We start from the raw sequence: 54,278 nt of genomic DNA on the forward strand, positions 1-54,278 counted from the left end.
CTGAACTTACAACGAAACATTTACAAAAACCAATATCTTTGCAACTCATTCACCAGCTGTAAAAATTGTTTGGCACTGTACACATATCAAATTATTTTTGCCCACAGAAAGAAAACTGATAATCAGCTAATTCAAACTATCATATTTCACTAAATGTTATCTCTCTATGAAAAAAATCCCTAATATGCACCATACTCTTCATATACTGAAAATCCTACCATTGTTCTACACAGAAAGTTTGTTCCTAAGCACATTGGGGATTAACAGATGTTTAAATAGAATTCCTGCGGTTTGATGCCCCAAAACCACGATATCTTTATGAAGGATACCGTGGTGGGGGCCTCCGAAAATTTTAACCGTTAGGTCAAATGCGTGGATCTGTCCATCCTCGGCGTATGTATGTAGCCACCTCTAGTTTAGTTCTTGCATTGTTTACTAGATGGCGCGGCTACCTCTAATTTAGTTCTTCGATTGTTTAGTAGATGGTGGGGAGCGTTGTAATGAAATCCGTTCGCTGTTGGCACGCGCTCGGAGTTGCCCGATGGATAAGACCACAGAGCGGCAGTGGCAGTGTGTGCTCGCAGGCAGATTCCCGATTTGCGAGACCGCGAGGCAGAAGCGCCCCGTGAAGCTGCGTGACGCCGCCGCCAAGATCCTGCCGTACGAGAGCGGGAGGCCGAAGCGTGTCGTCTGGCTGCGCGCTGCCGCCCCCAAGATCCCAGCGTTCGAGAACGAGAGGCCCAAGCGTCACGGCAACGGCTCGAGGACCCTGCCGTACATATACACACACAGTGTTTCTCACGTCTTTCTTGATGATGATCTTTCACTGAACTTTCACTGAACAGTCACGATCTTACCGATGATTTCCCCTCAGGAGCTTCGCCCACTCATCATCATTCACCCCGTGGATATGCTGTGAATTTTTATTATTATTTTTAGAACGCGTTTTACGAGTAATGGTTTCTAGCTTTCTGGAAGGATTCACGTGCCGCTTTACCTTTCTTGAGTTAAAGTTCTCTCTTATTGTTCGCACCTTGGCGCTACCTGCCCTCAGCCACCTTTTCTTAGACAACGCAGAGGAGATGAACTTCGGCCGGACGGGGAGAACACGCGCGTAGGCTGCAGCGCGCCAAAATTTTATGGTAGATATCGCCTCGTCTTTCGGCGCAGCGGTGTTCCAGCAGCGTAAACAAAACGCCGCCAGCATAAAGGGAGGCGCACACAATAAACGCATGCACAATGGCGTTTACAAGCCCGAACACTGTTCGCATAGAGTAATGCAACTGCTGTGGACAAGTAATAAGAGCGCAATGAAAAGGTCACGCTTGCAATGTAAACACGACCGACACAGTCAACCGGTGATTTCGCTAAATGTGGTATTTTCTGCTCTCAATATGTACTCCGTCTCAGAAAAAGCATGCATGATACAAGCCGACAGCGAGAAAGGAGCACTGCGTTTATGGCCTCGTCTTTACTCGAAGCGGCCTAATCTCAGATATTGCGTAGGTACTGCACGACACAGATCATTGGTGGCACGAGCTGTAACCCTAACGGCGAGGAAATGAGAAGTTAGGCACTCACCTCCAAAACGCAGACCAGATAAAAAAGCAACGCCAGCCGAGTCCCGTTCCGTGTGTGCGTCCTGGCCTTTGAGGAGGGTAGTCGGGCTGGTGACTAGAGTAGTGACAGCCGACGGATGAGTGACGAAGGCGGTGTGCCTGCCGTGGTCGGATGGTTCCTCTTTCCGCGATGCTTGCCTAAACCACCATTTGGGAGCAAATACAGTTTCGTAGAATAAAAGCGGTGCAGAGCATGCCGCGGCGATGGATGCAATGATGGTATGCGACGGACATAGTATAAATTTCAGGAGGTGATCCATATTACAAATAATTACTTTCATCTAATTTTTTCATGACGGAGGAGGCGCTTGTTTTTGCACTATTCGGAGAAACATCACATCACTGGCAAACGTGTGCTGTATCCATAATATTCGCGAAGGGGTGAATTCTGCGATTCTTAAACGTTACCCTTGATGTCGGCGAAGGGCTGGAGTGTGTTTGTTTCATGGACACTACGTCCGCTTTTCTGTCCCTTAATACGCGCAATTTTTTACAGTGTACGTCAGCGGATCCGTGGTGGACGCCGGCATAAAACACTTTCGCATTAAAATTTGGTGGCAGATCCCACGTACCGTAGAAATCTATCATATATCTAAAGCAGTTAGAAGGAAGCTGACTGTGGTGTATCTTTTTTATAGAATGACACCTTACGAAATGAAGCTAGAGACAGGTACAAATTGTACGCAGAAACATATGTTTAACAGTCGCATATGTTTCAAAGAGCCCTCAAACACTCTTTCAAGTAACCATGAAAAGAATTCACTAGAAGAGCTTATTGCCTCACGAATTCAACGCCGCAAAAACTTTAAGAATCCACCGAGTGCGAGTGAAGTGCTACAAAGGTTTTTCGCATGCTGCAATTGCATTCTCTCTTCTCTCGTCGTGACGAAAGCGCTGGAAGCTAAGCAGGGAAGAATAGTAAGGCCACAGAAAAATGTCCTGCGCGCCTCTTGGCCTTGAGCACTTTTTTTTATATGCGTGGTTTTTTCAGTGTGGTTGCAGAACGGGACATATTACAGGAACGGGGATATATTACTAACACCAGAAGCGGTAACCTTATATAGCGCTTGTGCTAGTGAGGATGGTAGCCGGGGATATTGCTATACGTACACAGTCTTCAGTAAACGACGTTAGGTATGCAATTGACGTTAACCCGACGTGACGCCGGTATAATAGGAGTGCAAATCTTACGTTCATGAAATTAGATAGCCAGCACTGCTACCACAATTAAAGTTTCACGAACATCACGCCGGTATAAGGTCTTTTTCCAAAGCAGTTGTGAGACATGGCATGACTCTGTGGTAGCATGGCTCTGTCCCCCCCCCCCCCCTCATTTTTATCCTAGGTCTGATAAGAAAAGGAAAAAACGCCTCCACAGCATCAAATGATGCCTCCGGTCTCTAATCGCATAGCACGTGCACGGTGGCCTCTTTTCCGTCGATGTTTTTTGGTTTTTCTCTTTTTGAATACCATTTAACCATCGCTTAACGTATATCGTAGTCACCGATAGCCTGTTTAAGCGACCTACGTGCATGAGAAGCCTGAGGCTCATCCGTTTACGCACTAAAAGTGCCGTGCGTTAGGCGGCAATCCCGTGGTATTTTTTGTTTCAATTTTGCGCACTTTACACATTGGAAAAAAATCAACCAGCGTTGATATCTTACCGTAAATATTTTTAATTTCTGGGTGAGGTCAACAAGTTTTGTATTCAAACGTTTTCTCTAGAGTCAGTATGTATAACGGTACTTAAACATTTTTGGGTAATTACGATGCTTGATGAATCAAGAAATTTTTTTGACACGCAACATACAGCTAAGAACAATACCGCGCTAGTTGGAGATGCGTAGCGTTCATTTTTATTTTTTATTGCGTGGTGCTTTTTATCTGGAACGCCCGGTATCTGGTTCTTTCATGAGGTCAGCCATAGCTCTTGGGAAGTTGACGAGTGCGAATGATGAATTCATAAATAGACAAGCGCCGTTTTTCATTTTATTAAACAGAAGACGCGTGCACACATGAAGTACAGAAGGGGTAAAGGAAGTTCAACGAACCTACGTATGCGCTGATGCATGCTCTCATAATCTTCGGGAGCATAGTGACCGGACATTTGATTACACAAACTTCAAATGAACAGCACAGCCACCTGTCAAGTATCACTTCATACATTTCACTTGTTAACACTGTAAAACCATGCGTATCTTACACTACCTGTGATGATAAACTCTACCTAAGGCGATCTTCATATTATATTTACGATGACTATCATGTGGTTTTTTACATCGGAGTCTTTTTCAGTGCACGTAGCATGAACTTTTGTGGTAACTGTACACCTGTAAGACACCTCCACCTATAACCAGCACAGCGGAGAAAGTAAGGAAAGCCCGCGCTAGTGCATAAGACTTCTAGTATGTTTCTACCTTTAATGATAACCAGTTATAATGATCAGATTTCAGGTTTCGTTAGCATGACGTCGCCAACCTAGTGAAGAAATGTGGGGAGTCAAAACGTCGTTTATGGGCTAAAACTCTACATAAGATGCCATAAAGTATTTCACAAATGAAGATTTAGCAGCGCACAGATGAAGTTTCATCGCACTTCGAAAGCTTTTTTGGCATAACAGCACCACAGACTACACGTTCAAGTTCATACAGTAAGACAGTGCCTAATAGAAATCCAACCAATGAACCATTGGGCATTTGCGATGTGTAAAAGTTCAGTTTATACCAGAAGAAACGAGAACAACAAGCTTTGTTGGGCGATGAATATGAATATTGGGGAAACGTTGAAAGAAAAGGTTATTGACGTAAGGCCGAAAATGCAGCCCTTTTCAACAATTACTGTTTCGAGGAAGCGTCAGAAAGGCTTAAATATTTCCCAATCTCGCAAAGAAGAGCATTTCTCAGTTCAATTTTATTGTCATGATGCGCTGGAGAAGCGCATCTGCATTGCTTATCTGGATTCTCCAACTTGAAGTTCTCGCTTCTTATCCTAACCAGCACTTCAGAGAGTTTCTCATTGATGACATCACTGCCTATTGCCAAATGAGACTGTAAAATTGAGATCATTGAATCACACGATATTACTCGTTCCAGTGAATGTACAGCCCATGTGCTAAGCCTAGCCCCTGAAAGCAACCTCGCCGCAAGCGACGCCGCCATTCGATTTACTCGGAGCAACTGCATGATGGCTGGGTCCCGCACCACGCCAAAGTCAGGGGCACGCAAAATGCCAAGTTCAGACAGGCTGCGGTTTTCCCTCAAGCCAATAGCGAGGTGCTTGAGGAGAATGTCGATCTCGCCCGTACCACCTTGCGCAAGAGTAATTTCCATGATGCTCGAGTTCACGCGCAGCAAGTCTTGGAAAGCGAGCGGCACGGTGTCATCTGCCACACCGATTTTCCAGCCGATCAGGCTGACGGACGTGATGGAGCGAGACTGTGCGAGACCCTGGAGCAAAATCACACAAGTGTCGGGAGTTGCGGGAAAATCAAGCACGACGTTTTTTAGAATCTCGCTGTCACTGAAGAGCCGGGCTAGAGACTCGGCGCCCGCGTCAAACAAATCTTCGTTGCTATCGATGGAGAGGGTTGTCAAAGAATCCTTGACGCACGGAAGGGCCTCAAACACAATGTTCGCATCTGGTGCGTACTTGCAAAAGAAATTGAAATTGGGGAATCGAATTTCGCTGTTTCTCATAGCTTCATCCAACAACTTAGCTTGACAGCCTTCGTACCGAACAGAAACTCTGTGGCACAAAGAGTTCTTCAGCATGAAACGAAGTAAGTGCTGATGCTCCGCATCATCGCCTTCGGTATTCATAAGGCTCAGCAACCGTAGCGTCCAGTTGCGTAATAAGCCCTCCAGCAACACCACTGCGCTGTAGCACGGAATCACACAACCATCGAAGTGGAGTTCGTGCAGTGACCGATTAATGCCGATTGCTTCCGATATTGCTCTCGCAGCCGCGTCTCCCAAAGAAGGCACGCTTATTCTAAGCTTTCGAAGCGCGCGACATTGCGTGACAATGGCTATTAGGTCTTCCCAGTCGAAGTGACTTTCATTGGCTTCCGCCCATGACGGATCCAGGACAAGCACAAGGTTCTGAAGAGTTTCTCTTGTGGCCACTGCACGCGCCAGCGGCCCCAGCGCAGAGTGGAACGTGCTGCGCGAGATAATGGTGAGTTGAGCGAGTGTTACATTTTTGGCCAGAATGGTAGAAACTGCTTCCCAGGCGCAGTCTACATTCAATCGCAGTTTCAGGACGCGTGATTGAAGCAAGTAGGCAATGGTGTGGCTTGCGATTGGTTTTCGACTTTCTGTCAATTCCACTTCTTTGAGTGTACCGTGATCTTTTATTTTGGCAACAATGGAGTCCAATGAATGTTCCTTGATGTTCAGATTGATGAGGGCTAGTCTGCTGAGACTCTTGTTGCAGCTCAACAGTGCTGCCAGATCCAGTGCATCTTTCTCATACAAAAAGAAGTCAGCGAGGACGAGCTCCGTTAGTTGCTCTGCTCTGCCATGGAACAATCTGCGAATAGAGAGGCTGTCCACATTATTTTGGACGTCTCGCAGCTCGACTGATGTGACATGCTTGCTCAGCTGAAAAAGCCTCCAGAACAGTGCAGAGTTATGTGGCGCCACCACGTACGCGGCCATGTTCACGCCTCGAACGCACTGGTGCTCGCGAAACAACCATAAGCATACGGTGAGTGTCTGGATGTCTTCGGGTGTTTGAAGCACTTCGGGAGTGTTTCCAAAAGTTAGGCAGAAGAACGCGTTCTCGGGAAGCTCGATCAACTCGATGCCACGATGGTTCAGTAGTTGGTTCCACCGTCTCTGGTAGTTGAGCGCCCAACACCGAGAATCCCCACCATCGCCGCTGCACGGAGTTGTAAGAGGAGGAATAACGTCGTTACCACGAAACCGCTCGTCGGCGAGTCGCAAGACCTGAAGCACGCTTTCGGCAGATTCAAACACCCCGGCGTCCGTTTCATGGAGGAGGCGACTGAAGTTCAACGAAGCTGCGTTGGTAGTTCTGCTCTGGACCTGAATTAGAAACAAAAAGAAAACATAACTCGCACTGCTGATGTCATTTACTGTGCTCGCTTAGCATAGGTGTCAGTTGAAAGTTGTTTTTAGGCACCCAACTTTTGGCAGTCAAAATATGTATCAAATTTGTGCGTGCATATACGCATATAATATTATCTGGCTCGCATTGTAAATTAGATTACACACGCAAAGCAGGTCGTTCGTGCCTAACATCCCAACTATGATCATTTGGTAACTCAAAGAAGCAGTATGGACAAGGTAAGGCTAAATTAGTCACACGAAGAAATCATACCGAAGCGCAGACCTCAAATCACGTTTAGACTAGAAGTCGCTGTCACGCAGCGGCGATTACAAAGGCATTTTTCAGCGTGTCATATAGCATCAGTGTAGATATGTCATGTTGCCGACGTTAGTAAGCCGAGAATATGCCTCCGGTACAGCGAACTATTATCGACCAAAAGGTGCTGTTGGAGTGCAAACGTGCAAACGCATTGTGCCTTCCGTTCTTGCCTCGTTCTAGCGCCAAAAGTTTACACACACACACACACACACACACACACACACACACACACACACACACACACACACACACACACACACACACACACACACACACGCACACACACACACACACACACGCACGCGCACGCGCACGCGCGCGCACGCGCGCGCGCGCGCTGCTGAAAAAATAAACCGTGCAGGTATATGTCAATGAGGGCAGCAGTTATTAAGTACATTTTCAAAAATATGTGTTGACTAGAGGGCGCTTCCAACTTTGGTCACATAAGTAAAACTGCGTTGCGGTAAATGTTTTATATAGCATTACTGGTTTGAGTAATCACTACAAAAGAACTTTTTACTTATTCTAAAGGCACCACGTTGTCATTACTATGCTAGTTTATTCCTTTCTGTTCGAGCATGTTCTTTATTTTTCACCATGACAAAAATTTGCAATGTGGTGCATGTTCAGCGTTTGTTTATAAAAAAACACAAATTGTTTCACTAGTAATGTATACACATTTTATGCTTTATATGTTATTTTATGAAGTGAATAAAATATTCTTGAAGAAATCAAGCAATAACTTTGCCAGAAGATTGTGAGAAAGTTGGGCAAAGTAGCATTTTGACTCATTGCGGCTCAATTTTTTTCAATGTTAGGGTCCAAGTGAAAATATGACTTGTTTATTGTAGCATAGTATGTTTTTTTTTTTATTAAGACACGCTGACGTTTTCAGAAGGTAGTATTTTTCTAAGAGAGAAATGTTTTTTATCTGAACAACCACTAGGTAGCGCGACGTTTGTCTTTGCCTCGCCTTCACTGCGTAGCATGTCAACAAGAGGTCCTAGAGGAGGCTTTTCGCAGTGTATAATGCATTTCATACCGCTGCTTGTCAAATATTTTGGTAATACTACCGTATAGAACGTAAAAAGGGGGCAATATTGCTTGTTTTTTGTAGAACGGTTTTTCCCCCTAGTACTACTGAAAGGCAGTTTATATTCAATTTCTTTTTAGCCGCAGGGGTCAGAATAATAATGCAGTTTATGGCTTGCAAGAGAGTATCATGCTGATGTGTTGAGGTTCTGATAATGAATGCACATGGTCCTAATAATAAAAAATGGCGTAATGTAGGCATAGTTTACCTAAAGGGGCCCTGAAACACTTTTATTAGTAACCAAGGAATTAATTCACTGAAAAAGCCTATTGCCTCACAAATTCAACGTCGCAAAAATTTGAAGAATCCGTCCAGTACGAGCGGAGTTCTCACGCGCTGCAATCGCATTCCCTGTTTTCTCGTCCCGACGAAAGCGCTGGAAGCTAAGCAGGGAGAGATGGGAGGGGCCAACAAAAATCGTCACGCGGGCCTTGTGACCTTGAGCACTTTTTTTTTCTTTGAATGCGCGGCTTTGCCAGAGCCATCGCGCGCACGCGCCTGGGCAAGTGACGGCCTCCCGCGGGGATCTCTGTAACGACCGAGTGCGCCATGTTCAAATCAGCCAATGGCTGATAGATGGGCTTACTACGGGTGATTTTCGGGCTTATTGCGTGATTTGTGGAGAGAAGGGAAAGCAATGTTTAGCCGATTTTTACAATGTATTGCGAATTCCAGGCCGCTTGCGGCGCATTTGTATTTGGCTCGCGTGTTGTCGGGAGCCTCGACTACCGATCAGCAGCATTTTCTGACTATGCTCAAAAAGTGTTGCAGGGCACCTCAGGTATGGGTCGATGCGCGATCGTTTGCTGCTGGTGTGCAAGATGAAATTTTGTATCCCGGGTGTACAAGTTAGAGTTCATTCAATATCACGCCCATAAATGACACTTCAGTTACCACTTCCAGAGCAATTTTAAGATTTCCCCCACCCTTTTCTTAATGATGCAAAGGCGATGAAAATATTTTAAATAAAAGTTCGTCTGTTACGTAACGGTGATGGGCTTTTAGCATTTGCAGCACCCTAGGACCATTAAGAAAAGGGTAGAAAAAAATTTCAAATGACTACAAAAAATGCTTAATTAAATGTCATTTATGGGCATCTATGTGCACGATGTTGAATCTCCACCATCTCCATTGAAACACATCATTTGATTACACTCACCAGTGGAAAACTACCACGAATCGGCCCATACCTGAAACATCACGAGAACACCTCAAGTAGACTATACCTAAAATATGTCGTTAGTTCTTATTAGGACCATGAGCAATCATTCTCAGAACCTAAACATAACGTTCTAATACTGAGGGGGACAGTGCGAAAACAGGACACAGAAAGAATGGACATGACTCACAAGCGCTCACGAACAACACTGTGTGTAAAGTTATTACACCGGAAAGTATATAGCTGAAAACGTAAAACAAAAATAAAACAATCACACGCCCTAATACTGTCTTGCAAGCCGGAGAGTGCATTATAATTCAGCCCCTTCGGACTGAGAAGTGGCCCTGGGATGGTCCAAGGGGAAATACACCGTTCGATAAAATAAGCACTACTGCCCCCTTTTGACGTTCTATACACTAGTATTACTGACATAAGTGACAAGCAGCTGTGTGAAATACATTAATCACTGACGAAGAGCCCCCGATAGAACCTCTCAGTGATGTGCTACGCAGTGAAAGCGAAGCAAAGGCAAGCTTCTTACTGACTAGTGGTCGTTCAGATAATTTTTTCTCCTCTCGTTGCAGACGGCCTGGATACATCAATCAAGTTATGGTAGCAGGGAAAGCGGCGAGCTTCGAGGAGCGATGGCCTCGACTTCATCGTCCTCGCATTTCAAAACTGAAAATGTGACGGTCTTCTTCCTGTGGACCCCGGCTCACACCGGCGTCCCACTCGCAGGCAACCAGGCGGCCCACACAGCGGCTCGACGTATAATTTGCCGAGCCGCAGCCTATTTGGTGGCCACCTCCACCTCCGAGAGTGGACGATGACAACATTATTAACACATCAACAGCAACCTGAATGGTCGTGGGGTGATCCCCTGACCACATTCAACTCTATTAGACAACATTGCAGGCTACACAGACGCAAATAACCACCACACAACAAATTACACAAAAGACTGGCCGTAACTTTGAGATTATTGCAAACAAATACGCAACCTACTCCGGCGATCCTAGGCCTGTGTTATCCAAGCCTATACTCGATGGATGCATGAAAAGCGTGAAGGAAAGGGCCTCACTGCGACTGCCATGCTTTGGGATTGTGCCGGAAAAGTCAATGTCGGTGCCGTTGCTCACTTATCGACGCATGTTAGGCAGGGACGAACTTCGAGGCGAGTTGTTGCTGCTACAATTGCGCGAGGGCAGGGGCCGACTGCTGCCGCTGGGAGGTGGCACTCACCAGGGATGAGTAGAGGTACTGTATATGCTACATTTATATATAATAACTCTAACGAAGAGCTAGCCGACCAGCTTATTGCCGTCCGGCAAGCCGATAAATTGATATGTGGGGTTTAACGTCCGAAAACCGCCACATGTTTATGAGAGACGCTGTAGTAGAGGGCTGCGGAAATTTTGATCCCCTAGGGTTCTTTAACGTTCACCGAAATCTGAGCACACTGGCCTACAACATTTCCGCTTCCATAGTAAATGAAGCCACCACATCCGGGATTCGATTCCGCGACCGGCGGGTCAGCAGCCGATTATCTTAGCCACTATAGGCCACTGCGGCGTGGCGGCGATTTGATTGATTGATTTGTGGGGTTTAACGTCCCAAAACCACCATTTGATTATGAGAGACGCCGTAGTGGAGGGCTCCGGAAATTTTGACCACCTGGGGTTCTTTAACGTGCACCCAAATCTGAGTACACGGGCCTACAACATTTCCGCCTCCATCGGAAATGCAGCCGCCGCAGCCGGGAATCGAACCCGCGACCTGCGGGTCAGCAGCCGAGTACCTTAGCCACTAGACCACCGCGGCGGGGCATGTGGCGGCAATTTCAAACCGATGGAATTTTATCGACTGGGGGTTGTGTAACTCTATGCGTGTTCTCCTTTATCTCTCTATTTTTAAGACTCCCTCATAACCTTCCCTATGGTAGGGTAGCATACCGGTCCTTCTAACCTGGGTAATATTCTGGCCTTATCGTTCTCTCCCATTTCTTCCATCCTTACTTCCAGCAAGGCATTCCTTAACGCAGGAGAGAGGTGGGGAAGTATTGAATCATGAAGGTGATCCTGGCCAGCTGCTGTTTTTGTTTTGTCAGAAGAACGTATTCCATTTAATTCTAGAAGTGTTATGAGTGAATTATAGGGCTTATTTGATGAACCTGTGATATGCAATTGCTGTCTTGCTGCAGACTGTTTGTATTTTAAAAATGCCTTAGAGTAGTTCGCTGAGCTTGAAATATTGTGGCAGTGTTCACCTATGAAGGCTTGTTCTTGTATAGTGTATATAGTGTGTATGCCTGGAGCTTTGTGCAAGCGGATTGTGTAGGGTGGATAGTCTCCCCCAAAACTTCTTCAGACGATCCCGGAACTTTTTTATTGGACAAAGCAAATAAAGAAACACTGAAACGGTATTAGCAATTCTTATAAATACATTGGGCCAGTAGAAGTAGCCCCAAGGGTTATTTAGAGACTGCTTTTAGCTATCTGCTTAAACTGTGTAATTTATTACAACGCTTTAAAGCTGCGAATCGCTGCAGATCGGTGCAGATCATTGCAACTCGGCCAAACGCGTTTAAAACCACCCCTTCACAGAGCGACATGCTCTGGCCCACTTGACGAAGCCAAAGCACGTCAGCAGCGACGTCACCGTGGCTGCTGATTCGATTGGCTGTCATTGACTGTAGAATGCACGGAAGTAAGATCGGCTGCTAGGGTGGCGGCACTTCTCGGAGCAAATATTAACCACTACGCGATCTTTGTCTTCGTTGTCAGACGGTGAGTGGGCTGCCGGGCGCACTATGTGATTGCCTCTGAGACTGCGCGCAAGCTGTTGGCGTGCCATCTTGGAGGTCTAGACTGTTAGAAGCTCAAATGAACCTCTGCAGAAATTGACGCGCGCCCTTCTACGACGGCTACAAAGCATTATGGGAAACCGGAGCGCCAGCGGAGTGTGGTCTGCTCGCCGAAGCGTTGACTCACCCCGTTTTCCACAGTCAGCGGGTGTACGAACGCATCGTTGCGGGAATGTCGCACGTCATACCCCTGCTTGAATCTGCACCCACAGAAGAGACACCACCCAGAGCAACATGCAGTCAGGAAACACCAGTATCCTTGACTTAATAATGACTTGAGAAAGTGTTCACGTACCCGCAAAAAGGTCCATTGAATCGGAAATTTTCCTCGGCTTTCGCAGCGAGTCCCTTGTTCTTCGTTGATAGTATTTCCGCGTCGTGGAAGCTTTTGTCACTTTTTTGATTGTCAGTATTACCGTACAGCTTCATTATTAGTACTTTATGTCGAGGACTGTCACTCGTGATATGCTTCCGCGCGATACGCAATGCAAGACCATGCACTTCGCGATATTGCAATATCGAAATTCCACCCTCAAGTTCGAGCCCCACAATGCTATGTATGCTTGAATGCTAATTGCCTCTTTCAAATGCTGCGTGTGAGAAAGTTTGCACTTGGGACGCTGGAAGTAGGATAACCCAGCTAACAGAAGGCCAATAGAGCGGATACTTCGCATGTGGTATTTGCTTTCAAACAGAGCAAAACCTGCTGTATCTGCATAGCTCATGTTTCCACGACTGCGAGTTGGAAATTAACTTAAGAATTTTGGACGTGACTTGGCAAAAGGCCATGACTAGTTAACAATCGGAAGAAATGTACAACAGAATGAGCGCCAGTGTGCATATTTCACACAATATTGTATTTTACTTTTTCAGCTCCCGTGATTTCTTGTTTCTATACAGTTTATGAATATGCTAATTTAGTAACTTGTGGCTTGTATAGATCTGCCTCTCCAAGCTTCCCAAAGCATACAACCGTTCCTGTCACCTTTGCCAAAAGTGCCATGGACAAAACATCTGAAGAACTCGCCTTAGGCGTATTCAGAATCAAAATTGGGACTCGCTCGCTGGATTTCGTGCCAACCGGTTGTGTCCCAGCGATCTCCGACGACAGCGCCATGGCCGACTGGGCTCGCCCTGCGCCGTTTCCTCGGACTCCTGTGACCATGTTCATCTTTCATATCTTCTCCTTACTTTCGTATGTCACTTCCCCTGCGCCACGCTCTCTCCTTCCCCCTTTCTCTATCTCTATACCTTTTAACCCTGTCCTTTTAATCCCTCCTTACCCCACCGCTCGTGACCTACTGTTGAGGTGTCCTTTGCCTGAGTGACAGTTACGGGGCTCACTTTTCTTTTCATTTCAAAATACACCCCCCCCCCCCCGAAAAAAATGGCACAGCGTGAACTATCTTACGGTGCTAATAAGCACTCACTTTCTGGGCACAGATGGTTCAAGCCAGAAAACGTTGCCATGGAAGGCTGTTAATGGTCAGATTGACTTTTAAAGCAATTCAGTGTGAGAAAAGTATAAACAGCCACAGCAGCGCTTACATAAGCTCACAATGTGAAAGAAACAGACGGCAAGTGTAGCTTTTGTATCGATAATCATGAAACTATATACAGCTAGCGCTCTTTGCCTTGACACAGGAAAGAGTGAGAGATTCGCGAAGCAAAACAGGTGTGGCCTCTAGGTTTATGGTCAATAAAAACAGATACGATTGAACATAACCATGCAGTAAACAGCAAAGTGAACACTATGTAACAGCTCAAAAAAAAAACTTGAAGGGTTTCCTATGCATTCACCAAAGCGACCTGAAGGCGACAGCCGTCTCTTTCTTTTTGTTCAGTCAACTCATTGGTGTGTCCCCCCCCCCCCCCCCTCTGCGAATGTTTTCTGCACCTAAAGTGGCTTTGCACTGATTTATGACTGGAGGCATTCCAAACTTTCAGCACCTCACCTGGTTCTGCTCGGCCTCCGTTGTTGGTGGGCCGATCACACGATAACAAAGCAGTGCAAAGCGACGATGCCGTCTCATGACTGATCTTGAGACCGCCATGGTGACCTTACACATTATGGTGATCCCTGATGTCACGATGGCATCGTGTGGTGACACCATCACACGATGATTGTTGCACCAGTTCTGTTGACGCCGACTCCGCGGGACGCCAAAGCCACCAATGGTCAGTATTTTCTTTTTAGGTGAAAACATTAGATGCCTCGTCAAACGTGAAAATCGACCATTTGCCTCCCGCGTCATCGACGTGGAGTGATAAAAAAAACTACCGCGTGATGACAGCATATATGACGTCAGACATCGCCAAAATATGTGAAGTCGTCAAAACATGACGTGACTTCACGTGACCATGTCATCGTATGAGATCCGAGCTTGGTACAACTACAGTGCTCTATCTAGTTCTCTTTGGAGCTATCTAGCTTTGGAGAGCATGCAAAGAGGCAAAGCTGCTGGTGAGGGTCAGGTAACATCAGATCTGCTGAAAGGTGGAGGACAGATTCTGTTAGAAAAACTAGCCGCCGTGTTTACGAGGTGTCTTCTGATGGGAAGAGCACCAGAGTCCTGGAAGACCGCTAACATCATCTGAATACATAAGAAAGGAGATGACAAGGACTTGAAGAATTACAGGCCAGTCAGCTTGCTCTCTGTAGTATACAAGCTATTTACAAAGGTAATTACTAACAGAGTAAAGAAAACATTAGAATTCAATCAACCAAAGGAACAAGCAGGATTGCAAACAGGCTACTCAACAATCCACCACATTCATACTATCAATCAGGTAATAGAGAAATGCTCAGAATATAACCAACCACTATACATAGCCTTCATAGATTACGCGAAGGCATTTGATTCAGTAGAAATATCAGCTGTCATGCAGACACTGCTGAATCAGGGCGTCGATGAAGTATATAAAAACATCCTGGAAGAAATCTACAGGTGATCAACTGCTACCAAAGTGCTTGATAAAGAAAGCAACAGAATACCAGTCAAGAAGGGTGTAAGGCAGGGGGACACAATCTCCCCAATGCTGTTTACCGAGTGCTTACAGGAGGTTTTCAGAAGCCTAGAATAAAACCAGTTAGGGATAAGAGTTAATGGAGAGTACCTTAGTAACCTGCGCTTCGCTGATGACGTTGCATTGCTGAGTAACTCAGGGGACGAATCGCAACTCATGATTACGGAGTTAGACAAGGAGAGCAGAAAGGTGGGTCTTAAAATTATTCTGCAGAAAACAAAAGTAATGTACAACAACCTCGGAAAAGAGCAGCGCTTCGAGATAGGTAATAGTGCACTTCAAGTTGTAAAAGACTATGTCTACTTGGGGCAGGTAATAACCGCGGAGCCAAAACACGAGATTGAAGTAACTAGAAGAATAAGAATTGGGTGGAGCCAATTTGGCAAGCACTCTCAAATCATGACAGGTAGATTGCCACTATCCCTCAAGAGGAAGGTATATAACCGCTGTATCTTGCCAGCACTTAGCTATGGAGCAGAAACCTGGAGACTTACAAAGAGGGTTTAGCTTCAATTGAGGACGACGCAGTGAGCAATGGAAAGAAAAATGGTAGGTGTAACCTTAAGAGATAAGAAGAGAGCAGAGTAGATCAGGGAACAAACGGGGATTAAGGATATCATAGTTGAAATCAAGAAGAGGAAATGGACATAGGCCGGGCATGTAGCACGTAGACAGAATAACCGCTGGTCATTAACGGTAACTAACTGGATTTCCAGAGAAGGTAAGCGGGTTAGGGGAGACAGAAGGTTAAATGGCAGCTGAGATCAAGAAGTTTGCGGGTATAAATTGGCAGCAGCGAGCACAAGACCGGGTTAACTGGCGGAACATGGGAGAGGCCTTTGTCCTGCAGTGGACGTAGTCAGGCTGATGATAATGATGATGGTGATTTAGTTCTCTATAGTGCAATGTGGTCTAATCATGGAGGCAATGCGAAGCTCGTTAAGTACAGCAAGTTTTCAAAGGGTGGTGGAAAGGTGGCGGGCTGGGGCGTCGGCCGGGTGGTGCAAAAGGGGCACTGGCTCCCTTCAAGCCACACCGGCATCTGCCTACACCCAAGCTACACCAGTGCTTTCCTCCAGCCGCAATGCAACGCGGGTTCGCACCTACGGCAAAACCCTGCTGACTGACTGGTGGGGTAAGATAAGTTCATCGAGTGAGAAGAAAAAGAAGATGGCCTTGGGCATCAAATCATCTTAGGCAGATGAACAGGTGATTCTGTGAGTTTATAACGAGGTATCTAAGCCTTTAGCCTTAATAAATTTGCGTCGTTATTCACAGGGTAAGCTGCAAGTGTAAAATCCCAGCCCTGTGAGCACAATAAGGACACAGATGACAAATGTCGAACTTAGCTGCATCACCACAAACATCGAAGCCATAAAGTAGCATCAAGCAATGAGCTAATAGTATAAGTTTTGGGGTTTAACGTCCCGAAACTACCATGCCATTATGAGAGATGCCGTAGTGGAGGGCTCCAGAAATTTAAACACACAGGCCTATAGCATTTTCGCCGCAGTCGAAAATGCGGCCGCCATGGCCGGGATTCAACCCCGCAACCTGCCGGCTAGCAGCCGAGTGCCTTAGCCACTAGACCACTGTGGCGGGTAAGCAATGAATGAAGCGTACCGTGACTTTCACGTGTTATCACATCCCCGAACCGAGCAAGTGTGTCCGCCGCTTTCTCATTCGGAATGTTCAGTGATTGTTACGGTTATTTGCAACGAAACACACTGTCTAGTATGCGTGAATGAAAGTCAGAGCGATCAGAAGAAGCGTTTCTTAGTAATAGCAGCTCCTTACACCAGGCAACGGTGTAATGGTGTATGGTTCATCGCGCACCACTCATGGCGCGCGATGAAAGCATGTGAAAGCCGGAAAGCGTCGTCTGCTCTGACCGCCAGCGCTCCGCTCTCCCATAATGCCCCAGCGCCGATCCACCAGGGAAAGGCACGGCGCTGCGATTTCTGGAAAGGTCCATTGTCGAGCGCGCTCATGAGAGCTCTGATCAGCAGCGTGCCTCACGAGTGCTCCTCATCACTGTGGTCTTAAGACCACAGTTCACGCATGTTACTTCTCCTCGGCATGGCAGAGACCCACGCCCGTACTTTTGGCACTGGAAGCACCTTCGTGGGTTTGCGACACACGGCCGTACTTTAAGATGAAGGTAGGGGACCTGTACCACAGACGACAGGTTTGGGCTAGCGAAGGTGAACACTACATGCCTTGTTCCGATTTCTTGCCCTTCCCTTCTCATGAGTGTTATTAGCGGAGGGTACTGCTTGATAAGCTGAAACGACGGTTATTTTTGTGTCGATGAATTTCATGGGATATATATAGATTACGCCCTTGGCGTGGTTCAGAGATCAGTGTGGTGTTGCACACACATTATGGTAACGTATTTTACTTATTTTCTTATTGTTGTTCTGCTGCTCCGTATAGACTTCAACCAAAATTTGATATTTTTTATTTTTTATTTGATAGCTTTGGCGATAGGGAAAGGTGATATGTCCTTCAAGTGTTGTACTCTTTGAAGTTATTACAAAAAACCTGAACTTGTTGCATTTAGGTATCAATTCTTTAGTTTCAAGGGTGCCGATCAGTTTTGGGAATAGAGTGGTCTTTGTCTTCACAAAAGTTTAGAGTTCAGTGTAGTCAAGCTGGCCGCCCATGATGGAGCCCAACCAGAGAGTGTATTTGGACGAGAGACATACATAACTACTATAACCAGACGTAACAAGCCAAGGGAGACTAATCACGCATGGTTATCTCTTGCCTCCAGGAAAAAGTAAGCAAAAGGAAGATCCGGACAGGATAGATGAAAAGTGCGAGGGAAAGGCGAAGATGGTAGATTAATTATAGAAAGAAGGGACTGCCGGTTTTTTCGAGATGGGTAAGCCCAGGAGAGCAGTCGGTATGAAGCCAGGTCCAAAGATGAGCCGGGTGTTGCCTCTGCCGGGGGACCCTAAAGGTGCAAACATACGGCGTCGGCTACACCCAGGATTTTCCTTTTCCCGGACATGGCTAAACCGTGCATGGCGAGGCGTGGGAGGGGGCTGAAGCCTTCCCTTTGGCTAAGGACCGTGTTGACTCAACTCGCCAAACACCAGCTTGCGCAGACGCCTCAGCGGGGCGAGAAAATGATAAGCGGTGAGATGAGCTAGCGCTTGGAGGCAGGCCTAATTGTGAATAAGGAAACGCCAAACCGCCTTTGAACTTGTTTAGAGGGCAATTAAGCCCACCTAAACTGAAGTTACTCGGGCGTTACCTAATTTCGCGTGCTACAAGTACTGACAGCGTGGCTGTAATCGACGTGGTGCATAGCACTGCTATGCAATGAATCAGGTCACGGCAGTGCGCTAGCTCACGTACAACTCGAAGTAAAGGGGCCAAAGCTCACGTGACGCTTGAACACACCTCAGTGGATTCGAAGTCGAGATACACATTTTAAAACGAAACATCTGTATGGCTAGGTGAAACTTAAAACCGTTCGCCACCAGAAACGATAATGGTCGCCATTGGCTGCACCGTCAATTAAACCAAGGCCTCAGAGATGGCGGGCGCGCGGCGCGTTTCTCTCCGGCCGTCCCTATTGCCGCGCTCCCCACTACACCAGCAAAAAGCCAACGAGTGTCGTCCCGCACCCGGCTACCACGAGACGGCGAATTGAGTGAGGGTTTGGACTAGGACTCGGAGTTCGGTTCGGACTGTCACGGTGGATGGACGTGTTTTCTGAGCGCTCCCGATCGACTGCGCAAATAAGCGTTTTTGCATGTTTTGAGCTTGTCTTTATAATTATAAGGCAGCAGTTGAAATCATCGTAGCACTTGTTTTATGGTAGGGCCTTTTCGGGGGGTGAGTCCCCAGGTATTTATTAGTTTGTGCTTGTGTGTTTGCTTGATTTTTATTTTTTTGTCGTTTTTTTCTTGCCACCCCGTGGGGAAGGTGAACGTACATTGAACACGCAAATTTTTGTAGTAGAGCTTAGACTTTCTTTTTTTTCGTAGTGCAGGGCCCGAGTTTAGTAATTATCGAGTATAGGAACAATTGGTGTCAGAAAGACATGGTTAAAAAGACTAAAGTGTTCAGGATGTGGAGTGGGTTCGAAAGTGGACCCAAGTGTAGAAGCGGATGGAGAAGAGGCTGACGCGAAGTGTAGGCAATGTGAAATCGAGGAAAAACTGAAGAAAATAATTGCCCAGAGTAAACTGCTGATGAGAATCGCCGAGCTCGAGACTGCGTTGGCGACAGAGCAAGAGAAAACGAGGACAATGGGAGAAAGACTGAAGTCCGCCGAGGAAGCACTAGCGAAGCTGAACAAAGGAGCGGCATGCGGAGAGAACAGTAGGGAACCGGCAACCAGAACGGCAGAGAAGGAAGAGCAAGCAAGTTTGGAAAAAACAGATTCAGCCGGTTCAATTGTCGCAAAGCCCAGCTTCGGCGAGGTAGTGGTGGGTCTGGGAGGAGACAAAGCAGCTGGCGTCACAGGTGCAAGTAGCCCCCAGGTGCAAGACGCTCCAGCTAAAAAGTCACATCATGTGATAATCGCCGGGGACTCGAATTTAAATCGATGCACAGAAGCCATCAAAGAGAGGGTAAGAAATGACAAGAGGGTTGCAGTAGGGGCGTTCCCAGAACGCAAGCTGAAAGCAGTCATGAGGGAAGCGAGCGCAAAAGTCAAAACTACAGCTGATAGACGAAACCTTGTGATAATTTCAGGTGGTTTAAACGATGTCCTAAATGAAGATGCAGCAGGGCTAGCAGCCACACTGGCGAAAGGCGCCGATGACATGCGCGCCACTTCTCCTAAGGTACAGGTAGTGATATGCACAATACCGGAGGTACCGGTGCGTGATAGCAACCTGCAAAGAGCGGTTGTCAACGCAAACCAAGATATATGGCGGATGAGTCGAGAGAAAGGCTTTGAGGTGGTGGAAATAAACAGAGAGGTGCATAGGTGGGGTGGTTTTCAACGAGACAGAATTCACTTCGATGGGCGGCTAGGTCATGAGGTGGGTTGGCGACTTGCAGGACGCGCAGTAGCTTTTTGGGGGGGAGAGCGGGCCCTTCGGGGTGCAGGATAGCTAGTAACGAGGATAACAACCAGGGAGACTCTTTTACAGGTGGTGTGGACAGATACGATTCCAAAGTGGCACCAGTATCTAAGATAGGTAGAGTCCGGGGCATAAATACACGTAGCCACGAGCGCCGAGCCAATTCAGACATGGGGTGTATTAACATGCACGGTGGTAGGAACAGGCTGAAGTGGGGAGAGATAGAAGAACAGCTAAGGGAAGAGAGGCCGATGGTATACGGTTTTGTAGAAACACATCTCAGGGACATGGAACAACCTCCGAACAATCCGCACTACGCGTGGGAATATTGTAATAGAACAGAAGGCAGCAGAAGGGGGTGTGGTATTGCGGCATACATTCATAAAAGCACAGACTGGCAAAGGGTCAAGCAGGAGTGCAAGAAACATTTATGGCTAAAAGGGAAAGTGGCAGGTCAAATGACACTCCTTGGTTTCATGTACTTGTGGGCGGGAGCAAAGGCCAGAGAGGAAAACCAGGCAATAGTAGAGTGTATATCAAAGGACACTCAGGAGTTAGGAAGAGAGTGCGAGATAATTATACTAGAAGACATGAATGGGCACATAGAAGATATAGATGGGTACACCGACGCGACAGGCAAAATGATGATGGATATGTGTGAAAGGCTTGATTTGATCATTTGCAACAGTACCGAGAAGTGTCAAGGGCAAATAACATGGGAGGTAGGAAGGCTGCAGTCGACGATAGATAATGCACTGATGTCACATAGGTTGTATGATAAGCTCAGGGGAATGCACATAGATGAAGGTGGCTCCAGAAGTCTGGGTAGTGATCACAAACGTATCAAGCTAAGTTTTTGAAGAGCAGTGAAAGTGGGAAGGAGACAAGATGAGCAGCTACAGGAAAATTTTTATCCAGAAAGGCAAATTGAAATAGCCACTAAACAAATTGAGAAAGTAATCACGGAGGATAGTAAAACAGTGTAATCATACATGAATCTAATTAGACTGTTTGAGCTAGAGCTTGCTAAGACGCGTAACAAGTCACCCCGGAAAAGAAGACACAAATCCAAAAGTTGGTGGGATGAGGAAGTTAAGAGAGCCATAGCAAAACGTCAGGAAGCTTCTAGGGAACACAGACATGCTAAGCAGCGGGTTGAACCGACAGATGATGTTGAAAGAAATTGGGAAGCCTTTCTAAGCTGTAGAAGGGATGCATTCCTTCTGATCAATGAAAAGATTAGAATAAACGGAGCTCAGTGGCTGGCAGAAGTACATAAAACAGATAGAAAGGCAGCTGCGAAATTTCGGAACCATCTAAACTCCCTAAGAAATGAGACGAGCCTAGAGAAGAAGTTTATAACTACAGCCCAAGGTGCTAGGCTAGAAGGGGCCGAAGCTATTGAATATATTTATTTATTTATTTCCAATACTGCTAACCCCAATGATAGGGGCTCTAGCAGGGTGGTACAAAACATATAACAAGGTTTCTTAACAAATACAACAAATTCAGACAATACAAAATTCAACTGACAATGCAGACAAGCCTTTCGTAATACAAAATACATCAGGGTTACAATTGAAGAAGAGCCTGAAATGTATCACAGTCAACTACCGTTATTACGTCTTTATCGAGTTCATTCCATTCTGTTATAGGTCGGGGAAAAAAGAATATTTAAAAACATTGTTCTTGCATTTAAATGGCACTAATGAGTATGGATGTCGTAGCCTTGTAGAATAACCGCCAGAAAAAGAAATGTAGTCACACGTTCGGCCCTGTAACTTACCCTTGACAATTTTAAACATAAACATAAGGCGAGCGATTTTATTTCTAACTGTAATGCTTTTTAAGTCTGCTTGGCGAAGTAACTGAGTAATAGAAGATGGACCGTAACTGTTAAAAATAAATCGTACAGCCTTACTCTGAACTCTATCCAACTTACGTGTGTTCGTCTATGTAAACGGGTCCCAAATAATATTTGAATATTCTAAAATTGGCAGGATTGATGCTTTGAAAGTGGCGAGCTTACAGATGGTAGATGCCCTCTTGAGAGACCTCCTTAAAAAATGAAGTTTAGACAATGCCTTATTAGAAATAGGTGTGATATGACTATCCCAGTGAATGTTATCAGTTATAATAAGACCTAGATATTTGAACTCATTGACACGATTTAATGATTTACGATCAACTGTATATGTATATAAAAGAGGATTTTTCTTGTTACTTATGGTCATTACAGCGCATTTGTCGTAATTCACAGCCATCTGCCACGTCCCGCACCAACGCATCACTTTATCTAATTGAAAATTCCGTGCATTTTGATCTGAAGTTGAATATCTCACTATACAAAACACAATCGTCGGCATATAGTCTTATTTTAACGCCACAGTCATCCACCATGTCTTATATAAAAAGAAGGAACAATAACGGTCCTAAAACTGATCCCTGGGGGACACCCGAATCTACAGGCAGCTTTTGTGAGAAATGTTCATTAAAAACAACATACTGTTTTCGAGATCCCAGGTATGCTTGTATCCATTGACAAAGCTGTGGGTTTTTTAATACTGCGCAAAGTTTCATTAATAGCCTAGAATGAGAGATTTTGTCGAAGGCCTTCGCAAAGTCTAAAAAAACAGCATCTATCTGTGACTGGTTATTTATGGCTAGTGCGAAGTCATGGACAATTTCAACCAATTGTGTTACTGTGGAAAACCCACGCCTAAAACCATGCTGAGCTGGTGAAAGTACCGAGTGCGACTCCAAAAAGCAGGAAATGTGTATGTATTATGTGTTCCAATAACTTGCAGCATGTGCAAGTCAAAGCTATTGGGCGATAATTACAAACCAACTGTTTATCTCCGCGTTTGAATAAAGGCTTAATTTTAGAAAATTTCCAATCCTCAGGCAGGACACTTCTGGATAACGATTCATTAAAAATAATTGTCAAAAATTTTGAGGACCATTCAGCATATCTCTTTAAAAAGGCATTTGGTAAGTCATCTGGGCCACAATATTTTCTTACATTCAAATTCAGTAATAATTCAAATACGCCAGCTTCTGTGACTTCCAGATTTTCAATGGGAGGCAGGTCTTTAAACTTGCTAAAAGTGGGGGTGGTTTTGTCATCACAAGTAAAAACATATGCGAAGTGTTCGTTAAATGCATTGGCTATTTCTGTTTCATCTGATGTGCTAACGTTATTTATAACAAACGTGTCTCTATTGGATTACTTTGGTCTTATAAAATGCTAAAAATGAGACGGCGATTCCTTCATCATGTGAGTTAACTTTACATCGTAAAAACTGCGTTGTTCGATCTTCATCTTATCTTTTAGTTGTCGAGACAGATCGCGGATCAGAGAACGTGTTGCGATACTCGTGTGCTTTCTTAGTGATTTCCGAAGACGATTAATTTTTCTCTTAATGTGAATTATATCTCGTGTAATCCAGGGTTTTGACATATGTACCTTCTTTTTCTTGAAAGGAACAAAAAGCTGTATGCACGCATGCGCAGTGTTCTTATACTTTAACCACAGAGCGTTAAAATCACTCAAACCCAGATTAACACTTTTGCAAAGTTCGTCGTAGGCTATCTCCAGTCTGTCTATGATGGATGCATCGTCGGAAGAATGAAATACTGGCACACGTGTGTATTTAACATCATTTTTGTACTTCAGCGAGTGAAGCTCAACCAAGACTGCCATGTGATCTGAAATACCTGTAACCACTTCGCAGTCAATTTTTCCGGAAATATTACCATTCACAAAGACAAGATCAAGAATAGATTTACTGTTATCTTGCACACGAGCGCAATCACTAACATTGTTGCGTTAAATCAAAACGGAAGGCAATGTCAATAAGCGCTTCATCGTTAATGGGATCAGAACTTCCTGCGCTAAACGAAGACCAGTTGATGTCTGGAAGGTTGAAGTCTCCACATAAAATAAGCTTGGTAGTTTGATTTGTTTTAGACGAAATATACAGCTGTAGTTGTTCTAAAACCTCAGGGATTGAGGCAGGGGGCCTGTACACAACTCCAATAACAAGGCTTTCTTTTCTATCGATAAGCTTACAAAATAAAGCCTCAACGCCAGGGGCGTCAGGCATGCGTGCTATCCTGTAAATATTTTTAACCAATATATAGAACAAGGGTGACAAAAAATTTCAACAAAGAAGTGCTTTATGCACCACAATAGACAAGGAAGAATCAAGTGGTGCGACAACGAGTGTGGGAAAGGGCTGAGAAAAGGGATCCTAGTAGTACATCAACAGGCCCAGATGGCATTCCAATTATGCTGATGAAGACATTAGGTCCGAAGTCTAAGCAGGCTTTAAGAGAGGCAGTGAGCAAACTAATATTCGAGAGTGAAGTTCCCGATGGATGGAAACTTAGCAGGATGAGCACGATCTATAAAGAAAAAGGGGACAAAGCTGACATAAACAACTACCGTCCTATAACAGTGACATCAGTGGTCTACAGGCTGGCGATGCAGATTATAAAGGAAAGACTGCAGGCGTGGATAGAGGATGAGGAGGTGCTGGGGGAACTGCAGAATGAGTTTCGAAAACACAGGAGGTTGGAAGACAATCTGTTCTCACTCACGCAGTTCATCGAAATAGCAGAAAAGGAACACAGGCCCTTGTGGCTAGCATTTTTGGATATAAAGGGAGCGTTCGATAGCGTGGTTCAAGAGGAATTGTGGGGAATACTGGACACACTAGGCGTGGAAGATGTGGTCACTAATCTTTTAAAAGATATCTATAAAGGTAACAAGGTAGCTATAAAGTGGGAAAAACAGGTCTCGAAGCCTGCAGAGGTAAAACGGGGGCTTAGGCAGGGGTGTCCCCTGTCACCCTTATTATTCATGATGTAGCTACAAGGATTAGAGGCCAAATTAGAGGGAAGTGGACTGGACTTCAACCTCTCTTTAGTCAAACAAAAAAAAACTCATTGATCAGGCACTACCAGCATTAATGTACGCAGATGGTATAGTGCTAATGGCCGACAACAAGAAAGATTTGCAGAAATAATGGACATCTGCGGTAATGAGGGAGATAGGTTAGAATTTCGATTCAGTAAGGAAAAATCAGCAGTCATGATTTTCAACGATAACGAAGGTAGTGAGCTTAGAATACAGGAGGTCACGCTAGAGATAACAGATAAATACAATTATCTGGGCGTATGGATAAGCAATGGCACCGAGTACCTAAGGGAGAACGAAATATACGTGACGACTAAAGGTAACAGGAATGCAGCAGGGATGAAAAATAGGGCACTCTGGAATTACAATAGGTATCATGTTGTGAGAGGAATATGGAAAGGGGTCATGGTTCCTGGGCTCACGTTCGGCAATGCGGTCTTGTGCATGAGATCAGAAGTTCAAGCAAGATTAGAAATTAAGCAACGTAAAATAGGTAGGCTTGCTTTAGCAGCTCAGGGGAATACACCAAATCAGGGAGTACAAGGTGATATGGGATGGACATCATTTGAGGGCAGCGAAGCTAGCAGCAAGATAAAGTTTGAGAAGCGATTGCGAGAAATGAGGGAGGAGCATTGGGCAAGGAAGGTTTTCAGCTACTTGTACATGAAGAATGTCGATACAAAATGGAGGAAGCGAACCAGGAAATTGACTGGTAAATACTTGGAAAACAGCAGGTGGCCAAACCAAAAAGACCTATCGGTTAAGAAGAAAGTGAAGGAAACAGAGACTGACATGTGGAGAATCGGCATAATTAAGAAGTCCGCACTAGAGATCTATCGAAGTTTTAAGCGGGAAATTGCCAAGGAAAGGCTCTATGATAATACTCGGGGTAGTTCTCTACTGTTTGAGGCCAGGTCGGGAGTGTTGCGAACCAAGACATATCAGGCCAAATACGAATGGTTAGACACATTATGCAGTGCGTGTGGAGAGGAAGAAGAAACTGCCGAACCCTTGATAATGTACTGTAAAGGGTTTCACCCTATAGTTCAGGATGATGGCGCAGAGTTTTTCAGAGCACTGGGGTTTAGGGAGAGGGAGGGCAAAATAGACTAAGCGGGTAGACTTAACTAGAAGGAGGTTATCTGATTGGTGGCTAAAGTCAAGGCACAAGTGAAAGTTATACCCTTCACTGCAAAGTACGAATCGTCAACCTCACTATTTAAAAGAAAAAAATTGATCTAATGATTAGTTCACCAAGTATTACGGCTAGGTGGCGTTAGCCGCCGCCCGATCTAAAGGGTACAGCCACATCCATCCATCCATCCATCCGGCGGTGGCGGCTGAGACAATAGCATGCAGCAGAGCGCACGGCAATCCAGCCTCCGCATGGTTTTTTGCGCCTATAGGATCTTCTGGATTAAGTGAGGGAAAGCATTTTTGTTGCTGCGTTTATTTTGGTCCAATTTTAAAAGAAAAGCATGCGCACTGCTGCATTCGTAAGGAGTTATCAATTCGTCTTTGGCAGTAGAACTTTTTTTTGTTATGGTCCATTTTCTGTCAGTGCTATATAGCTTGATCTGAGAAATAGAGGCATTCTAGTATTCTTCCTTTCGTCTGGATACTTGTATGGGGCAAAGCTGGACTTATTATCATCGTTTATCGTATTCCTACCCTGCATGACTCATTATTTTACTGTTATATTGCGTACAGATATTTATGACATGGTCAACCAGAGCGCAGTTACGCTCTAGATAACTGGGTGCTCGGGTCATGTCATTGAAATAAGGCGCGTGTGAAGTAATTTTGTCGGGATATTGAATAAGGTTTCGATTATCCAACCTACATTCACTCCCCACGTATTTCACACAGAAATTGCCTGAGTTGTCATCGTCTCCTTTTTCGTCATCTGAATTTTGGTTATGTTTTGGTACTAGCGTAATGGCAATATCAGTGTTGCGTTCATTTACTGTACTCTACTGCATCCAAATAAACGGGTCCACATGTAGCATAGTGGCATCTTTCGATTAAAAGCTAAGTATTCACTGAGGTAAACTAATAAAGAAAGAAAAAGTGCAAATTGTCCCTGCTATGTAATACGTACGGCAGTGTTTCATACCAGGTGCATCAAACTATGAACGTCTGTTGCTTCCTCCTTGAAGAAGAAAACATTTCGATGTTCGTTATTTCATTGCCTGACGTGTCCGCTTAACGCCGTAAAATTCTCAGTGCAAATCGAACGCCATCAGTGACCAAAACCTGCCTGTAACCAGCCCATGGTCGTAGCACTACCAGCGACGTTCAATCTAGACAGTATGGAGCATGGAGACCACTGCACCCTCCTCCCGGTATCGTGCTTATGCGGCTCGACGGGAGGATTCTGAAAATGGCGTTACAAGGAAAAGCAGCTCTAGTTCCGTGAAAAGAAAGAAAAAGCAAACCCTTTACTAGAGTGTAACCCGTAAGTGTTGAACGCGGCACTCTTCTGATATCGCTTGTTGATCAAGTTGTCATTTTTTTATCTTCGCCAGTGCCATCCATACTATGCAGCCTGCAAACTTCAAAGTATGGTAGGTTTTCAGCACATGCGGAACTGCTGCGCAGGCATCGCAATTATATGGGCTCACTTATGGGCGGCCCAAATCCACAGCAAAAAAAGCAATCTGAGAACATATATACGCCCAAGCATGTGTTTTTTTCTCGTACACCTTGGCCCGACATTCCCAAATGAGCGCGAAATTATATAAAAGCGCGAAATTATATAAAGGCACAAAACCATTTATTTTCTTGCCTTATGCGAGCATCGCCAACCACGCGGCAGCCTTTTCGACCCTACGAAGCAGCGCCGTGGTGCGTATAAAAGAGCGGGCCACGCCCACCTGTGGGAACACGCTCTCTCCGTGCGAGTGGGATCTCCTGAGTGAAACCCGTCGCGCGCACGCCATCTGGGAGCATATGGTTACACGTTCTATACGTCGCACCCAAGCGCGCGCATCATTAGGAGAGCTGTCAGCGACATAGTTCATCTCTCCGCAGCCGTGCCGCCGAGCCCACGCACCGCAGTTTCAACTTACAACTTCCAGATGGACAGCAGACAGCTTTCCAGGAATAGCCCGAACAGCTCTTCCGTGAGAATGCTATGTTCGCCGGGCCGATGCAGCAGTCCGAGAACAAGAAAAGACAAGGGTTGCGAAACCCAAGCAGCAACTGCGCACAGATGATCCGGCAGCCTTCCGAACTAAATGCAAGTGAAAACGGCGAACTGAGGAAGTGGTGGTGCCGGCAGTACATCGTCAACGTGGCAATGGCGAAAACTTGCCCACCTGTGCCTACACTAGCCGTCGGTGACGTCATGATGCGATAATCTTTCATCGTCACTCATATTTCGTCCACCAACTTGGAATGCTGGTCAATTTTTGTGCTTAATGAGGCGTCTAAGGTTTTCCCCTTAAAATTCAGAGTAAGGCACCACACTCACTTGAGAAGGTCATTACGCACGACATAAAAGCAAGCTGTCCAGACTTTTGCAGACCAGTTATTGATTGGGGCATCTGAATTCATTGTATTCAGGTAAAAAATTGCGCTGAAATAGAAAGGACACCACAAAGAAGGAACACTTAAACAGATCGAGCGCAAACTACCAACTGTTTTTTATTGACTGTAGAACGTCGGTAAAATAGGGAACCCGCACATAGCTGCGCCGACGCGTCGAGGATCAACACGTGCTACTTAACGCACCTTATCAATCAAAAAGGACACTTCTGCACCGTAGAGCGATACCGAGGCCTCACTTACACAGCTATCACCTTTCATGTTGATGAAGAATGCTTCCAACACCTCACGAGCACACGTATCTCTGCTATGTCCCAGTATCTTAGTCTCCTGAAATAGTGGTTCACATCCACATGCTGCGCAGTGTGCAGGCAAATTTCCCATTTCACTATTTTTGATCGACAGCTGGTGTTCACGTATGCGATCGTTAACGCAGCGGCCTGTTTGGCCCACGTAAGATCTGCCGCAGGAAAACGGAGTCGCATATACCACTCCCACATCGCATTGCACCACCGGGTTGGCATGCTTCTTGTTACACAGGCTAGTGCACTCATTGCCGCTCGAAATTCGCGCGCACAACCTCGAGAGCTTCTTAGGTGCAGAAAACACCATGTCAACTCCGTGCCGGTTAGCAACCTTCTTCAGGTTGTGCGTCACCCGGTGTAAATAGGGTACCACTAACGGCCTCTCACGCCCACTGGGCGCGTCTTTCAGGCACTGCTTCCGTGATCGCCCTTTTAGCTTCTTCAGGAGGGTCTCGGCCACCGCCGCCAGCACAGACTGCGGGAACGCGGCTGCCTTCAGTCGATCAATCTGAGCACGGAAGCTGGCCTGCCTCTCATGCGAGCACGACCTCACCAGCGCAGACTCCAAACACATTGAAGCGATCGCCCTCTTAACTACCTTAGAATGTGATGATGTATATGGTAAAGGCTTCTTTCTAGCACGCGGACAGTACGCATAACAAGTATGTTGATGCTTGAATATGAGCTTAAGATCTAAAAACTGAAGCGTTCCTTCCTGCGGTAGCTCGTAAGTAAAACATAGACCCCTCCCATACTTGTTAAACTTCTTTACAACGTTGTGCACATTACTGTTAGTACTCGTTTGTTTGTCCAAAACTACCAGGAAATCGTCTACGTACCTAAAAATCTTTAACACTCCGTCACTTCTAAACACCTCAAGCAGATCGCGGTCAATGTAGGCCAGGAAAATGTTACACAAAACAGGGGCAACACAGGAACCAATACAAATGCCTTTTCTTTGGAGGTACAAACCCTTGTCAAAACCTATGAAAGTGTGTTTCAGATAGAATTCCAAAAGCGACATAAAATTATCAACACTCAGACCCGTGGAATTTTGAAAACCAATAGCTGAATTCTCTAAAATGCAATCCATAACACACTCAAAAAGTTCAACATGGGAAACAGAATAAAACAGATCTTGCACATCCACTGAGAAAGTCAGCCCATGTGAAACTTTGCCTTCGAAAAACCGCGCTACTTCCATAGAATTCTTCGTCACGAACGGATCATTCAAACACAACCTGTTCAGGCATTTTTGTAAAAACATGCTAGACTGGTGCTGCCATGAGCCTTTTTCACTCACAATAGTGCGAAAGGGAATTTCCACTTTGTGCGTTTTTGCACTAAAAAACACTTGCAAGGTGCTGGATTTACTTCCTTGAATTGCATTCGCAAGTTTCGTTAGCTTCATGTCCCTACACAATGCCACTGCTTTTGTTTTAACACGTGCCTCACAAGGCTTTACCTTGACAAAGTTCTTTTCGATGGCCTGGCGTGCTTTCTCCTGGTAGATAGCTGACGGCATAATCACGAAGCCACCTTCTTTGTCAGCCGTAGTCAAGCTGAGACCTTTATCTTTGAAGTATCTCACAATATCTCCCAGGTTGTCTCTTGTCGTCCTCTTTGCCGGTCGAATTGTGCTCCTTTGAAGGCTTTCCACCCCCTCCAGCAGGCATCTTTCCTGATTCTCTTGACCTGCTTTTTCCGCCATCCTTCGGTTATAAGCCAAAAGCTCGAAAGCAGGTACCGCAGGCTCGTGAGAGAACTTTGGACCTTTCTGCAAAACCTTTGAAATGTTATCGGGAAGCTGTACATCACCAATGACTATCAAGTCAGAGTCGATCGATTCTTTTTTACTAACACGTGGTCTTAAAGCTGACAGGGCTTGCCTCAAGTAGAAACACCACCACTGCTCTGTCATTTCTGCTGCCAATCTTCTTGCTGACCGTAACTTGCTTTCGGCCACCCCCTCAGGGAAGTTGCCATAGCACACCACACGTAACCAGTCTTGACAGACCCGCACCTGTCTCCATAACTCTGATTTCCAAATCTTGGCGACCCGTTTTACATGTCCATTAGATGGCTTGACGCCACCAAACAACATCCAAATATCTTGAGGAATCAGGCCTTTCTTACGGCAAAAAGCCAAGTACCTTGCCTTGCAAGTTGACACGACGATATGGCTCACCAGTGCATTAATCCTGTCGTCCAGAGGCCAGAAGGAAGGAGAGTGTAAGAAGAAGCCCGATGTAGAAGAAATGTAATCGATCAGGACGTCTTGAGGGGCTAGTTGGTTCATTCTATTCAGGTAAAAAATTGCGCTGAAATAGAAAGGACACCACAAAGAAGGAACACTTAAACAGATCGAGCGCAAACTACCAATTTTTTACCTGAATAGAATGAACCAACTAGCCCCTCAAGACGTCCTGATTGAATTCATTGTGTTTAACTGAAGCGTTCCATGTCTCAGATTCGTCCGTGAGCACCGAAAATACACAGCAGGATAGCCAACTTCTCTTTTGCCTGTCTAGTTGCTAAGTAGTAAAATACTAGAGTGTGCAGACTCGAGTCATTCGACACATGATACAGAAAGAAATGGCACAGATGACCTGTTCTTCAAATCGTTTTTATTGGAGATGTGTCGAATCTGCGCTGTCCAGTACGTAAAGTTAATAAATAATCTGCGCACACAAGATGAGTCTGCGCACAGAAAAAGAAAAAAAAAACTAAAGTTTACATTTGCGATTGTCCCGATAAGAGCTATTTGTGCACCGTAGCAATCAAAAGCATATACAGCACAAGTTACGTAAAAATGTACATGCAATCAACGGCTGCATGATCCAAATTAAAGGATAGGGAACTTAACAAATCGTGTCTTCATTCAACTTTTTCGTGAAAAAAAAATTGTATATATTCCTAAAGAAGCATTGATTGATATGTGGAGTTTAACGTCCCAAAACCACGATGCTATTATGAGAGAAGCTGTAGAGGAGGGCTCCCAAAATTTCGACGACCTATGTTCTTTAACGTGCACCCAAATCTGAGCACACAGGCCTACAGCACTATTACCTCCATCAAAAATGCAGTCGCCGCAAATCTCGAAGAAGCAATCAAATCCCATCGGGCCACTCCGCATTTCTTGAATTCTTTGCACAGTTTTTTACTTTGGACCTAATATATAGTTCAGTTTGCAGAGGAGATGGCACCACATTCAGGCATCTTTCTTCAAGAAAAAGGTTTCGATTTATTTTTTTCTCTCCTGTAACAGATGTAAAATGTTGCCGAGCGTCATCAATCACAATATATTTTCAGAACTTTATTTTTGATGTTCGCGCAACGCTGTCGTGCTCGCTTAAGCACAATATCTCAACAGGAACAGGTTCTGACGTGCCAAAACCATGACATCGTTTAGGCGCCCCACTTAGTGAGGGACTCCGGTTTAATTATGACCACCTGGGATTCTTAACGTGAACCTACATCTGAGTGCACAGGTGTTGGTGAATTTCGCCCCGATGGAGATGCTGCCACTGTAGCCGGGAATCGAACCCATGACCTCAAGCTCAGCAGTGCAACACTTCAGCCTACTTATGAGGGTGCACAAAATCTGATCACCAAAATTTTGCAGCTCTTGACACATGCGTCATGATTGCGAGCACTTGATTGTGCGCGACTTTTCAGGGTGCACGCTGCGATCATTGTTTTTCCGGCTCAAGTCTACTCTGGTAATAACCTCTCGTGGCCTGCCAATCAATCTAAAACATTTTTTTCATGTTTTTCTAAAATTCGAAGTGAAACGCGAAACCGAAAACTGCTTTTTTGTGCGCTAAAGGGACGTGAAGCTTGGACCCATGGAGGAAGGAAAGGTAGGAGAGGGCATGCCCAGCCGTCACGCTAGGGGAAAAGTGTGGAGGAAATGACATCATGGTGTCCATTTTCACTGGGCACAATGGCGGTGTTGCTAAGGTTATGTATTGCGCAGTGCAGCTGCTCTAGCAGTAGGCGGCCGCGGCTGGCGGCTGCATGTGTGCTGCCCCAGTTCTCATACTGAGCCGTGGCGGACAATATCCGTGCTCTGCGCCACGTTATTGGTTACGCAGTGTTCTCCTGGCAGTTACTGTACTCTTGGCAACGTTTACAAATCCCTTTGTCCATCACAGGGTTTCAACAGTGCATAGAACGAGTGCATATTCATGTGTCGTGTGGCGGATGACGCGGATGAAGCAATTAGTGTTCAGCGAAATTGCATTGGGCACCATGACGAAGCGCAAGGACGACGAACGCCTTGCAGGTCAGTGACGGTTAGGCAGGGATCCTGCTTGTGACAACGGACGACGCTGTATAGCCCAGCAAGACGCAATGAGGACCATGTGAACATACGTAGTTTCGTGTTGTGTGTACATCAACAACTTGCATGTGAGTATTAAAACACCTTTTTTGTTCCGCTTCCTATACTCTTCCCCAACATTGCATGTAATCTCAACGTAACTGCAAATGCGTTCAAGTGTCACTTGCACCATGCTCAAAGTCACCACGGTCGCAGACGGGCGCAGTGGCCGGACGCTGCGTCGGCCGCGTTTCGGAACACAACCGTAGAAGGCGCACGAGCGATCGTGTTGTCTGTACAGTTGCTGAATTAACGACGTGAAAACACTCGCCGTTGTCAGTGCATCTAGCGCGCGTTCTCTTGTACTTGCTTCGTTGTCGGCGAGATGTTACTCGCTGTTAATACTCGGACGAAATGATTTCGCCGAAGGTTTCGCGCTGGCCCTGAGTGTTGAGCCCCGTTCCATTAGTTTCGGATCGTCACGACACGCGCGCTGCGAAGCTCACGTGCTTTCCGAGCCGGAGATAAAGTCGTGCCTTCTGCTTTACATTCGGATGTACACAAGACAGGAGAATTTACCCAGTCAATATGGCCGACTTCCACCTTCATCGCGGCTTCACAACAGTGACGTCAGGGCCTCTCCTACCTTTCCTTCCTCCATGCTTGGAACGAAAAATGGAGAAAAGCCATTGCCACAGGCATCGACGTCTGTTGACGATTGCAGTGCGACTACGTCAGGAGGGGGAAATAAAAATTAAAAACTCAACATATTTTTTTCAAATAGTCGTAATTTTATATATGTCAGTGTTAACTCAAAATGTATTATACTGCTTATTTCCCAGCTGGGTAAATGAATGATTGCCTCATTTTTGGGTCGAGTGCCATAAATAGGGGAGGGGGAGCGTATCTATGCAAGCTTCTATTAGCTCTTGTTTAGTTCGGCACATTGCCGGGTCAATGAGACATCGCTCATTTTTGCGTGGCCGTTATTACCCCTTATTTGGCATGATAAGAAAAAACAGTAAAAATAATTTTTTTGCTGAATCATTTTTTTTAGAACCACCACAGAACCACTAAAACAAGTTTCATGATGTTTCGCGAAAGACTAAAAAAGTTAGAGGAGGTCAACAATTTTGTTGATCTGCCAGTTAACGGTTAATAGGCTGGGTTCGAAAAAAAATCCCAGCATATCCACGGAGTGAATGATGATGAGTGGGGCGAAGCATTCATCTGTGCTTGCGCCTGTCCGTGCGTCCGTCCTTCCGTCTGTCCATGCATCCGTGCTTCCAATCGTTTTTGCTTCCATTCGTCCATGCGTCCGTGCTTCCAGTCGTTTTTGCTTCCATCCGTCCATGCGGCCGTGCTTCCAGTCGTTTTTCCTTCCATTCCATCCGTCCATGCGGCCGTGCTTCCAGTCGTTTTTCCTTCCATTCCATCCGTCCATGCGTCCGTGCTTCCAGTCGTTTTTCCTTCCATTCAATCCGTCCATGCGTCCGTGCTTCCAGTCGTTTTTCCTTCCATTCCATCCGTCCATGCGTCCGTGATTCCAGTCGTTTTTCCTTCCATTCCATCCGTCCATGCGTCCGTGATTCCAGTCGTTTTTCCTTCCATTCCATCCGTCCGTGCGTCCGTGATTCCAGTCGTTTTTCCTTCCATTCCATCCGTCCATGCGTCCGTGATTCCAGTCGTTTTTCCTTCCATTCCATCCGTCCATGCGGCCGTGCTTCCAGTCGTTTTTCCTTCCATTCCATCCGTCCATGCGGCCGTGCTTCCAGTCGTTTTTCCTTCCATTCCATCCGTCCATGCGTCCGTGCTTCCAGTCGTTTTTCCTTCCATTCAATCCGTCCATGCGTCCGTGCTTCCAGTCGTTTTTCCTTCCATTCCATCCGTCCATGCGTCCGTGATTCCAGTCGTTTTTCCTTCCATTCCATCCGTCCATGCGTCCGTGATTCCAGTCGTTTTTCCTTCCATTCCATCCGTCCGTGCGTCCGTGATTCCAGTCGTTTTTCCTTCCATTCCATCCGTCCATGCGTCCGTGCTTCCAGTCGTTTTTCCTTCCATTCAATCCGTCCATGCGTCCGTGCTTCCAGTCGTTTTTCCTTCCATTCCATCCGTCCATGCGTCCGTGATTCCAGTCGTTTTTCCTTCCATTCCATCCGTCCATGCGTCCGTGATTCCAGTCGTTTTTCCTTCCATTCCATCCGTCCGTGCGTCCGTGATTCCAGTCGTTTTTCCTTCCATTCCATCCGTCCATGCGTCCGTGATTCCAGTCGTTTTTCCTTCCATTCCATCCGTCCATGCGGCCGTGCTTCCAGTCGTTTTTCCTTCCATTCCATCCGTCCATGCGGCCGTGCTTCCAGTCGTTTTTCCTTCCATTCCATCCGTCCATGCGTCCGTGCTTCCAGTCGTTTTTCCTTCCATTCAATCCGTCCATGCGTCCGTGCTTCCAGTCGTTTTTCCTTCCATTCCATCCGTCCATGCGTCCGTGATTCCAGTCGTTTTTCCTTCCATTCCATCCGTCCATGCGTCCGTGATTCCAGTCGTTTTTCCTTCCATTCCATCCGTCCGTGCGTCCGTGATTCCAGTCGTTTTTCCTTCCATTCCATCCGTCCATGCGTCCGTGATTCCAGTCGTTTTTCCTTCCATTCCATCCGTCCATGCGGCCGTGCTTCCAGTCGTTTTTCCTTCCATTCCATCCGTCCATGCGGCCGTGCTTCCAGTCGTTTTTCCTTCCATTCCATCCGTCCATGCGTCCGTGCTTCCAGTCGTTTTTCCTTCCATTCAATCCGTCCGTGCGTCCGTGCTTCCAGTCGTTTTTCCTTCCATTCCATCCGTCCATGCGTCCGTGATTCCAGTCGTTTTTCCTTCCATTCCATCCGTCCATGCGTCCGTGATTCCAGTCGTTTTTCCTTCCATTCCATCCGTCCGTGCGTCCGTGATTCCAGTCGTTTTTCCTTCCATTCCATCCGTCCATGCGTCCGTGATTCCAGTCGTTTTTCTTTCCATTCCATCCGTCCATGCGTCCGTGATTCCCGTCGTTTTTCCTTCCATTCCATCCGTTCATGCGTCCGTGATTCCAGTCGTTTTTCCTTCCATTCCATCCGTCCATGCGTCCGTGATTCCAGTCGTTTTTGCTTCCAATCGTTCCAGCCAGCCAGCCAGCCAGTCAGCCAGCCAGCCAGCCAGCCAGTCAGTCACTAGCACATTGTCTCTGCCCTACTTTCCACAGAAGATGACTTCATCAATTCTTCCAAAGAATAAGATAATTAAAATAAAGATAAGATAAAATATTGATAAGATAAAAATTAAGAGTTCTATGAAAATACACTCGCGTCATTCCACTTTGAAACACACCTTATTCCTGGCACAATGTTTTTATGGGAAAAACTACTCGGTATTCATGGCTCCGACATCACACGCAACAGCTTGTCTCGTTTTATTGGCGATGAAAATGTCACAGTGTCTAACAATTACAACGCTAAAAGCGCGTTACCCGAAGCGTGCCGAAACCATGCTATTCTACAACGCGCGTCGTGTTCTACAACCTTTGCCTGGCAGCTCAACAATATTGCGAACCATGGTAACAGGCCGCTTTCTCAGCGTCTCAACTAAACAACACCATGACATTCATGCCACAGGTTTCTCATACTTTCTTCTACGTATTTGAAAAATCTCGATTTGCTTACCTTGTTGGCGATCTTGGAACGCGATGCAGGAATCCGTCGTTGTCAGAGGACGTCAGCGAACCACACGTGCTACATTCTCGAAAACAAATCATCAACTGGCGCTCTTTGTTGTCTTATTTACAAGCTAGAATCAAGAGCACATGTCCTTTTGCCGCTAAACTAGGCAAAACAAGCTCACATTATGCGTGCATTTTGAACATGAGTGGTTTTTTCTTGGGTGTACAATATTGTTGATCTGCGGGTTAATGGGTTAAGGCGTATATGCCGTAGTTTATTTGCCTATGTGACGTTTACTGGCGCGCCATTTCAGAGGAGAACTAGATCACAGAATGTATAGATAGCCGTTTCTGTGAATGTCGACTGCCTTCGCTGGCGCACGGCAGGCGTGCCCTCGTCTTTGGTGACGATGAATGTGACATGCTAAGCAACGAGACGCTGTACTCTACGGTTACCAAAGCGATATTTTCAAGACATATGTCTCACTGTAGCGGTGTTCTATGATTGGGCAACGTGAGTTTTTGAACTGTTATTCCTTTTGCGTGAACATTTGTGGAAGAATTCATCTGTGAAGTTTTCGGTGTGTATTGCAAGAAAACCATTCGGCTAAAAAAACTACTTTGCGTCCACAATCTTGCTTATTGGACTTTCTTTTTTTTCTCGCGCACACGAATTGGGAGCTATAAAAACACAATAAAATCACATTTATTACGGCACGTAAAAGGTGAGCAAATAATGCTTTTGGCGCTACGTAGGACAAATATACAACCTCGCAACCACTTCCAGTTTTGACTTCATAGTATTTTTAATTTCTTAGCTGCTAGCTGTCCTCTCCATACGCAGATGGCGACGGCATAGCAACAAGCCGTGAACTACTGGATACATGGGATTTTATAGAAGTAACGGTTCTAAGTTACATATACCTCTCATGGCCTTCAAGATCGGCACACAGGTTTTGGAGGCAATGAACAAGGGCCCATCAAAATGCTGTAGCAATTGCACTTTTTCGAGGAATACAGCCGCGATAAACGAAAACGTGACAAATTATGCACCGAACGCAACAAGCTGTAAGCTACACGTGATGAATCAAGTATTTACTTCTAATTTTAGAATTCTCACTAAGTTCCATCGGGCCTGCCAAAATTGCCATACCCAACGGTATTTCCCGTCATCCCGGCCGGATATTGGGTAAAGTTTTCAACAAGCATTGGTCACCCCGTATTTTAAACTTTAAGAAAAATGAGGTTAACGATTTTGAGTACTTGGTACTCTACTATGGGAGAGAAAAGAGCCGTCCCGTGGGTCACAGGGATAGAGAAGACCCGTGCCACTACAGATACGAATATAATGTCTGCGTTAAGCTCACGAAGTAACGCTTACGACAAATTTCTCATTCGAACATAGCCTACCTTCTGACCCTAGGCAGACAACAGATGTTTTTCAAGCGAACTTAGCACAAACTGGAAAAAACTCAAGTTTTTTGCGAGTTTCTTTTTTCATTTTCATTTTCCGACAATCTTTATAAAGAAAAGTTAAGCAATGACGTTATTCCTGAGAAAACATTGCTTTAGTATTGCCGTAAGTTTCTAGCGACCAACACTGAGCGAGAGACAGACAGATTACTGTCGGTAGTTGTGTCGCAAGTATTTTTTTTCTCTTCTTTTCTCTGTTTCTTTTTATGGCTTCATCTATTACTTTAACGTTCGTTCTATTTTTCCCCTTCTCTCGTCGTTTCCCCTTCCTCGTTTCTTTATCTTGCTTCTGTCAATCTTTCACTCTCTCTCTCTGTGATATATATATATATATATATATATACAGTCAATAATGACATTAACACGTAATGCCATTCGAAGTGAATGGCAATACACGTGCTATGTGAGAAGGTATTACTCATCCCACGCCGGGCAAATTGACGCAAAGGGAAAGCGCACGCCGACCGAGTCAAGGCAATGCGCGCGCTGGATGCAGCTGTATTAGGTGCTAGCTCGGTGACGCGATATATGCCACGTAAGGTGGAAGCCGTTCATAATGGCGTAGCGAACCTCGAGCGGAAACAACTTGGCTGCTAAATAAAAGGAAAAAATAAAAGTACCGAAAGGCGGACGCAAACGTCGATCATTAGGGATAGTGCACGAAGGGTTATTACAGTCTGACAACAATTTAGGCGCTGTGCATTATCATCCATACTTGGTCGAAATAGCCCCTTTCAAAGCATCGACAGTCGTGTATCATTGCACATCGACTGCACGATTCATTGAATGATGAGTCTTCATCTCTTCCCGAAGAATGTTGTTAGCGATACGAGATGTGCTCAGAAGAAGATCTGGCCATTCAATTAAGGGGGGCCGATGGCCTGAAGTAACACCAGAGAGAGAGGCGTGGTCATGACATCATCGGGTGTCAGAACATAGTGTGTCAGAACTTGTTATCGGGTGTCAGAACATGTGTGTGGTTATCATTACGATTTTATGTGTTAAACTGCAGCTTTAAGACATAAAATGATCATGATAACCCATTACAAATGGTAAAGACTTCACAGGACTTATCGTGGGTCACCCATTACAAAAGGCACAGACTTTACGACGTATATTCTACTAATATCACGTAGTTGGTGCCTAAAGGGTTCGAAAACATTTGACTGTGTGGTAGACCACCTGCTTGCGAAGCAAACGCCTTGGGTTAAGCCCTCCATTGGAACCAAAACTTTTTTATCATGTATTTATTTGCATTTTCCTACATTTTTTAGTCACGCACAAGATGACCAATTTCCCCTCATAACCAATGATGCCTAAGCCGGAATTTCTGCCAAAGACCTCTTTAACGCTATCGCGTTGAGAAAATTCGTCCTAAATTAGTATGAGCGGTGATTTTTCTGTTGTTTTCACTGCAATGGGACATCCTGCCTTTTTCCCATATAAACAACTGTTCTCAGGTTGTCTATTGACAATATAATAAACAAGAATAAATACTTAGAAACCTATCCAAGGAAAACGTCATCACTTGCATCGTGAAGGCAATGAATCGGTATAGAATTGATATCAAGTACGGTCGGGCCATTAGTGTTTGTCAGAGACTACAATGCGGACATCAGAACAGTTGACGACTGCTGGCTAGTCTCGCACACGACGTCTCGTTACAATCTCTGGGTGCAGCTCGTACGACAACCAGCGTCCCACCACCATCAGAGGGACCTGTATGGACATTGCTTTCTCCAGTTTCAACTACAACCTCTCATGCAAGATCCTCTCGCCACGTACTTCACCAACCACAAGATTGTAATCTTCTAAGGAAAACGCGAACCCACAGCTTTGTAATCCATGACGTAATCCTCGTATAGGTTTATCGATATGTAAATGATTATGTCTTGTATGTATATAAATGCATAGATATGTGAACAATAATCATCGTGTATATAGAATCACCCCTATAACAACGTGTTCAATCCTATGATGTGTGGGCGAATATTTCACGGCTTTTTAGATAAGCACTGCAGCTTTTTCCCACTGATTATCGTTCACTTCTTGAAGGTGGCGGGATTATTTATGGCATTTATTTCCATAAGCCATATATTGCACCACCTGATCACTGTAACTACGTAAGTCTGATTACTATAAATTCATTGCGTATGCATATAGCTTGTACAACACAGAGTTCCTGTGAGAGAGAGAGAGAAAGTACCTTTGGAACATTTCAGCCAACAAGTCCTCAGGAACATTAAACATTGAAGTGATTCCCTCTTGAAGTTGCAAGCCGAAATTAATTGAGTAAATGCTTACGAGTACATAATCATTTATTTGTGGATCTTTCTTTTTTAGGTTCACACCAAAACGCACGCTGTGCTATCCACATTTGATGTTGACATCGACATTGATGGCGGGCAGCGTGAACAGCGCGCTTAGCATCACGTTAGCCAAGCACACAGCTTTCTTACTTCGACGTTGCAGGTGCACCGCGCATGACGTTCGGGTGCCTCCAATGCGCCCAGAGCTTAACGGTGGAGGTAGGACATGCACGCCCATCAGCTGACAAGACAACAAAGCTCGGTAACAATGGACAGCCGCAGGCTTGCTTGTTATTTTACCTGCCATTGATAACAGTACATTATACTGAACGTGCCTAAGTATCAAATTAAAGCAGCCATAAAAGTAGGCGGGGAGTGAACAGTCAATTGTATTCGACACACGGGGTCTTCAAGTCACCAATTTGGTGCAATCAATGCCTGAAATCTTTCTTCAGGGAGGTGGAGAATGGGGGTTCAACCATACTTTACGCATTTTTATGCGTGCCTTTGTCGGTGTGCGTGTATATATATATATATACGCAAGCGAAGTTGAAATTCTTTGGGGGAAGGGCGTTGAAACGTCCTCCCCCCTTCGCCCGGCTACACCAATGCCTAGTGCGCACTTACACCACTTAAAGCATACTTTTTATTCTATGATGTTACTCGAGAAGTTCAACTGTGTATTACTACAATGTAATCGGTCAATTCAATGTGGCTGGTATCAGCGAAGCTACGTCGGAATAGGCTACGTAGGAAAAAACCACGTGGGAATAGGCGATGTAACATGAAGGCCTTTTGTAATGGGTGGCGGGCTTTAAACCACGAAGTCATTAGATAATCGCATGTTCTGACGCTCGATGGTAAAGCACGCTTGTGCCAGGCAATATTGCTCCGATGTGACATGTTGTATTGTGAAGCCTGTTCACAGGACGCGTTTGTTTGTAAAGCATGAATGTTATTTTTTCTGCATTTCCAAGCAGACGAAGTTATTTTCGCGACATTTCCTAGCAGTAATTTTGGCTGCGTGGTAGAAAACCTGCTTTGCACGCAAACGGCCTGGGTTGGATCCTCACTCAGACCCGCAAACTATTATTATTTGTTGCAATTACATGTTTCTCTATTTTTCGGTAACGCACAAGATGTTCTTTCGCTCAAAACCAAAGACACCGACACCGAAATTTCTGCGAAACAAGCTCTTGAACACTATCACGTTAAAATATAAGATACAGAACGTTCGTGGTTGGAACCCGCTCCGGAGGATGCTTTTCAGCTATGTTCACTCAGATTACTGTATGTCATCGATGTAGTCGTGGGGTCATTTGAGGGTTCAGCCTCAGCTCCTACACCAACACATTTACATTTTGTATGCATTATGCAGGATGCCCCGTCCGCCTCAGTAGAAGACCAGTGGCTATGAAGTGCTCGGCTGCTGCTCCGAAGATTGCGGGTTTATCCCGACCGCGGTAGTCGCATTTCAATGGGCGTGAAGTTCTAGATGGCCGTGTACTGTGCGATGTCAGCGCACGTCAAAGAACACCCCATTTAGTCAAAATTTGATTGATTTATTTGTGGGGTTTAACGTCCCAAAACCACCATATGATTATGAGAGACGCCGTAGTGGAGGGCTCCGGAAATTTTGACCACCTGGGGTTCTTTAACGTGCACCCAAATCTGAGCACACGGGCCTCAACATTTCTGCCTCCATCGGAAATGCAGCCACCGCAGCCGGGATTTGAACCCGCGACCTGCGGGTCAGCAGCCGAGTACCTTAGCCACTAGACCACCGCGGCGGGGCGTTTTTAGTCAAAATTTCAAGAGCACTCCACTACGGCGTCTAATAATCATGTGATGGTTTTCGGACGTAAAACCCCAAATATTATTCTTATTACTACATACAGGGTGCCCTAGAAATTTCAGCCAGAGTAACGATATGCCGACACACGCAGTGACAACGCGACCAAACTCATGTTGCTGATCGACTGCTACCTGGAGTGAATCAGACTTTTGTGTGTGTGTGTTCTGAGTATTTGCTTAATTATGCGGCATTAAAACAAACTTTGGGTCGACGATGCCGGGCCAAATATTCAAATGAAATAGTTTTAGATCAGTTTGTATAATGTCTAATTGTACAGCCTCTAATTTATTATCTTAATTTTTACTGTTTATTCGCTAAGTACATGCGTCGGCGAAATAAAAAAAAAACGCTTGATGAGCCCGGTCGAGGGCCAGTGCGCACGGTGATTCTATATGTGCACACATACAAGCACGCACGCGAAATTTCTGGGCTTCGCCGTGGTGGTTATTGGTGTTACGTTATTTTTTAAACCTTCACTTTTTATGAAGCCGCCATTATGTAGTTGAGATTGTTTCTAACTTGTAACTATCGCGCATATGAAGTTTCATGAAAATCAATTCACGTTTTCGAGAGAGGGTAGAACGAACTTGAACTTTAAAAAAACGATTTGAGAAAAATGAAGTTTTGCGTGAGCATACTGCTTACGCCAGAGAGTGCGTGGCGCACTTCAGCGCGGCATTTGAACCACTTGAAGCGGCCGCTTGACGTTGGGCTCTCACATTTAGTTGCTCAGGGTATAGTGGATCTCGTGGCGTCGAAATTGCGAATTTGATTTTTTTTTCTTAGGAGGGGGTATCTACTATAACCCTCTACATGCGTGTTGTATTAACTCAAAATTAGCTAAAGGATTGGTAGCGCCTAATTTACTGTAAGTATACGGGTGAACAGTTTCTGAAAAAGGCCCACCTGTCAACTTCGGCAGTGCTCGCGTGCAGGAAGCGAAGCGTGTTGTACCGAATCAGTGAAGCTGTGGCAAATAGAGGAAGCCATTTTCACTAAGGTGCTCAGTGGTTTTTGAGGGAAGATGTCCTTTATTGAAATAAGGGTAAAGAACTCCATAGGTCAAGAATAGAAGAAACACATATGGTGCTTGGACTACACTTCTAAGTGTCGTACGCATTCCTTCTTTTCGTCTTATCTTCTAAGCTAGTTTAGCTTTCTTTAAGTACGATTTAATGAATCAGACGAATCCTAATGCTGTCCATGCGTCTTCGTCCCCTGATATAAGTATTACGACGACAAGCTCCTCACTTGCTCCGCAAAAAACGAAAACGCCCAGGTCATATCAAACACTTCAGAGAGGCTTAGAATATATCTGGGTAGTGTCCTTTGCAGCTAAATCTAATAATTGTCAAGTCTCAAGTATGACCAGATGACAAAGCGGTAAAGAAAGGGTGAGGAGAAGCACCCCCCCCCCGGTATTTTTTTTTTTTTTGAGCCGGGCTCTCCGCACTGTTAATCCGGCCATGGCTAAAGCTATGGAGCTCGGAAGCCGTCTCCCTTTCTTTCGTCTCTTATAGGAGAAATATTTTTCCCCTAAGGCGCCCTACTCCTTAGCCACGTGTTTTGCCTCACGCTTCACCGCCAGCTGCATGGAATAATTGGACGGAGGATACACGAAGAAAACTTGAATGCCAACGTTGCGGCCCCCATAAAACTCGCCCGCTGGCAGTGGCAAACTATTCCAACAATGCCTCGTGGAAGCGTTGGCTGCGCAGAACACTATAATGACAAGTAGGCGACCAGAAAAGTATTGTACTTACTTCGGAAGATGTTGGCCCACAGTCGCTCACGGTAGCCCCCACATTTGTAGCTGCACGGCGGTGCCATAGCCGGCAGAGGAGACAACTCAGAATGAAAGCTATTTTGAAAAAGGCGTACGCACCCGCACAGAGGGCTGCGTAAAAGTGCTTCGGAATCTGGGCCCACGCGAAGTGGGCAGCTACTGTCCCGGATGAGTCGTGCGTGCAGAATGCGTAGTCAAGTTTTCGACGACAATGGCGCTACAGTGCGGAGCTGTTTTCAATTTTTCCTAAAGTACATAATCTTGGCCTATCTTTACGCTACGTCATCTGAGATTGATCCCACAGAAACACGCCTGACACTAGTGCTTATGTTTACAGCTGCGACTTCGGGTGGCTGTGAAGCGTATATAGGCGTGCGCACAGTGAGGTAGCCGCCCCCCTCTCTGATCATCAAAGACGGGCGCCAAATGCGCCCAACATCTTCACTCTGACGTGTTCTGTCCTGCGGGCACTGGCGTAGCCAGGGGAGAGGCTGGAGCGTTCGAGCCCCCTTCACCCAAATTTTGTTTTGTTTTTCAGTTTTGCATGTGTAAACTTATACATAAGCGCTCACATATAAACGCTCACCGAACTTGCAGAAACATCGTCTTCAGTCAATAATCTTCCTCGATAGTGCGCAGTGAGATAAAAGCGTCAAGTCGATAAAATGTTGACTGCTAGTGTTGATGATTCACTCCCTCCGGGCATTCAGCTATCTTTAACGCTTATCTCGGTGATAAACAGACGAGATAGCATATACAGGCTGCTTGCAAACTAGCCTGCACACGTCTGCTTCTAAGATGTACTCTTTCTTTGAAGGCACGTGCAATGCCTCGTTCTGGTCGCAATAATGTTGCTTAGTCGCTTTATGGGGTCTAGTATCCTATAGCGACTCAGGCGAAGTGAGACGCTGAAGTGTAGGACTCCGGATAACTTCGTCCTTTAACGTGCACTAAAATCGTACGACACGCGAGCCTGACCCTACAGCTGATATTGAATCCGCTTCTTTCAGATTAGTAGTGGAGAATGGTTGCCAAGGGATCATCCCGGCGGTATTACTATTCATTTATTTTGTTAGATACTGCCAGACTTCCAGGAAGACCTCAGGCAAGCCCGTGTGCTCAGATTTGGGTGCACGTTAAACAACCCCAGGTGGTCTAAATTTCCGGAGCCCTCCACTACGGCGTCTCTCGTAATCATATAGTGGTTTTGGGACGTGAAACCCCACATATCAATCAATCAACCTCAGGCAAGGCTGAGACATAAGTAACACAACACATGCTCGGGAAAAAAAGATAAAGAAGAAGTACGTGAAGTGATATATTGTGAAATAGTGACATCGACAAATATTTAAAAACAACGACTAAAGAAAAATCGTGGCATTAAGCGCCCAGAAAGCCCGGACCACTCCTATCACAATAATCCACACATCATTAAGCCCATACAAGCAAGATCCCGTACTCAAATTGCACACACACACAAAGTTTCAGCATTCATTCGAACATATCAAAACAATAATATACATGACATCACATTACGCACCACCTATCGCAGTAGTGCCGACGGAGCCATATCTTTTATCGCATGCAGAAAAGAATCAATGTTGCGCCGTGCTACCACTCCATAAGGTATACGTTTCGTGATGTGCGTACTACGTTTCAATAGTAAATTATTCGTGTGATCAACGTGTTCAGGAGCATCCGCAAGCTCTACGCGTGGAGCATCTGATTCGATTATGCGTATGAGATGGAACCAACATAAAGATAACTTTCCAAAGGCACAGCAAGTGACACAGATGTGTGTTCAGACGCTGCTGAATTGTCGTGCACATTTAGTCGTTCAACTTCATTTACATCGTTCTCACAGCCACGACGAAGAGACAATTGACCGACTTGCGGATGAACTGCGACGGCGCTCTGCTGCAGTCGTTGACAGTCTTCTAACGGTTCTGCTTGCCCGTGTGTCAGTCAAGGACCCATCTCAAATGCTGTGCGCATGATACCTGCTCGTCTTATACTCACTTGTGAATGGTGCCATAGATGCACTATTCTATCCAATCGTCCGTCAGTCTCAATGGCGTTGTCTTTAAAATAAATGACGAAAGCAGCATCAATGATGGCTTTAGTAAAACAAAGAAAACCAAACAGTTTATTCAGTATAATCGCGCGGTGCCTGTGCTCCAGCGTGAGAGCTTTGATGAGGCTTGTTATGATGTCGAGCTGCTTGCCTCGAAGATGGGTTCGATTCTCGGGCATGGTAGCCGAACTCCGACATTGGTGAACAGCAACACAATGCCTGTGCAGCAGGTGGAGACATGCGAGGTGCCCGCAATTACCCTGCAGCGTGCCTCGCAATCATGTCGCGCTTCTTAAACGTACATGACAGCATACTTACATGCGTTTCAGGCCGAGTTGTTCATGGGCGATTCCTTTATTAAGAAGTGATTATTTCACCTCCACAATATGTATGTGTATTGGACGCATCGGGGTAACTGCTAGCAGCATTTCTTTTTTTTTCTGTGGGTGCGTGCTTAGGTTAGTATCGAGTGTCGCAGAATATCTCGAATACGCTCGCCCGAGAATACCGCTGAAGCTGTTGCGTTAGATTGTCTTGTGTGTACTTGCTCATATTTCATCACGTTATTTAGCTTTATGATTTTGGGAATGATTTCGGTGCTCCATTTCACTATAAATTCAAGTTTATGTTACAGAAACTGCAACTGATTTCATATAGTGTCTGCGTGCAACATCCTAGTGACTGCGCTGTCAAGCTTGTAAGTTACCAGTTAGATAGCCACCTGATGAATAAATTCTTTCAATGGTTGATTACCCTAGACCAGCATAAATCTGTATATGAACATGACGAGCGAGACCAATGGTTGCTTCACGGAGGCTAAGAGCGTTTTATTATCACGTGGGCCACGAAGCGGCGTGCGCCATCGAAACAGTTCATTTCGAACTTCTGGCGTCTGATTTGCAAACGATTGCTATCGGCAGTGCTCCTATACGGGAAGTGAACATTACCGTTTATGACGTGATGATAAATCGAGTCAACTGTTCGAATAAATCAAGGTATGCGACCACGTAATTCGGACGACTGTTGAGAAGAAATCTGTACACGAGATACGAGTATACCGACTTCTCAGAATTCTGGAAACCATTTTGTTGTTTGTAGCGTAACAGTTTTTATCCACATTATAAGTGATTGTGTAGGAAATACAGATAATTCTAAAGTCTCCTGCACCTCAAAGCGGCATTCTGTGTAATGGGCTACATTATTTGCAAAGGCAGACATAACTTGCTATGGTAAATCGCAATGCTGCGAAATAACTCATTGATGATTGATTGATATGTGGGGTTTAACGTCCCAAAACCACCATATGATTATGAGAGACGCCGTAGTGGAGGGCTCCGGAAATTTTGACCACCTGGGGTTCTTTAACGTGTACCCAAATCTGAGCACACGGGCCTACAACATTATCGCTTCCATCGGAAATGCAGCCGCCGCAGCCCGGATTCGATCCCGCAACCTGAGGGTCAGAAGACGATGTGAATTAACTCAAAACGTCCCGATTTCATTTGTAATACTTCAACACAAATGTTTAATCGTGTAGTCTATGCCAAGTTGTAATGATGTTGGGCCCATTTAGCACGAATATTTTCTTAGCATTGATTTCGTCGAGTACGTGTATGGTGAAAACAACTAATGTCTCGCTGTACTGCACCTTCAAAGTGGATCCATACTTTCTGCAGCTAAGTGAACTTTTAACAGCATTAGGTATACCTTTGCTCTGTACCTTAAGTAATCTGCTAGTCGAAAATTGAGAAGAAATCTCCACCGTATCACTGAAGAGCGGGTACACGGCGGGCTAGGAAGGAAACGACCGTCGGCATGCGTCAGCGGCGGAGCAGCGAGTCCGGGCCGCGACTGCAGCTACGCCAATGTTCCTTCTCGGGGCTAATAGCCCGATCTCGCCGCGAATACCTTACTTGCTATTCTACAAATCGGCGCGCGCCTCCGTCCGGACTCCCTCGAATTGAGACAACGGTGTTTCGCCGACTGTGACTTGGTGTCGCTTTCACCATTTTTTTTTTTTTGCCTTCTGAATCGGCATGGAAGATAGTGCTGCTTGCGATCATTGTGGCAGCGATGAAACGATAGAGCCATTCTGTGTCACCACATGCCCTCGCTAAAGCGTGCACAGACTGCCGCTAGCTGCTGCGTTAGCCCGCCTTGACGACAGACCCTTGCCAGAACAGTCAGTGCTCAAATGCCAATGCGACCTAGCCTTCTTCGCAAAGAAAATCATTCAAGGCCTCTTTGAACTTTTTGCGTGGTAGTGGCCTATTAAATAGGCTATAGCACCCCCGCTTTTGTTTTTTTCGCCCGTGTACTTTTCTCTTTCCTTCTCATTTTTCGTTCCCTTTCCCTTTAGTGCAAGGTATGCAAACTGGATGCTACAATTGATTAACCTCCCTGCCATTTTCTTAATTTATTCTCTCTCTCTCTTTTGAAACCCACCCTGAAGTAGCTTGTCCTCTCAGTGGTCTTTTTATAATGGCTTCTCAAGACGACTTTAAAGCTATTGTGGTTCATGCTATGATGTGCTTCACAATCTCGTTACTACTGGCGACGCTGTTTTGAGGTTGCATTCCCTTATGAAAAAATTTAAAGTACTTTTATGAACAGGCTAATGTCATTCGATATCACAATCTTTAAACTGTCTAATGTCAGTTTAATGCGCTTCCCTAATGCGTACCTAATGTAAGTCTAGTAGTAATTGGCCACCGTTAGTCTATAGAATTATGACATTAGAGTTTCCGATGACTATAGTCTAGCGTAAGCCTATACAAGCCCGACATGAGAGTTTCTGATGACCATTGGCTGGCGTTAGTCTATAGAGTCCTGACATCTGAGTTTCTGATGGCCGTTGTCTAGTGAAGTGCTATCGAGCATATGCATTAGGTTGACATCAAACATCGCGTTGTAGACTAAGGTCCTATGCTATCAACAGAACATTTGCTGAAAAGCATAGCAATAAATCGCTTCATTATTAATACGAAAGTGTGCACAAATTACAGGATTGTTAAGGAAATACCATCAGATCACTTCCACCAATGAACAGATCATAGTTTTTTACACGTCAGAACCTTTCGAAGCTGATAAATAATGCTGCAAGTATACAGTGCCTGCAGTTGGAAACACGCATTACATTATCGAGCAATTCAGTTCAGATAGGACAATAAATGGAGCTAGTTCGTCCTTGTTTACAATTCTTGCGAAAGTCCTGTTTTATAAGTACAAACAAACAAAGAAACACCAAATGGGACATTTCATGGAATAACTGCATTTGTATTCAATTTTCGACTTTGCACTGATGATAGGGTCTTTTGTAGCACTGTCGTGGTCGCACCGCTGCTGTATTTAAAACCTGCAAGAGAGAACATAAAAAACTTAGAAGGCACTTAAGCATACATTTTAGCGCAGCACATGAATAAACATTACAAATGATTAGTTATGCTTTTATTAAATAGTGATATACACTTATCAATTATATTAAATAATCCCTCTGGATTCAATGCCGAACCACATAGCCTTGACTTCATGCTGCGTTGAAAAAAAAAACTAACCACTATACATCAGTTCAGACGGCTGCCGATTGATCAGTAATTGGAGAGAAGCCAGCTATCACGAACAGAGGAATCAGCTCAGTCAGATTCCATAAGGCAATATTGCAGAATAACCTCCTTTCACGATTCCAATGGCACCCAATGTATGACTACGGCATGCAACAGTGGGTCAATATTCCGCAACTTTGTTTTACACAAAGCTTCCACATCAAAATCCCTCTTCTTTAACTGAGAACTATTGAGGGCTCATGCTCAGAGGTGCAAAGTCATAGGTGTGTGCAGGGTTTTCCTACACTTGGGTGGCAGGGAGGTTCACCATGGCACTCCCCCTTACTTAGTTAAGTAAGCTTCCAATTTTGTAGCCCCCGTCTTAGTTAACAAGTTGGGGGAGAGGGGGGCTGCCCCCACTCTTATGCGGACGCCTATGTGCAAGATGAAATTGAGCAACAAACAGGCACATGAAATGTAGAGCTACGTCTAGGTGATACAGCTACACAACTGTAGTGAAAACAATGAAAAAGTTGTGATTTTTGTAACCTACAGTATATTACACAGATATGCATGTTTAACATGTTACAGGTCGTTTCTACACATCTTTTTACAAGCAACACATTGGAGGAAGCCAGCAAAACATTTTTGTACCCTTGATTATTTTTGCATATTATTCAATAGCTAAAAATTACATTTTTAGGTACCTTGAAGAGGTGACAAAAGCTTTATAAAAAAGGAAATATATCTACCTAGCTCCATGCTTTAGAGTGCACAGTTTCCCATGTTCACTAGCCAGTATTGCAAATTATGAAATTAATTGCTGGTCATTAATAAGCACAAGAGTCTACACTGGGGTGTGTTGGCATTTACTGAACGTCTTGATAGGACAAGGATACGAACTCTTTCTAAAGAAAACTTTCAACAGCAGAAAAAACTTGCACAATCAAAAGGGCGACAACACGAGCTCGCACTACTTAGTGTCCTCTCCCCTTTTCTGCTGATATTTAGCCCTACCTTACAAAAGTTTCTAGGCGATGAATTACCAACCCGACCCAACACTTGCGTTACTCAAGTATTTAAGGAAATAGCACATCACAGTGTTGAACTCATGACTATTTTAGACCATGCAGATGCCTAAAATATCGTCTTAACCCTAACGTCACAAAGATAATACAATTTATAGTGTACGTAGGAGCTCAGCGAGGAAATAAAATGTACACCCAGGAGTGAACAGCATCATGAGCTAAGACGCCGACTCAGAAAAAATAATGGATGCACCAGTCCATGTTTTTTCTTGCACTCTTGTTGCCCCGCCGCGGTGGTCTAGTGGCTAAGGTACTCGGCTGCTGACCCGCAGGTCGCGGGTTCAAATCCCGGCTGCGGCGGCTGCATTTCCGATGGAGGCGGAAATGTCGAGGCCCGTGTGCTCAGATTTGGGTGCACGTTAAAGAACCCCAGGTGGTCAAAATTTCCGGAGCCCTCCACTACGGCGTCTCTCATAATCATATGGTGGTTTTGGGACGTTAAACCCCACAAATCAATCAATCTTGCACTCTTGTTTCCTATCAAGTACGTACCAACATGCCCAGTATGGTCGGCATATATGTACAGTACTCACGGATTGAAACAGGACATTCGTAGCGCGTGGCCGCCAATGCATGTGCCGCTGCTCGTGGGTGCTTGCGGAACCAGGATGTTGCACTGTTGTATAGAGTGGGGGTGAAAACAGCTAAAGAGGAGGCTTAGTCCTTCCGGTCGCTAAAGAGTTGGCATTTAGTTCACAAAGTGCACACTGCCAGCGTGGCGCTGCAAGGCTTGCGCTTTTTTGCATGCATGCAGCCCGAATCGATGGGGACTGTGCGAACCATTCATATTGTGACGCTAGCAGACAACGCTCTCGATCGCCCTTCGAAGATGGGGCACGTAGGCTGTGCAAGTAAGTAATTGGATAACGCTAAGATATTGCGCCTGAAATGCGCTCGTTGACATAATAAATAGCTGAACAAAAGCATAAAAAGTTTTTCAAGCTTTTTGTCACAACGAAAAAGAAAAGCACCAGCCACGGGCCTGTTTTCGTGCAGCAATAAAACAATAACTAAGTACTTTCTTGTCTCGCCCCAAGCAGTGAATAGCGCGGCTATTTTGCGTGGCAAGCATTTGTAGAGCTGTCGGTCACAGAAGAACGAGCGAGCTTCTCACATTTTTATTCAACAATAGGCCGCAGTTTGCCCTAACGACACTTATAAATGATAATATTTCCATGTTGCATGAAGGAAAACATGCCACACATTTTCTTTCTTTTCGAGACAGAAACCACGAAGTAAACTTTTCATGCCTTTGTGCAGATGTTTATCATGTCTACAAACGCACACAAGGCGCATACTACTAACTGAATCCTGCGTCTTACTTGCGCAGCATGCGTACTGCATTGCCTAAGCACGCAGAACGAGAGGGTCGTCTGCTGCCGTGGCAATAAAAGTGGTGCGCAGCGGCGAGCCAGTTTGTAGACATTCGAATGTGCGTGAGCCTTGCAGCGCTGCCCTGGTAGTGTACACGTGGTGAACTACAGGCCGACAATTTGGCAATCGGAAGTGGTAGCCATGCTCCATAGGTCTTCCCCGTATCCCCCTATACCACAACGCAACACATTGGTTCTGCGCGCATCCGCGAGCGGCGGCACATGTACCGTCGGCCACACGCTCCGAGTGTCCTGTTTCAATCCATGAGTACTGTACTTCCAAAAGAGCATGAATTCATTCAAGAATTTAACTTTGCAGTCCAACAAGGCTATTCAAGGCGCTATCACACAGATTACACTTCTCTGTATGATAGGCCTCCATGTCTTGTGAGCTGTGTTACATAAACATATTCATGGTATTGTCATAGATTGTTGTGGAAACATGTTCCAAACAATGTGATAAAACATGAGTATGTGCTGCCTCACAAGAAAAGCTGTCCCTAATTCAGATGATCAAACCCTCATGCATAAGGATTATCTGAGAAGGCTTTGTTAGAAAGGAATAAGTACTTGCATGTTGCACGATGTTACTTAAAATAAGACTGCACTACTACTTAAAAAAAATACCTCAAATCTGGTCATACATGCGAAAATTCGAAAACGAGCTGAAACAACAACCCTCGTGACTTCCTTGAACATGAATTTGCCGAATCCTTGCGGCAGATAGTTCACTTATCAAAAGTGTGCTTATTTATATTCATTAAATTTTTAGACTTCCATGTTGTTTGCAGTCCCTCTAAAGAGTACAAAAAATGAAAGACACTTCTACTTGTAAAAAAAAAACCTGGTGAAAAAATCGTTTATTTCCACTAAAACAAATTTAAGGTAAAGGTAATCATCACGACAATAAGCGAAACATGATTATAAGTAAGATTTCACTGCACACAATTTCATGACAGTCTAAACAAAATAGATGTTGATGAAGGAAACTTGAAAAGACCAACAAATCCTAAGAGGGAATGTCGCTGCAACCAACTTTCCAACTTATGTGATATTTAGCACAATGTAACACAAAGACCATGAGAGAGGACGCAGCACGTGCCCCAACTTTATACATAATGGTTATTTGCAACTGAAGCACTAAAATATACAGGGTAAGCATCATGCCGTAAATTTTTGTGCTTCCTTTGCAATAATCCATTTTGTTTTAAATGCACTGGTCTCATCTTTGTGTTATATTGAGCTAAATATTACCTAATGTTTAACAAACAATGCTGAATGCTTTTCCTTGTGCAACCCTTTAACAAGAACTCTTGCCTTGCTCAAGACAGCAGTGACAAGGAACAGCTGTTCCCATTACCAAGACGCCTACAAGTGTCACAACGTTGGCACCGGCAACATTTCATGTTCAAGAATTACAAACCAAATGATGCATGTTCCATGTCCAAGGAATACGGCACTGAAGTGCAGGACATAGGCTTCCCCCACCTAAGCTAAAAAACAGTGTATGCTATACCTAAATAGGTGCAATGTGTCTGAAATATCACTCTGTGGTAACAAAAAGAAATGCCTACCACATAATAAGGGTCGTTAGGGCTTGCAGGAAGACCGCTCCGATCGCGCACTGCAAGCTGTCCTCTGTGTCGGGACCATGAACAGCTGCCATCGCTGATACATACATAAAAGATACCACAGAATATTACTTTCACACACAACAAACGTTATATCACACACAGATAGCGAGTATCAAACATGTCTTAGCAAAGTGTATACTGATACATTAATCGTAGCTGTGGC

The 54,278-nt window shown here is 45.2% G+C and overlaps 1 protein-coding gene across 3 annotated transcripts; it reads right to left on the bottom strand.

Moving 5' to 3' along the window:
* Positions 1–3,586: 3,586 nt before the first annotated feature.
* Positions 3,587–44,919, bottom strand: LOC119175679 (uncharacterized). 3 transcript variants are annotated; one of them, XM_037426608.2, is made up of 3 exons: positions 44,382–44,919; positions 43,525–43,585; positions 3,587–6,667 (listed from the first exon to the last, which is right to left on the bottom strand). In XM_037426608.2, exon 3 carries the CDS (start codon positions 6,275–6,277, stop codon positions 4,454–4,456), a length of 1,824 nt encoding a protein of 607 aa, XP_037282505.2. In that variant the 5' UTR covers positions 6,278–6,667; positions 43,525–43,585; positions 44,382–44,919; the 3' UTR covers positions 3,587–4,453. The 3 variants fall into 3 exon arrangements, with proteins under 3 accessions (XP_037282505.2, XP_037282504.2, XP_075737990.1); XM_037426607.2 differs by lacking the exon at positions 43,525–43,585; XM_075881875.1 differs by lacking the exons at positions 43,525–43,585; positions 44,382–44,919 and adding an exon at positions 28,193–28,315.
* Positions 44,920–54,278: the final 9,359 nt, after the last annotated feature.

The sequence above is a fragment of the Rhipicephalus microplus genome, chromosome X, assembly GCF_043290135.1.
Source record: "Rhipicephalus microplus isolate Deutch F79 chromosome X, USDA_Rmic, whole genome shotgun sequence".
Classification (NCBI taxonomy): domain Eukaryota; kingdom Metazoa; phylum Arthropoda; class Arachnida; order Ixodida; family Ixodidae; genus Rhipicephalus; species Rhipicephalus microplus.

Bases quoted from the DNA above. Each gene is read 5' to 3' on its own strand.
- LOC119175679 (XM_037426607.2), bottom strand. From the start codon at position 6,277: ATGGCCGCGTACGTGGTGGCGCCACATAACTCTGCACTGTTCTGGAGG.